The sequence below is a fragment of the Mustela nivalis genome (assembly GCF_964662115.1).
Source record: "Mustela nivalis genome assembly, chromosome: 2".
In the NCBI taxonomy this organism is placed as follows: Eukaryota; Metazoa; Chordata; class Mammalia; order Carnivora; family Mustelidae; genus Mustela; species Mustela nivalis.
The window spans coordinates 75858703-75930791 of record NC_139021.1 but is presented as its reverse complement, the minus strand read 5'-3'; the positions used below and the strand labels follow the sequence as shown (position 1 = coordinate 75930791).

General features: G+C 38.8%; 1 long non-coding RNA gene across 1 annotated transcript; it reads left to right on the top strand.

Annotated features, from left to right (window-relative positions):
• The first annotated feature begins 33767 nt into the window (after positions 1-33767).
• Positions 33768-64043, top strand: LOC309856464. Its single transcript, XR_014307216.1, has 3 exons — positions 33768-33833; positions 63204-63340; positions 63924-64043. It is a non-coding gene; the product is annotated as an uncharacterized lncRNA (long non-coding RNA).
• The last annotated feature ends 8046 nt before the right edge of the window (positions 64044-72089 follow it).

The following is a 72089-nucleotide window of genomic DNA, read 5'->3' as shown; positions in this document are numbered from 1 at the left end:
CATCTTGCCTCACTCTCTGTGCATTCCTCTGGGAAGGAATCCTGGGGAATAGATGGCAGGAAATCACAGGCAAATTCTAGAACTTCTTAGGGGGTGGAAACAGGCCGGGAAAGCACAATATAAACTATAAAATGCAATAGTGGAGTCAGCTTCTCCCTCGGGGATGACTGGAGGAAGCTGGCCTTCCTCCTTGGGGACTGAGGCCTTTGAAATTAATTGTTTCCATTTCATACAAATAGTTCATCTGAAATGAAAGGAATGAAATACTCTAATGCAACCACAGGCCTCCTTATAAATATGAATGTGAGTGTACACACGTCTACGTACATACCAGAGAAATCAAGCAATATTAACTTTGAGTCCAATGATCAGGGGTCTGCATGCCAGGAGTTTTCTAGAAAGTGGCTCTGTCCCGGGGGAGTGAATGGAATGATTTGGTGTCTGCCCCAGCTCCCCAGTCCTGCAGTGTCCCTACCGTATAAGGAATACTGGAGCATTTGGGTGCACCCGGCCTGCAGGTGACCGGCGAGCCTGCAGGCTTAAGTGTCTCTTTTGCTGTTGGTGACTCTTCTCTAAAAGGAAAGAATCTCGGGTGCTTCTTGTTCAGAGTAGATGGACTTCGTTTTAATTTTTTTTAAAGACTTTATTTACTTATTTGAAAGAGAGAATGTGTGTGTGAGAGAGAGAGATCATGAGCTGAGGGAAGAGTCCAGGGGGAAACAGGCTCCCCGCTGAGCAGGGAGCCCAGATGTGGGCTCCTTGCCAGGACCCTGGGATCACGACCTGAGCCGAAGGTAGATGCTTAACCCACTGAGCCACCCAAGAGCCCTGGGACTTCGTTTTTAAAATGCAGACCCGTGTGTATGGGGGTGTGATCCATTCGGCAGCCCCAACTTTGCCCAGAAAACAGTGTACCTGCTTCTTCTCCATTTGTGATCTAACATTTCCTCACCTTAATATGCTTCTTCCTTCTTTCACTCTTTGCAGACGCCCTGGCGCAGGCTCTGTTCTACGCCCTGTTTTACGGCAACAGTCTTCTCTGGCGTGTTTCGATATCACCACTGATCTTTCTCCTCAAGCTGGCATTGTCCCTGATCTCTTTCTCCTTTTGTGAAACCCCTTCATCCTTCAAGCCCCTGCTGAGACACCGCTGCTTCTGGGAAGCCAGAAACACGTTTTCATTCTGATCTGCTCAGATTTAATTATTACTCTCTCTGAGCCTCTAGACTTCATCATAGATACTTTTACTTTTAGCATCTATTCCACATTCTGACTTCTGTCATTTGTGTTTTTGTCCATCTTTCCCATTACGCCTGAGAGTCCCTTGGGCCTTGGAGTTCTGCTGACCTCATTTCTGCAAACTTCACAGAGACTAATATGTTGCCAGTCACACAGTCAGTGTTCGAGAAATATGTGGGCCACTCGAGTGAACCCGAGTCAGTTCCTGGCTGGCCAGGCCAGCCCTCTCCTTTCTTCCAAGCATCTCTGTCTGGAATGGGGTGTCCAAAGAAAGGCAGGGGAGGCTGCCTTGTAGGATACCAGTATACAGGAGGCGCTCAGACTGGGGAAGGAGGTGGGACTCACATGAAGCCCCGGGGTCACGGTCTGCCCGGGCATCGATTTGTCTGTTGTCCAAATGCTGTTCGAAGAAAGAACGATGTAGAAATCAATTCATGGATGACTGGAACACAGCATTTGCCAAAAGCAGAAACTAAGAAGGGATTGCTTCAAGTGTCCTTCCTCCCTCATGTTGTATCAGCTTTTGAATTTACAAATTGATGTCAAGTTGGTTTCCAGTCTCAATTTGGAGGCATTCGTTTTTATCCACTCTATACTATCTGGAGAGCAGGAAGCATTATGTCAAAGTCATGCGCGCGTGTGTTCATTTTTGTCTCCCTCGTAAGGAGAGAAGCACTTACCAATTTGGGGACGAGGGTTAAAAAGAGCAAGATAATAACAACAAGCAACAATCGCATAGCAATTTGCAGCCTGCGAGCCCTTCAATCTGCTATCTCATTTAACCCTCAAGACAATCTTGTGAGCCTGGTATTATTGCCCCCACTTTGCAGAGGAGGAAACTCAGGCTAATGATGTTTAAGTGACTTGTCTAAGGTTATATAAAAGCACCAAGACTGACAGAACGCTATTTATTCAGAGTAACATAGAGTGAATTGAACTCCGGGATGATTATACTGGAATTTTTTTTTTCTCTAATAATATGCAACCCTTACTGACTGCTTACAATGGAGCAGACACTGTTCTAAGTGCTTTACATGTATTAACTCATTTAATCCTCAAACCACGGCATGCGGTAGGACCGATTATTATTACCCTCATTTTACAGATGGGGAAACTGAATTCCAGAGAGGTTAATTATCCTGGTCTTGCTCACATAACTGATAAATGACAGAGCGAAGATTTAAACTGAGGCAATCTGGCTCCCAGGTCCATATTCATAACCACCATAGTTGACTGCCTCTTGGGGAATGTGGTGCCAATATGAGGCAGTGACTCTAATGAATAGTAATGGAATGCTTTCATCCTTAAATAAATGTTTAATGTTTTTAATTTAAGACTTTCAAAATCAACAAAAACGTTTCAGAGACAGAATCCACCGCCTCTCGGATCTCACCCCCTCCTCCCCCTCCTACGCACAGCCGCTGCCCAGAACAGTGCCCAGTACAAATGAAGGTCCAGGAAAATATCTGTCGAATGAATGAAAATAATGCCTCCGGTGTTCGATTACCAGTAGCTGCAGAAAATAACCCTATTGACTGGCTGGAACATCAGACCAAACATTTATTTCCAACTCCTCGTCCGTACTCAAACTGAAACATTCTTCTTTAACTATTCCTATTCACCTGCCTGATACCAGCTTAAATGTCACTTGCTTTGAGAAGTCTCTCCTATTTCCCTGCCCTGCCCCACTACCAACACCAAGACTAGACTAGGACTCCATTGCAGGACTGTGAAGTTTTCACATTTTCCTCTTACCTAGTATTTGTACTACTCCTGTCTGTTTGCTAAGACAGTGGGGCATGCGCATGTGTGCGCTACACACACATACATGCACACACTCTTTAATTTCCATGGAGGCTAAGATGGTGTGTTTCATTCATGTCGTTTCTCTGGGGACTTGAATGGTAAATGTTCAAATGGTAGACATTTGTTGAAGGAATAAATGAGCGAGTGAATCAACGTTAGCAGCAGTCACCCAGACATGCTCATTGATGAATAGGAATGTAGAAACAAAATGCATCGCCTTAGCTAGACAGCCAGTTATTAAAGTCTCCTCAACACAGTTATCCTCCCGCTTGAAGGACTGATAGCAACAGCAGAGTCCCTACACATTTTCTTCTTTCATTTAGAAAGGCTCATAGAGTGGTTACTGTGGTTTCAGATTCCTGCTTGTTAGCTGTTCTTTTGAGGGTTTTTTGCAGGACCTTGACCTGCTCTGACCTGGATCTGGTTTGAGGTTAGATATTTCTGGTGCTGCCATGGATTTTGCTTTTTTTTTTTAGGAGAAGGAAAGTTTAGAAATTAAAAGTGATCACACACATACACACACAAACACACACATTTTTCTCTCACTTTTTTATTTTTTAAGATTTACTTATTTATTTATTTAGTTGACAGAGGGAGGGAGGGAGAGAGAGATAGAGAGAGGCCGCGTGCACACCAGTAGGGGGAGCATCAGGCAGATGGAGAGGAGAAGCACACTCCCCACTGAGCAAGGAGCTTGACAGGATGCTGGGATCATGACCTGAGCTGAAGGCAGATGCTTAACCAAATAAGCCACCCTACATTTTCTCTTATTGATCAAAATTTCCAGATTAACTCCCTCTCTGGGTTGTTTCTATTCATAATTCTAAGAGCATTTGTTTGTCACATTGAGGACTGGGGATATAGAAGGGAGGATGTGGAAGGCCATATTTCACTGGAACATCTACCAGAAATAAATCAAATTAGGGACTACTCAGTGAAAGTTTTATCTTGAAAGATCCTAACTTTACATGCTATTAACATTTCAGCCATACTAACATCTTAATATTTATTTGCTTTGGTTTATGTGTATTTTGAATTTTGACTTCTAAACTCTGAATTAGAGAAGTACCTGGATTGACAAATTAATTTTTGTGAGGCCATCAACACTGTGTTCCTTTTCACTACATCATAAGCCTTGAAGATTTCTGCTCAAGTGATTTACTTTTGAAGAGTCTTTTTTTTTTTTTTTTTTTTCCTTACAAAAGCCAAACTGTAAGGCTGGAAAAATTGCAGTTTTCAGCCACTGTTTAAACACAATGCTGCTGTCTGTTTCAGATCTTAAATTGATCTCCAAACAGATAAAATTCAAATGTACTTATTTTCACAGAAATGTAATTTCTAACATTAAGCAGTAATTCAATAAAGAGTCTGTAGAAATTTCTTGTTCTCAGTTATAGAATTAGTTGTGCTTATGGTTTTTTTCTAATGGTATGTAACTTGTAATTTTCTAGGTGTATAGTTTTTAGAAATCTATCCTACTCACACAGTCCCAGTGGAGTGTTTTTTTAATAAAGAATTCCTTGTTTTTTAAAGTATCACTCATAATAGAATTTTATACATACTGTTTGTTTAGTTAAAGATAATATTATAGTGTAGTGTGATAGCCAAGTGAGCAAGTTGAAATGATTGTACTTAAGATCTTTCTCCATCCTTCTATTTTCTAGTTGGCTCTGGTTTTCTGACTTTGTAATAATACCCTTTAATTTCTTTTTAATTCCAAAGGGTTTTAAGAGAAGAAGGAGATGGAGTCTGCTAATCATCCCTTAATGTTAGTTCCTTTCTTTCTATTTAGCAATGGGATACCCTGAGTTTTTGTTGGCTGTCCTCTGCAAAGAATACACTTCCAAGGAGTCCTTGAATGTGTGTGTTAAAGGATTCCATTTGGTGTGGCCAAATGACTACCTGTTGGCCAGTGAGATATAAGCAGAAGTATCATATGTGGAGTCCATAAAGTATCTTGTTGGTAAGGATCAAACTTTTTTTTTTTTTTAAACTTTCTTGCTTCTCCCAAATTAGAATACAGAAAAAGGGGGTGGATACTCAATAGCCCTTTCAGACAATGAGACGAGGTCATGTGCTGATGAAAAATAGCAGAGGGCAATAAGATTGAAGGGGCATTCTACCAGCTTTGAACCACCCTCCGCTGGACTTTGTTTGCCTCAGATAGTAATGCACTTTTGTCTTGCTTAAGCCCTATGATCCTATATCTTAGGTCATTAGTTAAGCCTCATCTTAAACTCAGTTGTTCTGAGTTGTGCTGTGAAATGCTTTGTCCATGCGGAAGACTTGGGGATGGATTCGTGGGTGGCTGGGACCTGTACCCTGGGACTTGTGTGAGGTCTGTGAATCCTGTTGTGTCATTTCAGAAGTATTTTGGTGTTGTCAGTTGCTCTTCTTGGGTATGTTGTCTACTGGCAAACTGAGCAGGCTACTTCTGATGTCTCCAGCAGGGATAGTGAGGTTGATTCAAGGGAGAAGTTACTCCCAGATTTCTAGCCATCAACATGTGATATTCATGTTTTGAGCTTAAATATGTCTCCAGTTGACCCAAAAGCAAAGATAAATCTTCCCTCAAATCCTAATAATTACCTAAGAACATCCAAGTGTTCTTAAACACTTAAGCGTCTTATTAAAATTCAGTAGAGACTTGAAAATGATTCTGATGGCATGACTTTTAGAAGAGGATTTAAAAATTGTTTAGAAAGAAAGCTTATTAACGTGGTGGAACAACTTTATGACAATTTCTTAAGGGGCTTCGGTTTTCTCTTTGATGGGACTATTTTCAACTACCTCTTTAAATCTAACAGATTATTTCATTTTGTTTTATCTTTCCATATATTTTATCTTAAAGAATATAGTGAGATAAGTAAGCAAATACTTACTTATACTAAAATATAAATAATACTGCTAATACTATAAGACATGTATATATAATATATTATAATACTATATTAATATACTATTAATACTAAAATATTAGTGGGACTGGACCATTGTGTGTCATATCAGACTATAAAATATATAGTGGCATTAAAAAATGATGTTTACATGGCATCTGTATTTTGAAGTGTATAATACTCCTTCTTGAATTTGTGTGTGTTTCTCATATACAGATAAGGTTCTTAAAATTCTACCCTAAATAATCTTGGTTATGGAGAATGTCTCAATTTTTGGTGATACAATTTATCATATGAAAATAGTGTTATTGGTTTCTGGTAGAAATGAATATTTTACACATGTGGATACTTTTGGTGTCTCCCTCAAAGTAAATCTATACTTGCCAGTAACTTGTGTGTTGTGATTGGAAAGAAGAGTTGGGGGTTGAAGGAGTGGTTATCCCTGGCACTCACCTTTGTTAGGTTAAAGATCCCCTCTTTAGACTACTGGGAATAAATCAGTAGACATGACTGTAGAGGGACATAAATAAGTGGCTCCCTTTCAAAACCATGTAGCATCCAGAGACATGTTTTTAAAAAATACTAATCATGATGTAAATATGATAATTATACCTCATAATTAAACATTTTGAAGATATATATCTCCAGTTTTCCTTAATATGTCCAACTCTTTAAGGCTACAGCAAACCACAGCAATGACTGGGAAATTAACTTGTGTTCTGATTGCCCTCTTGGTCAATTTACTTAGTGTAGACAGTTGGGGGTGAGAATGAGCTTATACAAACTAATTTAACTCTGAACAACAAATTTTTTTTTTAATGTTGCATTATTAGTAAAAGAACCACAGGCACAAGCATCATTATTGAATTCCCTATAAATGTTAAAATGAAAGCTCGCAGTCTCCATAAGAGAGCTATTTGGAGAGGCTCAGAGAGTGTCTGGTGCCCCCCACTCCAGATGAGAGTTCTATCCTGAATTATTTGAATACTTGGGTTAATCCAAAGAATTTGTGTGAATTATGTAGGTTCTTTTCCTGTTCTTTATTTAGACCTAGCCAACATCAAATGCAAAGGATTGTTTAAAAAAGCAGTTCTGCTTTCTGTGTTTTAAAAGGTTGGTATCCACATGATCATTTATCTGGCTTTTAAATTAGTTGTGCATGTGTCTCAATGTCTTGTAGGAGAAACAACATTCATGAGAGGTAGGTGTGGATATGGAATCCCATAGCAAGCCCTTTGAAGGAAAAGTTGTGCATGGGATCTCTATAGCTAGCCTCCTATCCCATCACTACAGTTTTAAGTTCTGTTTTCACATCTTGTGCTTTATTTTATCTAAAGTCTGATTAAGAAAGATAAATCATGAGAAAACGAAGACATAAATCATCGAGACAAAAGAGAGTGTATTTTTCTTGGTAAAAAATTCCATGGTCTCCCATTTCAATGTTTAACACCCTTCATGCTTCATAGCAGACTCTCGAATCCAAGTTTTTTTGGGGAAAAAAAAATCTTTCCTTTCATATAAGACCTAGGTTCCTTTTTGGCAATTGCAAACACCACCTCTCCCTTGCCTTTCCTATATTTTGCTACAATGTGGGAGGTGTAACAACGAATGCCATGGAACTCAAGTCACACTTAAGAAATACTCAAGTATTTCTGTCTCTCGGTCTGCCTGTTTGTCCATCTCTCAGTCTCTCCATATGGCTTTTGTGGGTTGTGCTCAAAATCTCAGCCTTTAGGCTTCCCTTTTGGGGGGTGCAGCGGGATATTAACTTTGGGAAATCTGGGATCACGTCTTTACAACCAGAAGACCCAAGGGAAAGAGGTGCTGGAGAGAGTTTATGAGTCTACACTGTGTTGGTATGTGGGAGGAAGTGCTGAGATTTGCAGCCAACCAGAACATGAAGTGGGGGAGGATCAGTTCCCCAATGGAAGGTAATGAGGTGCTATTTCCAGTGGGAGGAAGGCAGTGTTGGAGAGACAGAAGTAACAGATGTCCATCCTGGGCAGAAAACTAGCAATACCTAGTACATTATATGTTCTTGTCCATATCTTTATGTCTGTACCTATATCTGTATCTACTTATCTGTAAGTATGTCTCTATGTCTATATCTACGCCAATATCTGCATCTATGTATTTCTATGAATGTCAGTATTTCTGCCTGTGTCTACAGCTTTAGACTATATCTCTATCTGTATCTTCACTGATGTGTCTATGAGTTTTTTATTCCATAGCCCTTTAAAATATGTTTCTGTTAAGGACAATCCATTATGTGAGGGTAGCCACTGGGGATAAATAGTTTTTGAGCACCAACAGTGTACACAGGTGTAGGAATATATAAAAAAAAAAGTTAAAATGATCTTTGTCCTTTATGTCTTATTCTTCTCTCACCCATTAAAATATATGCTGCTTCAAAGTAGGTGAAATATTTTTACAACATTTTGCAAGTAGTATGCACCTATTATTTGATAACTTTTTCTTTATATGACATTGGCAGGAGGAATACTCCTGCAAGAAGATGCATTACATTTCATATGATTTGAAGTGTCTTTTGTATTGAAGAGATAAAATTTCTTACCTGAAATCTTTTCAATTTTTTGAAAGTTGGCCATTGGTTTTCTTTTCATTTCAAGGAAGATGGTATTCCTCTAGAAAATATTGTTGATTTTACTTGCTAAAATACAGATTATACAATTAATCTATAAAGCCTGGGTCTGGTAAATAAGGTCAAGATTAAAGTAGAAAAATATGACTAGGTAATAAAGATGCTTATGTAATGAGCAGTTGTTTTATCGTATTTAGCAACGTGTTCTGAAATTTTTTTCTTTATTCCAGAGAATACAATATGGTTTAATTTAAAATGTTATATAGAATGGTTTGGATCTCTGGTCTAAAAGATGATTTATAATGATGAGATGAAAAACATATCCATTAGTAACAGCAGTTTGATAGTAGGCCACATATTTACTTTTATTAATTTTCACTGTTTCATCTTAAAATGAATTAACCATCTTGATAGTTTGTTCTAGGGGTTACTGTGTGAAATTATAAGTCAAAGTGATTATGGTGCAAATGGAAAACAGAGTTTATGACCTTTCCAAACACTTAAAATAGTTTCTGAAATAGGACTATATGAATTCTACTTCTGAAATGTTTCTTCTTATCCTGGTACCCCACATATTATAAATTCTGTGCTGCAATTGCATATACAAACATGAGACTCAGGATTTATTCACTTCCAACCACTATTGGTAGCAAGTGAATGAAATATTCTTTAAACTATCCTGAGAATGAAAAAAAAAAAGAAAGAAAGAAAGGATCATTAATTTAAGTATATAACCAACCCATGCTCAAGCTGGAGTGGATCTAGTCTCAGGGCAAATAAACCAGAACCAGAAGGAGCTTCTGACCTCAGCCTGTCTATATATATGCTGGTTCGTTCTGCTTTTCCATCTTTCAGTTTCTTCCTTTGGCTTTTGTGTATGGTGCTCTAAGTATCAAATTTCAGGCTTATCTTTGTGGCAGCTGTGGGCAAGCAGGGGGTGGAGAGAGATATTAACTCTGGAAAATTAAGGATCAAGAGGTGTTTGTTGAGAGCCCCTGAGTCCACCCTGTGTCTAGGTGTGGGAGAAGGAGCAAGATTTGCAGCCAACCAGGACACACGAGGGAAGAAGATCAGTTCTCCAATGGAAAGTACCAGGATGCTATTTCCAGTGGGAGAGAAGGGATGCTGAAGAGACAGAAATTAAAAATGTCTAGTTTCAGAGATATTTTTACCAGTTTAGAGTTTCATGCGAATTACTGAGGGCCCCAGAAATTGGTGCTGAAAGTTACTTGATGGATCTGTAAATACAGAGTAGTGTGATAAGGAACAGAACGTCTCCTGGCATCAGATAAATCTGAATTAGAATCCCAGCCTTACCTCTAATGCTCTGTGGACTTCGCTGTGGGCTGAATTGTGCCACTTCACATTGGTATATTGGAGTCTAGCCTCCAGAACCACATAATATGACCTTATTTGAAGATTGGATCTTTACAGAGGTAATGCAGCTAAAATGAGGCCATTGGGGTGGGCCCTGATCCTGTAGGACTAGTGTCCTTATAAAAGGGAAAATTTGGATATGAAGGTACACAGGGACAGTTGGCCATCTTCAAGTCAAGGAGAGAAGCCAGGAACAGATCCTACCATTTCAGCCCTTAGGAGGAACCAAGTCCGCTGACACGTGGATTTCAGACTCATAGCTTCCAAAACTCCGAGACCGTGCATTTCGGCTGTGGAAGCCTCCCAGTCTGGTACTGCATTATGGCAGCCCTCTGGAACTAATACAGCCTTGAATATCTTACTGAAATCTGTAGAGTCATTCAATAAAGATTAATATCTGTTTTTTCTCCTCTTCCTGTACCTTTTCCACCCATTGTCCTATAATCTGGAAAACTGCTGGCAAATTTTGTGTCCTTTCACCTTTTTGAAAGTGAAATAGGTTTTAGAACTATCGGGCTGCCTCACTACAGATCCAGGTGAGAGTTCAAATAACGTCATAAGAAGGGGGAGGGCTAGAATGGGTTATTAAAGGAAGGAACAATAGCTATTATCATAGATTAATATACTGGGTCTTAACTGAAACTTGATTAAGTAAGGAGACCTAGTATCTTCAGAGTATAATTGCTAAGGAGGTAGATTCCAGAGCAGAATACCAGAATTTTACTTTTTTCAAAGATTTATTTATTTATTGGGGAGAAAGAGAGACAGACAGAGCATGGGGAGGCACAGAGAGAGAATCTTAAGCAGATTCCACACTGAGTGTGGAACCCCGTGCAAGGATCGATCCCACCACTGTGAGATGACGACCTGAGCCAAAACCAAGAGTTGGATGCTGAATCAACTGACCCAGGCGCCCCTACCTGCATTTTAAATCTCAGTGCTACCATTCCCTAGGCAATCCTGAGCCATTCACATAGTTGGGATGCACCTCAGTTTCATCTTCTGTAAAATGGGAAATAAGAGCTGAATGAGATCTCAGTGTGTTAATAAATACAAAGTATTCCAAACAGTGCATGAACCAAGGAAGCTTTGACTCCAGGCTGGCTTTTGTTAATTTGCCTCTCTTACTCTCCAGGCTGTGCAATGGAAGGACTATAGTGAATGTTCCAGTCTGGGAAAGTGTAGATCATCCTACCCCATAACACCCACCAGATAGTTACATTTCTAAGAAGCATCACTGCTGCATTGGCTTGGGAAATTAGCATCTTAAAGGGCTCTCCTATATACAGAAGGAGGCAGAACTTTCATGGGGCTACTCATTGTCTCTCAAGGCATAGAAACACAATGATCTATTTCTCTCTTGGAGAAAACTTCTGTATGAGCATCTCAGGAATTAATGGTAGGATTACCCAAGAAGCACAGTAAAATCATCTTTTCCCTGCCTCATTTATCCACAAACACAGCTCCGACTGTAATTTGGGTCCTTTATCTGTAATGCCTGGGCAGCGCTGGAATGAATGCCCTTTGTACAGGCGACACACCTGGGAAATGCTGCCATACGCTCCCTAATGAAAGAGCGCATAGAACAAAAGGCAGGCTATGGGGTCTTCATAGAAACACCAGAAAACCACCGCCTGTGCTTGTGATGATAATGACGAGAAGGCCGCTTGTACCTGAACATACCTTTTAGCAACCTGGTCTCACACACACACATTTCTCCCTCTAAACCATGGCTTGATCAGTGGGACAATACCTTCCAAGGCAACCTTGGAGGAGGACAGACTAACTCAGTGATATAATTCCCTGTGAAGTAATTTATAGCTTCGGGATGGGTGCAAGTCAAGCTAAAAGTGGTTTATCATCCTTGAAAATTTTTGTCTTAGTGTCCTGGCGTAATGGAGATTTGTGTGGCCTGTTTTCCAAAATATGAAGGTTATTCTTAGGTGTGATCTGCAAATAGGCGACAAACGCAGTATGTTCACTTGCAAGATTTTTAGGACTTATCCCAGTCCTGTATGTAATGAGACATGTTGTGTCAGTGACCACTAATATACCACAAAACTCAATTTATTTAGTGTGGGGCTGCATTTTGAATGTATTTAAATTTTCATTTTTAATTGATTTTCAACCCAGCCTTTCTACTCTGTCCAAAATTAGTCTGTGGGTCAAGCAAATCTGAAACAGTAGCTTAAAGCAATGATCTCCCTTCAGCAAGTATGTACTTTCTCCCCAAAAGTCACTGGTGTAGAAATATATATAATAGCATACACAGTTCTTACATATGCATTCTGATGCCTCATGGGGTCTGCTCTGAAATCTAACTCTGCAGGGAAACCAAATGATCAAGGCCAAGAAATCAGTCACAGGTATACCAGGAAAAGGGAAGAGATTTCTATCATTATGCAATTTATTCATTCAATTCTCTGTAATATTGTATATATTTACATATTATATAAGATTATGAATAGCAAATCACTCTTAAAAATTACTCCTGCTTCATATACGTCTACCTTAAATGTGGCATTTCTTTGGGCTTCTCACTCGTCACTTGTTTTCTTAAAATTTTCATTTTCACTTACACATGTATTTTTCATTTACACGTGAATGTTTTGCAATTTCTATCTTGAGCTTCAGCTCTGCATTTCCAACTGCTTCTTAAACAATCCACGCACAGCACATCCAGCAAAATCAATACCGTTTGAGCTCCTCCTCTGAGCCAAGCACTCTGCTAGGCCCTGCTAGGATACAATGAGGAATTAGGCACGGCTCCTGTCTTCGCGAATCTCTAATAACTACACCGAAATTGCTTCAATAAGGCATATTGGAATAAACAATGAATGAGTTTAACTAAGCATTCTCAGATCTGGGAGAGAGAGAACTTGACATTAACCAGGGGGATTTGGGAAATATTATGGGACGAATAGGATGGAATGGGGTCAGACTTTGACAGCTACAGGAAAGATGGGGAGGAGCTTTAGCAGAGGAATGAGGCTGAGAAACCAGCCCTGTCCGGGGAACAGTGAGAAAGACAAGAGTTGCAGCTGCCACGGGACCTGGGGGTTCTCAGACAGGGCGGGAGGAGCTGGGAGGTGGAGTAGCATGAGAAGAGGTGCAAAAGGCAGGTGGGGCTCCCTCTATCTTGGCGGGGATGGGTCAGGGGGAGCTTTGAGTGCCAGGTGGAAGAGGTTGGGCTTCTTTTGGAATGCAATGGAAAGATACAGAAGGGGTGTTGGGAAGACATGTCTGAGGACAGAAGGAAGTATGGATTAGGCAGAGAGATTGGTCACCAGGTCATGCAAGAGAAGGAGAGAGCTGAGTGTCAAGTGCACCCTAGCACTTCCTCGCTGTGTGAACAGGGGCTGACCCTTAACCTCTCGGAGTGTGTCCTCCTTCAGTGTGTGATGTGGGGCTCAAAGAATGGCTGTGAGTATTCAGTGAGAATGCACAGACAGTAGTCATTATAGTGGGTGGCACATACTTGGTAAGCATTCCAAAATTTTAGCTAAAATTCTTGTTATTATTGGTATACCTACCAGTTTTGATAGGCTCAATTCAGTATTGGAAATACTTATTCATATAGCCATCTATTCAATCAGTAAATTATTCAGCACCTACTTTAGATATAATCATGAACAAAAACTTTCTGACTTCTCAGAGGGTATGTTCCACAGCAGAGAGTCAAACAACAAACAGGTGAATGCATAAATACTACGGACCGTATATTCTGGTTTGCCTGGACAACTCCTGGTTTGTGTGTCACCTGCAGTAGTCGTTAACAGTGCCTCCTTTCAAACAAAACAAAACAAAATGAAACTCATAGACACTGAATACAGATTAGTGGTTGCCAAAAGGATGGGTGAGGGGTATGTGTAAGTGGGTATAAATGATCAAGAGGTACAAACTCCCATTTATAAAATAAATAAGTCATGAGGATGTAAAGTACAACATGGTAACTATAGTCAATAATACGGTATTGCCTACTGGAAAGTTGCTAAGAGAGTAGATCTTGAAAGTTCTCCTCCTAAGAAAAAAAATGTCTTATAACTCTGTAAGTGATGGGTGGTAACTGGATTTACTGTGGTAATCATTTTGCAGTATATAATACACTGAATCCTACACCCTGAATGTTATATGTTAATTATACTTCAATTTTAAAAAGATTTTAAATAGTACCTCCTTTCAGCAGCATAAATATCTCTTTGGCTGGTAAATGATACGGTCATTCCAGACAGAATAAATAACTAAGTAGAGCAAGGGGAAGAGGAAATGCTGGTACAGGTCTGGGGGGTTGGTTACCATTTTTTAATGGTTGGTCAGGGAGGGTCTCACAATTATGGTGTTCTTTGATCAGGGATACAAAGGGAAGAAGTGCCGCATGTGTAAAGGGCTGCATATGAAATTTCCAGGAAGGCACAAAGACTCTGAGATGAAAGCATGCTTGGCAGGATCGAGGACTAGTAAGGAGGCTGACAAGGCTGAAGGTGAGTGAGGTCATTGAGGCCCAACCTACTATGTCCTTTGGAGTCACAGCAAATATAATAAAGACTTTGGCTTTCACCTGAATGAATTGAAAGCCAATGCAAAATTTGACCAGAAGAATGACATGACCTAACATATCATTCAAGGATCACCTGTGCTGCATATGATGGCAAAAGTGGAAGCAGAAACCTGAATTGGGACAATGTGGTGATACCTGAGGGAAGAGATGATGGTTGTTGGAAGCATGATGGTAGCAGTGGAAAGGGTTAAATATGCACATCTTTTGAGAATATACCTGGCAGAATTTGCTGTGGGTTGGTTGTAGGTGGAGAAGGGAGAAGACATAAAAAAGACTCCATTATCTTGGGCCTGAGCATCTGGAAGAATGGGGAGTTGCCATTTAAAGAGATGGAAGAAAGGCAACAAAAATACTGCTTCAAAGGGATACACGCACCCAGATGTTTATAGCAGCATTGTCAACCATAGCCAAACTATGGAGAGAGCCCAAACCTCCATCTGCTGATGAATGGATAAAGAAGATGTGGAATATTACCCAGCCATCAAAAAGAATGAAATCTTGCCATTTGCAACAATCTGGATGGAGCTAGAGTGTAGGACGCTAACAAAATAAGTCAGTCAGGGAAAGACAAATAACACATGATTTCAGTCATATGAATTTAAGGAAAAAAAAAAAAACAGATGAACCTATAGGAAGGAAGAGAAAAAAAAAAAAGGAGAGGGAAGCAAACCATAAGAGACTTTTAACAGTAGAAAACAAACTGAGGGTTGATGGAGGCAGGTGGGTAGAGGGTGCCCTCAATGGGTGATGGAGATTAAAGAGGGCATTTGTTGTGATGAGCACTGGGTATTGTATGTAAGTGATGAATCACTGAATTTTACTCCTGAAACCAATATTGCACTCTATGTTCACAACTAGAATTTAAATAAAAACTTGAAAAAGAAAGAAACAAAGAAACAAAAACAACAACCATAAAGGATGGCCAAGAACCAGGAGGGTAAGATTTAGTGATAGGTATGGAAACTAGGAGCTTGATTTTATTAGATCTCTATTATAGGTCCAAGGGGAAGTAGAGAGTAGAGTAGGCAGTTGGATTATAGGAGTTAGGAGTTCAGGAGAAGTTTAGCTGGAGATATAAATTTGGCAGTCTTCAAAATGGAAGTGGTATTTAAAGACACAGAGGTGGATGAGAGCAGCTATGGGGTGGGTACAGTCAGAGAGGAGAATGTGTCCAAGAACTGAGTCTGTGTCTATCCGCCTAAGAGGCTGGGCTGAAAAGGAGGAACCAGTAGGAAGAAGGACCAAGATGGCGGTATTCTGGGGCCAAGAAAGGGACAGACTTCAAGGAGGGAGTGAAAAGCTGTGTCCAATGCAGCGGATAAGGCAGGCGGGTGACAGAGTGGAGCTCACTCCCAGGATTGGTTTTGCTCTCGTGAAATGAGTACCACATATATGCTAAATGCCACAGGCCTTCCGATATAATTTCTCATAGTATTTAATTTCCACAGCCCATTCTCATCTCCTAACCATTCCTCTAGAATTAGTGATCGGAGGTCACTGGGCAGGTTCTTTCAGGCAGGTGTAATTTTAGACACTGGGAAGATAATGGCTTCTTTTTTTCTGAAGAGCTCCAGGAACCCACTCTCTTCACCCGCTGCCAGCCATTTCTGCATTTGATCAACGTGCAGTTGAACACGTTTTTTCTTTACGTTTAACTGGGCTCTGTCTTTAGGCGTATTTCGCCCTGCCAGGTCCTCTGCCAATATGGAGAGCAATCAATCACTATCGCTTTCATAAGAATGCCCTTTGTGTCCTTGGGATGAGTAATCAGGTCACCTCTTAACCTGCTCTTCTTTAAGATGAACAGAGCTGCTGCCTTTCATCTTTACTTAAAGGCCCTACTTTTACCCTCTTCATGTCTATGAAGATAGCATATGAAGTCACTAGGGGTTTCTCTAGGCCTTCTTGCCTCCTTGTCTATATATATATATATATATATATATATATATATATATATTTGATGTTTATCATCCACGGGCATACGTTGACCTCGAAGAAGCAAAAGAATGAATTTCTCTGGATCTTAGATTCTATCATAGACCTGACCATAGCAGTGTGTACACCCGAGAGAGAGAGAGAGAAAGAGAGAGAGAGTATGTGTGTCTGTGTGTGTATGTGTGTGTGTAGGGGTGTGTGTGCTAGCAGTGAAGAGAGAGGGAGGAAGGGGGCGGAGAAAGAAAAGGAGAGAGAGAGAGAGAGGATGAGAAAGCAAGAGAACACCTGACTCACAGTTCAGCTCAAAGAGAATCACTTCACTTCTGGGGGCTGCTCGCCAGCCAGTGTGGTCGGCTGGTTGCTGTCACTTATTAGCAAGATTTCGTATTTCAGTAGACCTGAATGCCCTTGAGATGTCTGAGGGATTTGTCTTGCTTCTAAAACAGATAACAAACCGGAGCTTTATTGGAGGAGCTGAGCTTCCTGTAACTACTATTCCGTTTGTTCTACTTCCAAAACACCCTGTGTCCATCCTCCCTACCTCTCCCCCCCTCCCCCTGGTCTGAACCTTTGGGCCATCAGAATAGGGACAAGTGGGCAGAAACACAGCCTTAGAAGGAAAGTGCTCCAGATCTTCGGTGTTTCAGAAATCCAGGGGTCCTCAGTGGGGATATTACAACATCACAGTGAAACAGGGGTCGCTAGCTCCTCAAGCTTCTGTTAGTTGCAGAGGGCTGTCCACTCAGTTGAGATTTCACTGATTTTACATCTTTCGACATCTATTATACTCCATTTTGGCCACTCATCTTGGCTAGCCCACCGATAGGTTCATCAACATCTAGGGTTTATAAACTATCTGACTTTAGTTTTTCCATATGTTACATGGAGCATCCTGTAACTGGGAACTGCAAATGCCCTTTGGTGAACGTTAAGAAAAATTAGGTCTGTACGACGAGATGCTTTATTTGTGAAGAGAATCCACACAGGATAGGAAACTAAGGCACCTTACAAAGAAGATTTATAATTGTTTGGCTGCACCCTAATTGTATGCCTTAATTGTATCTGTGTCTGCAATCACCAATGCACTGATCCAACTCGATATTCTGAAGCCTTGATTTTCTCAAAGGTTAAGGCTGAAAATAAAAGCAACACCGCTTTGTAATGTCTATTGATCCCGAGTTTATAATAATGTCTTTGGCATTGTGGGGGAATCGTTGCTTATCCTGACAACCACAGTTTGCTTTCAGTTTTAGCTACTGAGGCTATTAAGTGGGCAGGTGAATGTTCTCTGGAATGTTCTTCTTCCAAGTGATTCACATTTAACTACACAAAATATGTTAAAATGCTAGCGCTCCCTGTCAGAAATTCACCAAAGCAAGAGGGAGAGAAACCAGCTCCTCTGTTCTTATCTCACTCAGGCCGACTGAAGAGGCCTCTGAGCAGTGGGGAGGCAGAAATGAAATTTATCACTAGATAAGCCTTCCGAGATAAGGGTGATGGTATATCTCATAGATGGTATTTTCCAGAGGGCAGGGTGAGGCTCCCAGACCCTAGAATCACCACATTTCTCCCTTGCTGAGCTTGGAGCTGAAAAAATAGCAAAGCATGCAATGGTGCACAAATGTGCATTGAAATTTTTAAAAAATGTGCACTGACCTTTAGGGAGCTTTCATGCTTTTTAAGAATCTACTGACCTACAGGCAATTACTGCACATAAATGCCTAACTTCTGCTGGGAATTCAACTTTGGGCTTCCGCCTGCTGCTGCTTTCCTTTCCTGCTTTCTGCAAGCAACCCTGTTCTGCAGCAAGACCCCAAGGGTTTCAGCCGACAGGGAGAAAGCATGGGACTAGCCTCTCTGCCCAGGCTGGCTCCGTACCGCTGTTTGCTTGCAAACATTCAGTTACCAGCAAATGTGGAGTCAGCTCTACTTCTGTTCCATTTAATTTTCTTCACCCCATGCAGTGGGCTTTTCTCTTCTGCTGCCCCAGCTGTTCCGGCTTTTCCCAGGATGGCAGAGTCCGCCCCAGCTGCAATCTGTGCTTCCTACAATGTTCCTTAGTTGCCTCCTTGACCTCAGCTTCCCTGCTTAGATTTTTCATTTCCTGAGCCTTCCAAACCAGCGCTGCAAACTTAGTGCTGGCAGCCGGAGCAGCAGCAGCAAATGACAACAGCATCAACGGAAACAATGGTGCGGTGTTGACTCAGGAGGCAGACCTGGGTTCAAATGCTACCTCTTACCGTTGCCTGAGGCAGGATGCTTAACCTTTGCACTAGCCTTGGTTTCTTCAAAGTGAAGGTGATACCAGTCTGTCATAAGGATGAATTATGATAACATGTGCAGCTTCTAGTCCATAATAAGCCCCTCCCAGCCTCAGTATTCACCCCTGTTTCCCTTCCTCAAATCATACTCTGCTCAAGGTAAAGTTCTGGGGTCAGTATGCAAATATACAAGAGAAACAGCTGCCCCGTTTCATGGAGCTTCTGAACTATTTGGGTGTGTGAGCCTAAGTGTGAGACAAGTTAAGACCGAATCCAGGGTTTAAGTGAAGTTTGAAATGTAACAATGGGAGAAAAGCCACAAGGTAGAAAGAACTGCTGCGTTGTAAGAATTCACTCTTGAATAATCAAGTCAGATTTTGTGGGAATGATACAGTCTGAACTGGGCCTTCAAGATGAGTTGAGTTTTAATAGGACGGAGGAGGGCATGATGGGCAGAAACAACACTGAACAAACAGCACGGGGAAGTGCAGGTGTGTGGGGAACAGAGCGTTCCTATTTTGACTGGAGCTTAGAGTTGGTTCTGCAACGGTGGGAAAGTCAGCTGACAAGAAGTGTTGGGATCGTGGTCTGTGCCAGATTTAGCAAATACAAATTTAGGATGCCCAGTTAAATGTGAATTTCAGATAGACAACAAATATATATATTTTTTAGTCTATGTCCCAAATACCACACACTTAAAAAAATATTTGTGATTTATCTGAAATTCAAATTTATCTAGGCATCCCACATTTTATCGGGCAATCCAGTGTTAAACGCCAAGCCAAGGATCCTGCCCTTGACCTCACATCACTAAAGGTTTTAAAGAGAGAAGTGAATGGATACATAAAGCATTTTAACAGAGATAAAGCTGATAAAATGCCAGAATGGCTTGGGGAGAGAGGCAGGAAGATTGAACTTTGTGTATTCTTCCCCACCTTAAACCTTGCTTTCTTGTACATACATTTAGTTCTCCTAATAGCTTAACAGTCAAAGGTGTATTTGGTTTTTTTCCTGAAATTTAGAAAATGATGGAATGGGAGGATGCTGGATCAAAGTTTAGTGCTTAACATGGAGATATTTCTAATTAACATCAATCCAGGCTCCAAGGACTATTAAATACAACCCATAGAGAGCTGGCATCAAGAGCCCCTCATATATCATTGGTGAAGGGGATCATCCCCAGCTCTTTCTAGAATTCTCTGTGACTGTTAGTGATGAGAATGTTTCCTGGAACATTACTGCTTTGTTTTGTTTTAGAGTCCATGAAGACAAGGAGGTCGTTTAAATTGTAATGCTCTCTTGGATATTTCTATAGACCAACTTAGAAAATACTAGCACATATTTTTTATTCATTTTTAGAGATTTATCTGGCTGCCATGTAAAATTAGGTTTCCATATTGAATGCCTTTTCACTCAGTAGAAGAAAACAAATTTTTAGGTGTTTTTTGTTTGTTTGTTTTGCTTTATTTTTGTTTTTGGATAAAGAAAATTCTAAAGTTATGATTTTTTTTAAAAGATTTTATTTATTTATTTGACAGAGATCACAAGTAGGCAGAGAGCCATTCAGAGAGAGAGGAAGGGAAGCAGGCTCCCTGCTGAGCAGAGAGCCCGATGTGGGGCTGGGTCCCAGGACCCTGAGACCATGACCTGAGCCGAAGGCAGAGGCTTAACCCACTGAGCCATGCAGGCGCTCCTAAAGTCATGATTTTAAGACAGTTTTCAAAATTGGTTTTTTGCTTTTTATCAAATTTATAAAATTTGATCTAATTTGCTAAAATTTAGCCTGCTGAAAATAATAGTATTATACATCTTGTTGATGGTTTGGTTATTGCTCAAGCAATTTTACTAAATATTTTCACTGAAAGAGAAGGGACTCAGGGAACTCTTCTAATCCTGAAACTGATTTTAGAAGATTCTGAAAATACATATGTGGACGAAAGTCTTTCTTTTTCCATTGATTAAGTAAGAAATTAAAATATGTATTTGCAGAATCCTATTAATTATATAATCATCCAAGTGCTCACCTTTATCCCCTGGTGCAAAGACAGGTAAATATTAACATCAGATGTTCTTACCCTAGGGCCAATGGAGATTTTATTCTCAAAACATTTTAGCAAGGACACTAGGTACGCAGGCTTGGCAATCACTTTTTTTTTTTTAAGAAGTCCTGGTGACTCTTATTTTAGCCATCAATAAGCAGTCTTTGCTCCTCAGTATCAGAAGTTTGGGGTGGCCTTAGGCAAATTGTTTTTAGCATGTGATGCTTCCTCACATAGAAACACTTAATGTGTGTCCCGGAAGAGACGAGACGTTATTCTTTAACTGCTTACTTGATCTTCCAAAGGCAGTGTTGTTTCTTGAAAGGAGGATGTTCAGGTGCAAAGATGCAAGTGACAGAAGTGAGTTTCTATTTGATTCCTAAGCTAAAAGTCAACCAAGGAAACCTAATCAGTCAAAAATGCATGCAGATCTTGTAGAGACTCATCCTACAGGAATAATCTAGGTCCATCAGTTCAGAATATGAGCTCTAGATCACGGTGATAGCCACGTGTGGGAAGATGCTGATGCCGGTCTCATTGCCGAAGGGGCTGGCCTGTGCGGAATGCTGGCCATGGACATGCGCTTCTCATCACCCGGGAGACAGCAGGGGTGAATCTGCTCACCAGGGAAACACACCTTTCCCAGTTGCTGTGCTTGGAGCTCAGGAATTTGAGACCAGGTGGCCAGAAGCATCTGACGGATGTAAACAAATCTTTGAGTTTCATTTTGGTTGAAGATTTTGCTCCTTCATTTGGTTAGAAATTGTGAGTACTGTTCTCTGCCTAGCTCGAATCCTTATCTTGCAGTCACTAAAGACAGTTCTCGAGAACCATGCAAATGAATTCGAGTTTGGAAAACTGGCCTTCCCCTCCAAATCCCATTTCTAATTCTGTAGATTAGTTTTGGAGGTATTTTTGAAATACTGTTCAACACTTTTGACCTTCTTCACCCCAATTTAATTGTCTCAAAACCGTGGATTGGTTTTACCCGTATTTACTGATGTTGAATCCTCTTATTCTCTTTCCCTCTACAGAATGAGATAATGTACGTAAGTGCCTGTAGCAAATGCTCACGAGAGTTACTCCATGTAGATTCCCATGAAAGCTAAAGCAAGAAGGATAAGCAGAATAGTGGTCTTGATTTTTTCCTAGCTCATTCCCGAATTCTTCCCAAATTTCAACTTATGGGCCATTGCTTACTTTCATGACTACCTAGGTTTTGTGCCCCTGGCTTGTGTTTCTTTTTTCACACCCTAAAATATATATATAAAACAGATATGTATTATATAAACTTTTAAGTTAGCTTTATTGCAGACTAGGTATGCTCGGATAAGTATTAGAGAAAAGCTTCCGTTTGGCTTAGGGGTAAGAAGATCAGCATTTCCTTTCATGTAGAGAAGGTTTCTAAAGCCTACTTTCTGGTACCTTCTTAAATAATTTGGGATAATTGAGTCTTTTAAAAAATAGACCTAGTGCCCTTTGCCTGGAGCTAGCAAAAAGCCTTTTTTGGAGATGAAGTAGTTTGCCTTTTTTTTTTTTTTTTTTTTTAATCCATATTATATAAGCTAAGGGTCTTTGGGAGAAGACAAGCTGCTGTGCACATAATTTTTTTTTTCCCCTTAAGATGGATGACTCACCCAAATTTGCCAAAAATATGATTAACATATGCATTTTCATAATATTGAGAATTCTATAAATTGTTGGGTAACCTTTTAGGTTCTTAGGTTCTTCAACTCTGGCCGTCTGCCACATGCATTGAGGGAAATATCACGAAGACAATGCATTAAAAAATTAGTTACTCGATACCAACTGGGATGCTTCTTGACCCAGGCAAGAAGTCAGCCACGTTATCCATGAAAGTCATTCCATTAGCATGTAAAGCAACACTGATTTTTATAAGAGATGAAGTTAAATGTGTCATGCTCCCGACAGAGGAAGCAGGGCTCTGTTGGATTAGCAAGGGTAGTTCTCAGGAGATGAGGATGAAGTTCAGGGTAGCAATCAGAAGGATGGTGGGAAGTGATAAGAGACTGGCCACTATTGAAACCAGACGGGAGTCCGGATAAGTTGAAGAAACCTACAAGAGACCCAGAGGGAGGTTTGCCACACAGAGGAGCCCAGGGCTGTCCAGGACAGGTGGTGCCTGGTATACCAACATCCTTCCTCAATTTGATAATCAAAATGTGCTGAACAAAAAGCTTCCTATTTAAACAAAATAATAATAATCCCTAAAAGTTCAGGAATCTTCTCTCTAGATTGCATCCTTTTTAAATATAGGAAAATATTGTTAAAAATGAATGCATAAATATTTCAATACTTTAAAAGCTCCTAGAACCTATTTAAATGATTACTTGTCAAATGGGTGTATCTTTTGTCTCTAGATCGTTCCTACAGGCTAAACCAAAGGATGCCTGTATTCCTTTTGATGCAAACAGCATCCAAGTGTTTTACTGGGTGATGACTGCAGTGCTGTAGAATCCACTAGTTTAACATCGTTCCCCGAACTAATGCAGCCCAGATTGGAGTTTCCGGAGTAAAGGTATCTTGTGTTTATGTATTTTACTATTTTGGCAGAAAATCGCTTTTGTTGTGATGGGAAACCCCACGTAAACTCGTGTCCTATGTCTCCTAAAATAAAAAATTGTTAGCATAAAATAAAAAAAGGTTAGCATTCGAAACATTTCCTGGGCTCCAAAGCAAAGCAACACCATGCAATCTGAAATCCTTCCAATAGAGGGCTCTATGGGTTTGATTTAGAGCAAAAAAGAAAGTAAGAGAAAACTACTTAGGTTTAGGTTGCTATAGTAAATTCTGTATTATCCTTAAAAATAGAACTGATAAAAATGGAGTCAGTTGAGTTGAACTGGAAGAATCATCCAAAGATTAAATGTAAGGTCTACTCTTACAAGGCAGAATTTCATAATTCTTCGAATCGATGTTCTTTTCAAAAGGCAAAATACGTTTTACCATCTCTAAATAAGAAAGTAGGCAAATTAGAGATATTCCATGCTTGAAATACTATTAATATTACCTCATTCGGTTACATTTTAAAAGAAAAAAGGAGTTATTGCATTCATTCTCTCTTTGGAGACATTTTATCTTTGCTGTTGTCAAATAATTTAGTGTTGGTGTAAGGAGATGTATTATGTACGTAAAATACATTGTAAATATTTAATACACAAAATATGTGTTTGTATGCGCACAAAATGCAAAATGTTACCAAAATGTTTTATAAAAACAAGTGATACTGTTTGGAAAGGTGAAGAACAAAGGCATAAAACAAAGCTCTCGGGAAATATATTTCTTTACTTAGGCATACTATGCAGTCTACTTTTACATGTTAGGCCTAGCTTTTTATTCTATTTCCAGGCTGGAGAAGCTTACAAGATATGCGTTAAAGTAAAGCAAAGAATAAACTAAAACAAATTACTTTTGGACTGCAGATCTTTGTCTTCTGATTTTACAGAATTTTTATTTTTGTCTGATCTCCTTCAGTGTTCTTCAGAACTCATAGGTTTATTATGTTCTATGAGCAGACAGTTTTTAAAAATTTTAACTCATCCTATTACGTGTCTTTGATAATGTTTATTTCATTCGGTGTAGGGGTGCTTTGCTTTGATGGTGAACTAATATTCAATTTAAGTAAATAATTTTGAAGTTTGGATACACTTAAAAAAATATATTTACCTCAAATTCCCAAATTGCTGTTTTAAAATATTCTCTAAATGTCATTTAGAAATACTAGAATCTTAAGAAATGCCTATATTTACTACCAAAATATTTTTTTCTAAGAGTTGAATATACATGCAGATTATAATTTAATATTCTGGGTAAACCATTAGTATATTAACTATGTATAATGAATTATTATATATATATGTTCTTACATAATACTCTATTAATACATTCTTTGTGTATCAGCTACATTTCTTCAAAAGGCATATAGTTATTTTTACTATAATGGCTTTGACCTGCTAAGATTTTGTTATGTATGATACTTTGATCGGATAACATTAATTTTAAAAAAACCTTATTTATTTTGAATAACAGTCTGTTATCAAGCAAATAAAATTTGGTTTGATTGTCTATAAAAACAATTCTTATGTTTTTTATTTATAAAACATTTCATTAAAACAGAATAAATACAATTGCAACCTAATTGTTCATATAGAAGAATTTGGTTAGCAATTATATTTCCATTTTTTTCCCCCTATGAATTGGGGAAGAGAGACTTCTAATAAAATCCAAAGAAGACTCAACCCCAATTACTTATTGTTATTTCAAGCATTTTAAAAGTAATGATTATTTTTTATACAGTTTTCACTATGGATAAATATGTTTTCTAATTTTTGCTTTGTTTTGTTTAAAATGAGACTGTCAGGAGCATAAGTGACGACTTTCAAGAGATTTCCCAATAAAGATTCAGTAGCAGCAAACAAGTTTGGCTTCATAGGGGTGCTATTTTAATATTGTAAGATTTTACCTGTATTTTCAGATTTCTTTCTAACATATAAATTCTTCCAGAATATTTTCCTGTTCACATGTAAGGAGAATTATTTGTTTTGGTTTATTTTTACTTGTCAAGAATCAACTTAACATAGTAGGCACTCTGCCCTGAAAGTGGAGAGGACAGAGTGAGCATGGAGTGAGCACATCTAGAATTTTTGCTAAAATAATTGTCCTTTTTTGTCATGGGGTCTAGGTATTTACATAACTTTTCCAGGTGGTGCATAACTTTCACTACAATTTCAGTCTCTTTATTTAAAAGATGATCATCTCAAAATACTTTTGAAATGCTGAGGAAGGGTAAGGTGGCCACATTTTAAGTTCAGTTTCAACTAAAGGTAACAACCACCTATATTTAAGCATGCTTTATATAATGTCAGTAACATGTACATACAGGTAAAACTAAATAAGGAAGTAGTAAAGCCGTGTACCCTATTGTGTTTACAGCAAGGCATAAATGTGCATTATCTGCATCTGCGAGTATGGCTTTGTATGGTTACATGAAAAAAAAAATAACAAAAAACAATAATATTTTCTAAAACCTGAAGGCACAACTAATAGTTTGCTTTGCGCACCTGCCGGTTTGGGTTGCTATGAAAGCCACCCTGGAAATTCTCGTTTCTTTGTGCAATATTTTATGCTTTTCTTTTCTTCAGGGCAGATTGGTTCTGCCTGCACTTTATTCCTGAACCCACGTTCATTCAGAATGGATTGGCAGACTTAAATGGTCTATCTAGTGCGGCGGCTGCTGACTAATAATCGCCCTCCCCCAACCCGGCTCCCACCCCATCATCCTCGGATGATTCTCTCTCCCTTCCCCTCATTTTCCCTCTCTCCCCCTCTCTCTCCCCCATCCCCCGCTCTCTCTCCCTCTCTCTCTCGCCCCCTCTCTCTTCCTCTTTCTCTTTCTCTCTCTCTCTCTCTCTCACACACACACACACACACACACACACACACTCACACTCACAGGCACCAGTGGCCCTATTGTCAACAAAGAATGCATAATGGTGAAGTACTCAGCGGTAATTTTGGTGATGTTTTGCCTTGCCTGTTTTGAAAGTATTTCTGAAGAGTATAAATAAATGTGCCCCAAACTCTCCCCCTTTCTCATGTCGAGATCTGGAACTAAGCACTCATCCAAAGGGGCAGCCTCAGAACCACATTGGCCCGAATGCTTTCAGGGAACAAATGGGTGGCTCGATGGTTTCCTCCGTTTTCAATGATATTAGCGCCGTATAGATTTAATAACAGGGTGATTGAAAACATTCCGATGATGGGGCAGTTTCTCTGATCTGCAGAGGAGAGCATCTGATTTGTTCGTGTACCAATTAATTATTGAAGCAACAGAAAGTACGGGCTACTATATATGCTTCCTTCTTGCAAAGAGGCAGTAGCGTGTGTGTGTGCGCACACGCAGGCGCACGCGCGCCTTCTTGGGCTCATGTTTATACATATGTATATATTACTTAGAAGAGAAACTTGGCCAGAAATTTCTGCATTTTTGACCTTGAAAATTATTGGGAGATTTTTCTCTCTGTGCGTCTGATAGGGTAGTATTTTGATAAACAGGACACAGTCTTTTTTTTTTTTTCTTTTTTAATTTGTTCTTCCTCCACACCACATAAATGGGCCACAGCTAAACATCACCTTTAATTTTAATTTCTATTTCTAGCTTGTATTTTATTAGCACCTTTTCTGTTTTACAGTCTACTCACTGATATGGCACCAGATCTGTTGTGAGCAAACAATACGGTTTTGTTTCATGTTCCAATAAATATTATTCTACTGTGTAGTGCATTCCTTGTATTTTGTACTTGTTTAGTTTGGGTAGGCCGGGGGCGGGGGTTTGAATATTTCATAATTCTCAGACTTGAGTTCCTTTTTTTTTTTTTCAAAGTCTAGGACTCCCTAAAGTTTTAAGGTAAAAGGAGAACATATTCTTGGGTTATTGTAAAATTTGTTGCTTTGTATTGTGACAATAGTGTTCATATGCCTGACATCCTCATAATAATATTAAGCTCTATTTTTTAGTGTGATGTACTTTATACATTTGTATAAATGTCACAGCCTGTAATCACTTCCTTTGTCATCGACGATTAATCTAAAAAAATCGAATAATTCACTGCCCCTTGCCATTTACATATCGTCTGCTGCCATCTGCTCTTCTCAGCAGCAGTAAATGATGGGTAATTAACTCAGTGCCTTTGTCTTTCCCTTGCTGAATGTCTGACACATATAGATTTTCCTCTGTGTGCGTATGCATGCGCGTGTATGTGCGAGTTAGGGGAAGAGGGAGGGAATGAAAGAAGAAAAAGAAAAAAAAAAAAAGAATGAATGATAGTGCAAATATGGACGTCAGCACAAGATCATTTCAAGAGAAAAAACCAAACAAAGATATTGGGTCAAAGAAGGGGCCGTATCTCATGACCTTAAGCCTTCTCAGGCTGAAAGGAAGAACTGCTGGAACAATGGCTGCCTTGCACAAACAAGAAGCATTTTTCTAAAACCTCAGTGGTCAAGGTCAATATGCAAAATCAAGTAAAGGCTTCATAAGCCATTCCCACCTCACAGAGTGCAAAGAGATCATGTAAATGAGACTAAGTGTAGGGTACCCACAACCCACATAAATGTTCTAATTGACTTCTGAACCAGGAACCAGAATCTGTGTTTTGATAAAAAGTTATAGAAAGAAAATCTGTTCATCTTGACTGACATATATATATACACACACTCACACACACACACACACACACATATATATACACACACACACATATATATGTATATACACACAAACACATATATGTATATATATATACATATATATTTTTTAAAACTGAAAGTAAAACTTACAAGGGCTTATAAGACTAGCTGGGGGGTGGGTATACAGATATGCTTATTTTAAAGGGAAACAATATCGCTATCTTGGATTTACCCAAACTTCCTCTTAAATTATTCAGTTCCTTCTGGTACAGCCCAAGAACACTTTAAAAAGGAAGCCCATGCTACTCTGAAGACTTTATATATAATATTATTCTAATAATTCTTGTTGGGGGGCGCCTGGGTGGCTCAGTGGTTTGGGCTGCTGCCTTTGGCTCAGGTCATGATCTCAGGGTCCTGGGATCGAGCCCCGCATTGGGCTCCCTGCTCCGCAGGAAGCCTGCTTCCCTCTTTCTCTCTCTCTCTCTCTCTCTCTGCCTGCCTCTCTGCCTACTTGTCATCTCTGTCTGTCAAATAAATAAATAAAATCTTAAAAAAAAATGCTTGTTGGGAACATAATATCTTTTTTTTAAAAGATTTTTAAAATTTATTTGACAGAGGGAAAGAGATCACAAGTAGGCAGATAGGCAGGCAGAGAGAGGGGGAAACAGGCTCCCCACTGAGCAGAGAGCCCAATGTGGGGCTCCATCCCAGGACCCTGAGATCATGACCTGCGCTGAAGGCAGAGGCTTAACCCACTGAGCCACCCAGGAGTTCCAGAAACATAATCTCTTATACTATGTGAAAATTATTGGAAAGGGGGCCAATTTTGATAATAAGACAAAATAAATTAAATAAAATAATTACAAGATAAAATTTAAGGAAGGTCAGACTCTTTTTTGCTCAACATAGTTTTCATGTTAAGTAAAGTCAGCCTATTGGCTGAGTACTTGTAAGTTTTCCAGCATCATTTTCACATAGAGTTAGTAAAGCTTGCTCAATTAGAGATGATATATTTTTTGCTATTTGTAACTTAAAGGAAGATAAATACAGTTCTTCTTTTCAAGGAGTTTGTCATTTATATGTTTGTGTGTGTGTGTTTGTGTGTGTATGTGCACACATATATACTTTGATTATTCAAATCAATCAAAAGAATAGGTTGTAAAAGCTAATAAAATCCCAGTAGTATATTCTTCAAGATTTTTGTCACTATGTGTTTCTCAAAGTTTGAGTAATCTTTAACCTTCTCACTGAAAGGGTGTGATCAATACAGAGTCTAAAGAAATTCTTGGGGCCCATTTCAGTCTGTGTGAGACTTTCAGTGTGATATTTCTATCATGCTATCCTAGCTGTGTGTCTCTATTTTTCTGTCTGTACAATGGCTTTGGAAACTTTCTCCTTTTTTCCTGAAATAATAATTTAATGAAAAACAATTCTGTCATACATTTAGGCAAACTGTGTTCTTAATGAGACTGTAATGCATATGGTAGTGTTTATTTCTGATATCGCAATAAGACTATTTTATTTCCATGAGTTGTGAATGTTTAAAAGCATCTATCTTTTGGCCTAATTTTGGTATTTGTGATTAATCTTTGCTTCGGTATCTATTAGCACTGGACTGTTAAAGGTTAAGTGACTTGTTCGTAACCATAAAACAGTTGGACATCACTGGAAGACCATTGAATCATCTAAATACATTTTCTATATTAGTTTCAAATGACTTGCAGAGACAACTTAATATATACATTATGTGATAGAATGGCTAAAAAATACATAATTACTCAGTCACTTAAATGCAAGAAAGGAACATTATAAATATATAAAAATGGACTCCGTATCTCAGAGCTATTGTGTTAACTGTGTGAAGTACATGCACTTTATGAAACTACTTAAATTTCATAAAATTTTTATGACTTACAGGTAAATTTGTCAGCATCTAATTGAGTAAGAGATTCTTGAAAGCTTTCACTGCAATTGTTAATTCAGCATCATTGTTCTCTCAGGCTGTTACGTGACCCAACAGGCTGGGAGAACAATATTGCTGAATATAATTGGCATATGTCAGCAAAATATAATTAGTAACAAGCCTCCTTCTGAAATGCTCTTTTTGTTGGTTTAAAAAAGTCGAATACTTTCACTTGGATTAAATTATAGCTTGGGTTTCTCTCTTATTTGATTTTGGTAGGCCTTTAAAAAGAGGTGAATTAATTTAAATTTTGGTATGAAAAGTATGTATTGATTTCCTGTGCTATGCAAACACTGTTAGACTTATCTTTCCTTCAGTGGGTTTTTAGTTTAATTCTGGGTGAGAGCTTTGAATAGGAAATATGGGACAGTATATTATCAAGGGTTATTGTGAATGCCCTCTCCCCCCATTCTCTATTGACTCCTTTCCCACCCCCTGGAGATGACAGGTTATTTCTCTGGGATTATGGCTGGGTAGTTACTAACACTGAAGGCACAGAACTAAAAAAATTGTGAATTGGTTTTTTTGTGGGTTTTTTTTTTTCGCACTTTTAATTTATTTTGTTTTGTTTTGTTTTGTTTTCTGAATTGTTTATCTCAGCACCTCTTTATTGTTTAACTTTAGGGGTATTACCACTAATATGGGTAATAGAGGAAAATCTGTTATAATAATTGTCATCTACCTCACGGTATGAAAAGAAGATGGGTATTGTTCACCACGGGTGATTTTTGGAAGGAAAAAATAATAATGTCATATAACTTTTTTGATGGGAACAAAAATATTTCCCAAATTGTTCTTTTTGGATCAGGAAAAGAGGCTTGCAAAATATCTTTAGTACCCAGGATGGGAATGAAGCATCATTTTAAAGAGAGGCTGCTTTAGTGTAATATCTAGAAATGTAATCATTTCACCTCAGAATATTGTGACCATAATTGTAGCCAAGTCTGCAGCAATCGTCCTACCTGACTCGGCCCAGAGCTTCTTCAGGATGGCCCAGGAGAAGTAAGGGAGATGAGGACACAAATGCTTAGCCATTCATACTGAGCAAAACCTGCGCAGTTGACCCAGGGAATACTACGACATGGCGGAGATAGCTGGCAATCACATCCTCATTGCCAAGGTCCTTCTCCCCATCATTAGCCTAATCTGGCACCACACTTTGTAGTCTTCCTCTCTGCTCTTGGATTGAAGTTTCCTGGGCACCTTCCCTGCCTCCCAGGCAGTCTGCTCCTAACCTTCTGGCCTTACCCCTGAGTCCTGTGTTTCTGGGAGCTAGTTTTCCATTCTTCAGTCCTCCAAATAAACCATGATTATCTGGCATTTGTGTTCTATATCTTTACAGAGCAAGAATCATCTTAAACATAGAAGAACTCTGCATATGGGACACTTCGGTGGCTCAGCCAGTTAAGCATCTGCCTTCGGCTCAGGTCATAGTCCCAGGGTCTGAGATCAAGTACAACATCCAGCTCCCTGCTTGGTGGGGAAGTCTTCTTCTCCCTCTGTGTGATGCTGTCCTGCTTGTGTGCTCTCTCTCTAACAAATAAATAAAATCTTAGAAAAAAAAAAGAGCTCTGCATATTAAATGGATTTGGGGACAGAAGGAACAAGGGAGGAAATACATCTATCTTTCTACACAAACATAATCCACTCAAGTCTTACCAACAACCATATTTGAGTCAGACTTTTGGTCAAAAGGACATATACAATGGAATACAACCTATCAGGCAGAATTAGTTAATTTTACTTAAGGGTCTGGAAAGCTCTGAGAATAATCATAATTATAGATTTAGCAGGGTGATTATTTTGTAATATATACGAGTATTGTGTCATTATGTTGTACACCTGAAACTAATGTGATGTTATATGTCAGTTCCTCCTCAACAACAACAAAAATATCACAATTATTCAGAGGAGACTTAGAGGTAAAGGCCAATAACAAACAGCTTTTTCAGAGGTACTTATCCATAAGAAATAATATAGATGGAGGCCAAATAAGCTCATTGCAAATAAGCAGGCTTTCACAGAGGGATGTAATATATCAGCAAGCTCTAGGTAGATCAAGTGCTAATGAAATCTAGGACATGGGAAAATTTGATAAGTGCCAACCAAACTTCTCAAACAGATGAATCAAAAGGATGACTGACTATTTGGCATTACTAAAGAATGATGCACTTTATTAAAGAGCTTTCAGCAGTTTCAACAGAAAAATTAGTGCCCCCTGCTTATGAACATATGATATGAGTTCTTCAAAATAACAGTTTATATGTTATCTTTGAAAGAGGCAGATTGATAGAGCGGGAAGAGAGAAGGACTTAGTTTCCTCATCTATAAAATGAGTCAGTGATTTGCAAAAAACATTCTGGCAATGTAGGGTTGTCATAAAGAGACTGAGTGGCATGGCTCCTTGGTATTTACTCCCCTGCTTTAACTGGAATAAATTTGTGTTTTCCGATTTGTGACTTACATGTGACACATTTTTTATTTCATCTTTAAAAAATTTTTTATGTGTTATTTATTCTTTAAAACAAAGGCACAACAGCTGAAACACCAAACAAACAAGCAAAGAACCCCTTGTTCTGATGAACTTCAGAAGTATAGTATGACTGATAAGGAAGATAAGCTTCAGAACAGGTAAACTTGGTTCGAATCCTAACTCTGGCTCTGAGAGAGTAAGGCGAGATAAGAAACGTACATGCAGAGTAATATTTTAGAAAGATGGTCTTTTTGGGTTATGAAGGATGGGTTTAAAGGAATAAAGTCTGGAAGCAAGGAAAATTTAAGGAGACTTTTGAAATGATCTGGATATGAAATAAGGAACCCAATCCAGGCAATGACAGTAGAAATTGAATTGGAAGTATATATTTAAAAAAAAAATTTGCAGAGTCAAAATCTATAGGAAAAGTATTGTTGAGGTTTGTGGTATGAAGAAGTAGTCAAGAATGACTGCCCATTTTCTGACAACATTGACTGAAGAGAAAATCCAGGGAGAGGAGCCCTTCCGGGGAAAGATCTGATGACTTCCCACTGCACATATAGGATCTGAAAGCCAACTGGACATATTTACAGGGGTTCTGCATTATAGAAACAAGATCTGGGTAATATAGGGGAAAAAAAAAACATTTTCTTATGTCTGAAAACATAGAAGTCATTAGAAACCATAGCAAAAAATTAAGACCTTTTTAAGGGGGAAGGGTCTGTGAGGTAATTAAGCCTGAATGCCCTCAAGGCATTCACTGTATGTAATGAATTAATTTTTTTCCTCTGCATCTAGAATGGTAATAGTTATATAAAACCTGTATTAGTCAGGTTCTTCAGAGAAACAGAACCAATAGGATATATCTACAGGAAGATATCTATTATAAGGAATTGGCTTACATCATTATGGAGTCAAAGAAGTCCCTGATCGATCATCTGCCAGCGGACACCCAAGAAAGCCAGTGATGTAACTTAAACTGAGTCCCAGGACCTGAGAACTAGAAGTGTTCTCAGGAGAAGACTGATGTCTCAACGCAAGCAACTAGACAGGAAGGGATGAATTTTCTTTGCCTTGTTGTTCCCTTCCATCCCTCAACGGGTTGGATGACACCCACCCACACTGGGAAGAGAAAACTGCTTCACTGCATCCACCAATTCAAATGCTAATTTCATTCAAAAGCTTCCTCACAGATAACACTCAGAAATGACGTTTAGCCAAATGTCTGAGCACCCCATAATCCAGTCGAGTTGACGTATAAAATTAACCATCACGCCAACTTTCAGTGAACTGAAAAAAGAGTCAACTCATTTTGTGTGTGGGTTTTGTGATTCATATAAAAAACCCTAGTTAAGAAGGGTGTGGAAGGAAAACCAGATTCAGAGCCCCGATGAGCATCAGTGATACTCTTGAAGAGCTCCCAGTGCTGCGTGTGATATGGACCTGCTAACCAATAAGGTTAACAACGCGATAGGTAAGTGTAACAGGGCTGCTGAGCAAGTCGAATCTCAGTCTCTGCTCCCGTGTCACTATTTCTCTCTGTCTCTGTCTCTCATCTTCCCCATGTCTTGGCTTCTTTATCCAGCTGGCACTCTTTATAACATAGTTCTGGGCAGCTCCAGGGTATTCTCATCCTCAATTTAGCAATCGCATTGGAAAATGCACATCCCTCCCACCAGTTCTAATAAAATTTCCCGAAATAATTCACACTGGCCTGGTTTAGATCTTGTGCCCCTTTCTGAAACAGTGTCTGAAGCTATGGGGAGACAACACACCGACCAGCTGGACCAGGGTCACAAACCACTACAGGAACATGAGTTCAGCAGAACCACATGGACTGGGAGCAGGGGGACCAGGGTGTTCACCCAAGATATTGACCTCATAAGAAAGAAGCAGTGATACAAAGATGAGCACTTGAATAGCACAAGGAATCAGTAACCAGTGTTTCCTTAGAAGTCAAAGGAACCTTCATGGTGAGCTGGACAACAGAGGTTGAGCAGGATTTCACTAAGCTCATACAACAGTATTTAGAATTGTGAACACTCTTGGTGAGGGTGGTGCAAGTGAACTATCAACGTATCATCCTGTGCTAAATATGGAAAAGAGAGAAGGCCAAACTTCAAATTGTAGCCATATGTATAAACATAATAATAAAATAATGAACCACATTGATAATTAATCATCATACCTGTAACTACAAAAGTGTGATACCACATGTCCTTTTGAATCCTTCACCTCTGGGTTGTGAAACGTTGACAGTGTGAACTAAAAATGAGATGACTTTATGATTTTGGAAGAGGGTGAGTATGGAGAAATGCACTGATTTTGGAAGAGCAAACCTAGGTACTTTCACGGTTGGGAAACAGAGAAGGCAGTTTCACCATCTAGACAGATTTGTTCTTCTAGACAGATATGTTGTTCTCTGCTCATAAGCTGAGAAGGGTAGAGGGTAGAGGGATTAATAGTTTGCTGTAAATTTATAAGAGACTAAGTTTGTGCACAGGAAAGAAAAATGAGAAGGTGGGCAGAAGGACCTACCAAAACAAAACTTTTTCAAAAGGCAGAGGGCATCCCGATGAACAAAATGGAAATTTTTACCTCAGAAAAAAATGGAATTATTAGGATGTGCTTAAAAGTATATACAAATAGTTGGAAAAGCAAAGTGGACCGTTTACATTTCTATTTTGAGTATGATCTAAAGTTTTGAGGGAAAAAAAAAGTAAGAGAGAATGCTTCTACTTAATTCATTACAAAAAACTTCAACTTGAAAAAAGAAATCAGATTTCATACTTTTTTTTTTTAAAGATTTTACTTATTTATTTGACAGAGAGAGAGAGATCACAAGTTGGCCGAGAGGCAGACAGAGAGAGAGAAAGGGAAGCAGGTTCCCTGCTGAGCAGAGAGCCCAATGTGGGGCTTGATCCCAGGACCCTGTGATCATGACAGAGCCGAAGGCAGAGGCTTCAACCCACTGAGTCACCCAGGCACTCCAGAATTATTTCATACTTAATAGGTCAAAAGGTTAAGAGCAAAGGATACTGAGGAGATATTGCTGGATTTCAAAGTGAATTGTTGAAGTAATAGGATGAGAACTGTGAACATGTTAATTTTGTATAACAATGGTTAATGATTTTATCGGGAACTTTAGAGAGTTGTAAAAACAATAAGCAAAGGTTTGTGCATTTAAGCTGTTTAAAATAAAGGTAATTTCATGGGGAGGAGTTTCTTTGTACCACTGAGTCATGTGCTCACTGAGACAGTGGAGTTAGACAGTTTTTACATATATGAATTGAATCTGAAATCGCAAATTTGAAAATCATTCTTCATACCCTATAAATACCATAAAAAATTTGTGCCACAAAATGTACTCATCCATTTACTTATTAATCATCTGTTCAACAAATATTTCTAGTGAACTCTTTGTGCCCGGCACTTTTCAGAGTGCTAGGGAAAGAACAATCAACAAAATACAGCTCCTGATTTGAGGAACTCAGTCTGTTGAGAGTGGGAACATGTAAATACATAATTAAATCCTTCATTCATGCCCAAGGAGTTCAATTAACTTTGTTTCAAATGACAAACATTAGGATAATTTGGTCCCAACAAAATGTTACGTTTTATTTTAGAGGTCCTAAATTTCCCACCATTTAACTATTTTTGAAACGTTTTGTAATCTTTCTACAGTTAATCCTTTGCTTCTCTCTCTCTCTCTCTCTCTCTTTTCAAGGCTATTCAAGGCTACACTCTTCTGGAAAGGCATGGGCAGGCAATATGAAATTGGGTAGGAAGACAGTGAACCATCCATTTCCAAGTTTTGTTGAAACTCTGGGTACCCTGCTTTTAAGTAGATACTAGGGCTACTTCACACATGGTGAACAAGGTCAAGTTTCTCTGGACAAGTCCTAGAGAAGAGTGCTGAACAAACCTTAGGAATGGATTGCTCCCTCTCCTCCAGCCCAGTATTATGTCAATGCTGCCTTTCCAGAAGAGCATGGCCCTCAGTCTGTCTGACACAAGTAAAACAAGACAGTAGCTGCAGAAAAGGAAAAATAAAGAAAGAGAGAAAAAGGAGACAGGAACAAAAGATTAACTGTAGAAAAATATCCAGAATGTTTCAAAGTAGTTAAAAGGCAGTAGGCTTAGTGTGTGTGCACTATAGACCCAGAGGTAGAAATCACAAGAAGATGAAATTGTTAGGGCAAAAACTGAAGACTAACCACCAAAAAAAAAAGAAGAAGAAGAAGAAAATCGTTTTTCATTTTTTGAGGGCAGAATGAAGACAAAGATTCCAATTGTAGGCAGCATTAATCGAAATACAATATTCAGGTCATGGGAAATAAAGTCATTTTCATTTCTGAACACCATTTTTTAACTGGGACATTGACAAATTCCACCGAATAGAAGGCTAAGAATAAGGAAAACCTAAATTTCCTTCCAATTCTAACTGTTGGAATCTAAGTTAATTTAGGATTTATCATATATGTTAAATATAGTCCCTAAGTAAAGGAGAAGAAAACAAAGACCTCTTCCCCCTACCCCACTATATCTCTTTGTGTGAAGGATGGATTCAATAACACCTTATTAAAAGAACTATCAAGGTCTGTCTATATGAGTTTGTACCTAAATGCTAACCTGTAGGAATCATTTCCATGTGAAGATTAAAGCCAACAGACACTGGAAGCTTGAAGATCTAGAATTGGAATAGAACAGGAAGGAGTTTGGAGGACTGTGAAGACAATCGTCTTTTTTTAAAATGCACATTTCTTCCAGCAAAAGTAAGTATTTTGTCTTAAACAGTGTGCATGATTTTTGGGTAGGCCATTATACTTTTAGAATTGCAATACAAGGAAATCATTAAAGATTTACACAGTTTTCAGCAAGTGCTCATCTCAGTGTTACTGATAACAATGAAAAAAAAATAGAAAACATGCCAAATGTTGGAGAATGGGTTAAACAAATCATTCACACAATGTAATGTGTAATGAACAGTTGAGATGGGAAGCTATTCACACTATGTTGTTAAGTGAAATAAATCAGATTAAAATTTGTGTGCATTTTATTTTTTGCATTATTTCATCCAAAAATATGGAAGGAAAGGATTGAAAGAATAATATGGTAATTGCGGCTCACTCTGGATGTGGAAATTATAGGTCTTTTATTTTAATTTTCTCCTTTTTTGCTTATTTTCTAATTTTTTTCTCCATGAAATTGTGTTGTCTTTGTCATAATAAAAATGTGTTTTAAATTTAAAATTATATATATTTTGGGTGCCTGGGTAGCTCAGTCAGTTAAGCGTCTGCCTTTGGCTCAGGTCATGATTCCATTGTCCTAAGATCAAGTGCCACATGGAGCTACCTGCTCAATGGGGGGTCTGCTTCTCCCTCTACCTCTGCTGCACTCTTTCTCTCTCTCTGTCAAATAAATAAATAGAATATTTATATATATATTATATATATTTATATATATATAACATATATATAGTATTTAAGATAGAAAAGATATATTTCTATTGTGAGGTTTTATATATATAAATTTAAAATTATATGTATTTTGTATTTAAGATGGAAAAGATATATATTTCTATTGGGGGCTTTATAAATATATATAAGGTATATAAATTTAACATATATATAATATTTATATATATATAAGGATATGTGTGTGGGGGGGATAAAAATCATATAAAGATATATACATGCAAAAAAGACAGAGCCTCTATTTCCTTCATACCCCAACATACAATCTAAGACCAGGTGTGGTCAGTCCTACATTCCAATCAAATCCTCTGCCCTGAATGTTTTCCAACGTCTCCATGGCTGGATTCTTCTCATCTTTCAAGACTTGGCTCCAATGTCACATTCATAAAGAGAAACTCTCTAACCACCCTCCTTCAAGTGTCTTTGCCCAGTGCCTCCCTCTCTTGGCTCTGTTTATTTCCTTCAGAGCACTGATCACAGTCCCTTGTTTTCTTGCTTATTCATGTGTGCACATGGTAAATGCCTGACTGCATCCCTAGAATGTAAGCTCCACGAAGGCAGAAAACTTGTCCATGATTGTTGTACCTTTAAAACCTAGCAGAGGGCCTGACCTTTAGTGAATGTAGAGTGAATTACTCATGAACATTTCAGCAAGAATGACAGACATGAAGCCCTCGATCAAAAAAACTGAAGGACCAGTATTCAGTGTTAAGTGAAGAAGACTTAACTTCAAGATCTTACTAATTTAAATGCATTATCTAAACATAAATGTTTATATAACTACATATACATACTTATAAATTTATAAATGTATACACATACATATGCATTTATAATTTATACATATTTATACATATATACATTATACATATTAAATAAAAATTTCAAACCTATTCAAAGTAGAGAGAAGACTGTAATAAATCTCTTCCATGGGTCAATCAACTACCTTTAACAGTTATGAACTCATGATTAATTTTGTTTCATAAACAGAACCTCTCACTTTTCTCTCTGTCTGGATCATTTTAAAGCAAATTCCAGACATTATTTTTTTCAATAATTTCAATGAGTACTCTAAAAAAATTTTAAAAACATAATTCCATTATTGCACTAAAAATTAACAATAATTCCTTTGGGGAGCCTGGGTGGCTCAGTGGGTTAGCTTCCCTCTGCCTTTGGCTCAGGTCATGGCCTCAGGGCCCTAGGATCAAACAGTGCATTGGGCTCTCTGCTCAGCAGGGAGCCTGCTTCCCCCTCTCTCTCTGCCTGCCTCCTTCCTACTCGTGATCTCTCTCTCTCTCTGTATCAAATAAATAAATAAATAAAAATCCTTAAACAATAATAATAATTCTTTCACATTTTAAATATCTGTTTTCAAAAATGTATATAAAAATTTTTTTTCATCGAAAACACTTGTTCTTGAACACTCTCCCACATCCCAGTTTTTTAAAAAATTAACCTTTAATTCTTAAGTTCCATGTAGTCAGAAAGAGAGACTACTTTTTTCCCTCTCTCCTTGGATAATTTTTTAGCTTTCAAAAGTAAACTTTTTTTCAAGTTGCCTCAGAGATAAAATAGCCAGTTTTTTCTTATGCATTATCATTTGGGGGTGGTGGTGGGGGTTTCTCATGAATCTTGTTATCCTTCTCCATCTTCTCATTTTGTTAATCTGCCATCAGATGATAAATTGCCTTCAAAGAGTAAATGATCCTGAAACTCTGTTCTAATGAGTAGTCTGAATTTATAGATAGTCAATAAATATTTGTTGATTTTGTTTTATTCTGATATCTGGCGATTGTGGATAGCATGGTTTCAATAGCCATTTATGAGTTGCTCTCTAAGAGTAATTTTGATTTAGTTGTCGAAGAGTAATCTTGCCTTTCTTTTCCAACAAGCTGCTTGAATGTTATAATTTTTTTTTCTCTTTATAACCTTAGGCTGGTCCAATTTCTTAAAGCAGTTCTAGATAATGTTAAGCAATTGATTGTGCTATAGGGACAAAAAACACTTATTCTTCTCAGGGTTGTGATATCCTGGCGGAAAGGCACAATATGGTGGCAAAAGAGTCAGTTCTAGTGAGTTGCTGTAGATAACGGCCTCTGTGTGCCAGGTTTCCCGTTGTCAGTAAGCTGCTTTGTTGGTCCTCAAGTCAAGACGCTCAGCTGAAACGTCAGTGTGAGAGTTCCCATCTGTGGTTCACTCATTCGGTGAGTAAGAGCGTGATAACAATCCCTTCTCAGCTGCAGTCAAAAATATATGCTCAATATCAGCCAGTGGATCACCAAGCCTGGTCTCCCCGCCCCCCACTTCAAATATTGCATTCCATCCATCTAAACATGGTCACGTATTCATCAGCTAGCCTCAGACTAGAGGATAAAGGAGTGATGGAAACATCCCTGGAGACTTGGAGATTTGCCTCTGGTTTTGATGGGATATTATTCTGAGGATTCACACATTTGTTGACCTCAATGCTGGTGAGGTCAACAGGACAATGCAGTGTGTATTGATTTGTTTCAATTCAGAAATTGCTCATTTATCGTTTATATTTATGTAAATAAAGCACTCTCTTTCATCTTCCAATTATAACATGTTACTGAATTAATGTGATTAAAGATGAAGCTGGACTAATGTTAACAGGGTCTTTCTTTCTGTCATAAAGTGCAAAGGAACAATCATGTAAAATTAATATATTTCTAAGGAGGTGACTAGGAATCCCAGTGTCAGTGATTATAAACTCCCTCCTCTTGTTCCCCCCTCCTGTTCAAGCCAATTTCATGCTAAAATACCTTGACATAGTTTCTTTTTATTCCAGGCTTTTCTTCCTGTTCTATGCCTGTATCTCCAAATTATATTATGTGGTAGATTTTTCTATAAATGGGAATATGATATCTTTGAGATGAACAAGGTTGGCAGGAATTTAGCATCCAAGGAGTTTTGAATAGGCATGTCTGTTATTTTTATTGAAATATTTTCAGCTATCTATTTTTCTTAACACAATAGTAAAAAAGACAGTGTCTGGAGTAGGAATTATCAGTTCATACATTTTGGCAACTGAGCTGCTTTTTCCCAGGTCACTGCTTTGTTGTCTAAGCTTGAAATCACATTTTAGAACCAATAATATGGGATACTCATAGCTATAACCCAAAAGATAAATCTTTCTCTTCTTTCTTTCTTTCTTTCTTTCTTTCTTTCTTTCTTTCTTTCTTTCTTTCTTTCTTTCTTTCTTCCTTCCTTCCTTCCTTCCTTCCTTCCTTCCTTCCTTCCTTCCTTCCTTCCTTCCTTTCTTTCTTTTGTTCCTTTTTACTGGGGGAAAGGAAAATTCAGTTTAGGAATGAGAGGGATCGTATAGTTCTTGCTCTAATCTATGTAACAGAGCGGCTCTGGCCACTGAAGCATAAACAAATATATACGCTATATTTATAATTGGTTTGATATCTTGAGTTTTAATATTGTTTGAGACCGAAATCATTTTCCTGAAACATTGCAGTAACAAAGGCCTTCCATATCTGTTTCACCTCATCCCTTATCCATTCAGTATAGAAATAAATTGAGAAGTGTATTCTGTAGGACAGAATTTATGGAAAATACAATATGGTTGATATTGTGGTCTATTTCTTAAACTTATCAAACTAGTCCCCTACCGAAAGCCATTTACGGTGGGGACAAGAGATTCATTCCTAAGCATTCCCTTTGGCTGCCAGGTAAGGGTTATCCAAGAACTGACAGCAGCATAGCATTTAAGGGCATCAGTCTGGTACAAAAAATGAATATAGAAGAGATGGAATCACTGGGTATTGAGCAGCGGGGAAGGAAATGATTTGTGCTTCCTGCTGATGTATAAAGGTATATTATGCACAATAAGAACAGCTTAGCTCCCTCGGCTCTGTGGCTTACCACACTCTAGAACTGAAGGTACATAACGTGCAGGATAAGTTTATCTTCAACATGGCCTGGGCAATTATTTGGTATTGATTTTCTGAAAGTTTGGTCTTATATGTCAGCATTTTGTTGGCAAACTTTGCAACATAATCCAATCAAGTGAGTGCGGAGATGAATGCGGGCAGAGATAAACCCCCACGAGTGAGTCCTCTGCATGGTCGGGAGGTAGCCTCCTTACATTAAGGATTCTCTTGCAACTGTGCTCTCTCATCAGGGGAATTGTAATCTTGGGGAATCCCGGTGCCTGATTGCGACTCTCCTTCCAATTGTGCACTTTTGACCTCTATATTGATTCTGTCCTCTCATCAAAAGCGCTGATGTAATTCCATGTGCTAGGATCACGCAGTGATTTGCATCTAGGGGCTGCGGCTGTGAGCTGACCCCAGACCATTTCATCAGAGTGAAAGTAGCCCAAATGGCAGATGCGTTTCCCCCTAATATTAAAGTCTATTGTGCCATTTGGTAGGTTTTTTTTTTTTTTTAATCATATACCGAAAAGGGGCATACATCACCTAATCCAGATTTTGATTTAATTCCAAAATAGAGAAATTCTTTAAATCATAACAGGAATCAAAGGGATTTTATTGATTTCTACATTCAGATCAATAAATAACATTCCTGTTTGTTAAGGTTTAACACAAAAATGCTGAAAGTATCTGAATATTATTTCAGCAATTCCAGCGCTTTAAAAAATTATTGTTTTTTCCCCAGGGTTTTATTACTAACATACACCCAGAATGAAGCCTATTCATTGACTATCTACTTGAATATATGATATAGAAATGTCATTTAATAATATTCTGAGGAAAATCATAGATATTTTATTAAAAAATCCAATGCAGAAAAAAAAAACCAATGCAATTTAAATATTGACCATTACATTATTTTATTTCTCCTCCCCTTTCCCCCTCCCCTTTCTCCTCCTTTTTGTCTTCCTCCTTCAAGTAGGGTGGCAAATGGGGAGGAAATTACTTCTGAAGCATAGACACCTAAAGAAAACTTCATTAGAAATTGATGTAAATCTATAATTACTTGCAGTGTGTTCTGCTTTCCTATCTCTCCTTTAGTTCCTATTTATTCTTCTGTATTGATTTTGATCAACAAATATTTACTGAAAGCTTACATATAGGTGCTAGAAATTCAGTGATGAGAAAAACAGATAAGGTGCCTCACGGAGCTGACAGTTCGAATGGAGACAGTCAACAAATAATACAAATAATGCTGAATATAAAAAGAAGGGAACAGTTTATGTTAATAGCCGACATTAGAAATTATTCAATAATGGGATCCAATTATTTGGAAAAATACTGAAAGGAGCTTGGCAGGGAGGAGTGAGGATACTGAAGGCGCTAGGCATGGATGGAACATTCCCTGGACACCAAAGGAGGGACTGACCAGTTGTCCTATACAGGAGGAGGAAGAAGACAGTGGGGGTAGAACCAGAAAAGGGAAGGAAAGCTGTGAGGTGTTCTGAGATCCTTTAAACTCGAAAAAAACTTGATAAAGTGGGTTATCTGTGCGAAAAAGATAAAAGAGCTTCCCTTTGTGCCCAGATCAGTGAGAGATTAAATCAAAGTGGCCCAGGAGGAAAGAAAGGCTGGGGCTTATTAAATGTTCTGGGATTTGCAGCAAGTATGGGGACATTCTGCATTCCCACATGCTAGGAATGTGGAGGTTCAAGCCAATAGTCAATAATTTTCTTTCTTTTTAAAAAACATCCTCAGTAAGTGCTGTGAAGATAAATTTCGGACAGTATGAATGAGTACAACGGGGGTTTTAGTTTAGATGGGAGCAGAGAGGGATGACCAAATAAGACCTCTTGGTTTTTTCAGATCTTGGGGACACTTGATTTCATTTCGAAAGAGTTGGATTGGGGCACCTGGGTGGCTCAGTGGGTTAAGCCTCTGCCTTTGGCTCAGGTCATGATTTCAAGGTCTTGGAATCGAGCCCTGCATTGGGCTCTCTGCTCAACGGGGAGCCTGCTTCCTCCTCTCTCTCTGCCTGCCTCTCTGCCTACTTGTGATCTCTGTCTGTCGAATAAATAAATAAAATCTTAAAAAAAAAAAAGAGTTGGATCTCTGTGTGAGAAAATAATTGCCAAAATATCTGAATTTACAGAAATATTAAATTAGGAAATATTGATAATTTAGATTGCATAGCAAATTCATAGTTTAAAGTGTTTCAATAAACCTATAAAGCAATCCTGTGGAAAAGGAGGGATGAGACCACTGACATTCAGACAGTGACTCACTAAGTAAGTATAGTAAGTAGCAAAAGTAGTAAGTGGCAAAGGCGGAACTCGAATCCACATCTCTGTAAACTCTGAGCTCTTTCCATTAATTTTGTAATATAGTCTTTGAAGTTGTAAAAGCATTCAACAGAGGTTTTTCTTTAAATTGTCATTGATCCCAATATGTACAAAAGTGTTCAATTTTTAAAAATTGAAATCAACCCTTTAAAAAAAAATTTTCTAAGAATGTATATATTGCATACGTCACAATTTAATTCTAGAGACTGTCCCTGTGGCTGCTAGAGAATGGGAACCAGTTTCAGATGGGCTGTCCCATATGCCTCTTATAGGCTAGGAAGCAGCAAGTGATGGGATGGGTCTTTATTGGCACGGGAATCTCTAAATTTTCACCTCTAGAAGCCAGGCTAAAAATAGTAGCAGCATTATGGAGGAAAGTGACAACAGTCTGCCCCAGAGATAAGCTGCTACAGAGAAATACTATGGTGTCATTAAATAATCATGTTGTTGACTCTTGTCTTGGGGGAGGGTGGTTTAGAAAGCCCAAGACTAATCCTCTGTCTCTTCTGTCATATTTCTGTGATTAATATTTTATGACAGGGGCTCAATTCTATGAATCACAATCAATATGATTATACTTATTAATCATTATTTAAATCAATTATTAGATAACAAATAACCCAGTGCAGGACTGCCATTTATATAAGTAGAGGATGCTGGTTATCCAAGTTTATGACATGTGCATTGCTCATTTATTGTCATTGGTTATTTGTAGTTTAGTTAGGGCACAGGTCACTGAACTTGGACTCTAAGCTCAAAGTTAAAAACGCAGCTTCACCACTTTATCAGGGGCCTAACACCACATAAGTTTCTTAAACTTTCTAGGCTTCAGGTTCATCATCAATAAAATGGGGTTAGTGATGTAATAAAATACTTTTCAGGATGATATTAGGTTGCAAATATGAAATAAAGTAATGCAGATTTTTTTTTCTTTGTTTTATTTATAGGGGAGATGATCAGAGGTGATATCAGTGACCAAGGAAAAATATGGATGAGGGTAGACCAAGGAAGAATGCTATCAGTTCCTTCAGTCATCTTCTAGATATTTGGACTCAGATCCCAGGATAACAGTCACATGCACACGAATGTCCTGGTCTCCTCATCTGTGACCTTCCACACTGCCACTTGATTACATTCTCTTTAGCAGGAGTTAAAAGTTTTGATCAGAAATGAAAGGTTGAACCTATGATTTTAGGCCTGAGGCCTTCTTAATTTATCTTACTGCCATGTGTCCCTAACCTTCTTGTCCGTTAAATTCACCCAGAGTGTTCTTCAGAAAATCAGAGTCCATGAATGCAGCTTTGCATGTAAGCACAATGTAACTGCTTCATCGTGGTAAGAGATACTTGCAAGAAAAAGTGGAGGTTTTTATTAAATAGCACAGATTTGGGGCGCCTGGGTGGCTCAGTGGGTTAAGCCTCTGCCTTCGGCTTGGGTCATGATCTCAGGGTCCTGGAATCGAGCCCGTCATCAGGCTCTCTGCTCAGCGGGGAGCCTGCTTCCTCCTCTCTCTCTGCCTGCCTCTCCGCCTACTTGTGATCTCTCTCTGTTAAATAAATAAATAAAATCTTAAAAAAAAAGCACAGATTTCCCCTCCTCTCCCTGGAAGGATGACTTGAAGCTACAGATAGACTTACTCATTTTCAACGATGATAACTTTGGGGAAAGTTCACTTCATCTTATCTTAGATATTAACTGCAGCAGACAGCCATGGTGATGAGTTATAAGAAGTTTGGGGATTGAAATAAAGGACATGTGGACTTTGTGAGTGTGCGTGAGCACACTTTGCTGTTTTCTTATATCAGCTAATTTGTTTTATTTTCAGTTTAGAGGTCTCTTACGTGTTGATTGTCATCTGTCTTTTTTTGATTCCTTTACCAAAAAGAGAAAATGTTTGTAAAATTATTTTATACATCGGAAAACATTACCTTTGACAGCCAGGTGTCTTAGGAGTGCATTTTGATTTGCTGCTAAGAAGTGGGAGCTGTGGCTTTGAAATTAGTTCATTCTGAGGCTGGATATATGTCAGCATTTCATGCATAGATTCCTACTAGGATGAAATACAAAAGATTAGGAGATGTACTAAAGACTGCAGCTTTTCTTCAAGATTAAAATCTTTCTGATAATTTTTTAATGAGAAAAAACATTAAGAGGCAAGTCTAGCATTTAAAATAGCATGCGATTATTGCAACATGTGACCCGTACTTGTTTATGGTGTCAAAACCTTTGCCAGGGTTGCTGTTGTGTACCATGACCTTGTATATATGTAAAGGGGCTATATGCTGTGATTAGCTTTGGAGACCAAAAATGTAAGTATAGTGTAAGACAGGAATATATTTCCTGAACTTCAGTAATGATGCGCTTTGCTTTTCATAACTTAAATTGTGACCATTTAGTATTTACAAAGCAGATTTGTTAAAAATTCCACAGGGCTATCTGAAGCATCTCTTTGGTTAGAGTCATCAGAAGGAAAGCAGGTGAGACGTCACAGGGCTCTTCCCATGTCACAGGTGTGGGAGATGATGTCCACAGATGATGAGAGAGCAGATAGATATGCCCTGGGGGCCAAAAGTGTGACCAGCAAGGGCACTGGCCAATGGGAATCTTAAAAGATTGTGGAGGAAGCCACACCTCCGGAGTGTGAAAATCTGTCTGCCCATTCCCCATCGTGCTCAGAGCTTTTTTAAAGGTTTCAGCTTAGCCTCTGGAACCGTGAACATCTGGCTCTTTTTTCCCACCCTCCTGAAACACTCCAGTCCATGTTCACCTGAGAGGAGGTTAGCGTCACTAATCTAGCTGCATTCCTCCTTTCCATTTCTCAAGCGAATCGATAGAAAGAATATATAAAATAAAAACACTCTGACCACTCGTGAATGGTTACTAATGAGTATTTTCTCTCCGGGCTGTCTAATCAAGTTCGCTGAGTCTTTAAGCCTGTCCTAGGTTGCATTTTGGGTACATTCACAAATGGTGGGGTTTTTTTTTTTTTTCCCTTAGGGGCTGGTTTCTGCTACCTCAGTGTGCAAAGAAACTGAACACCTCAGCCCTTCCACAGTGACAGGTGACGTGCACGATTGTTTGCTGACGGTGATTTGGAATATTGATGCTTTAGAGAAAGAACTACATCGAACAGGCAATCTGCACGGCTCACAAGCTACACAAAGAGCACTGGAGATAAATAAAGTGTCAACCCGGCACTGCAGCTTTGTGGAGAATCATTTTCAAATTTTCCTTTTTGAATTATTAAATAGACCATGTCAGAACAACTCTGATTATTATCCAATCCATAGGCTTCAACACCAAGCTTTTATGTAATATCAAGTGACTGCAGTGATCAATTCGACCAATCATAAATGTGCCCTCGTTCTGGAAAGGATTCAACTCTCCGCTGCACCGCAGCGTTTTATGCAGATAGGGAAACACCTGCTGCATTGCTTAGAGAGGGGGCCACGGCAGGGTCTGCCTTGAGGAATGTGCGGAGGCTGTGAAAATATATTTAGTTTCTTATCGAGAACTTTAAGCCTAAGTCCATCTTTTTGCCATTTGAGGACTGTTTATGTAGGTTAGCCGGAGCCCGATTATCTGGCTATGCATCTCTGTGGCAGAATTATCTACCTAACCTATATTGTAAATAAAACGTCTAAAAACTGTAGCAGAAAAAAAAAAAATCAAGCATTGTTTGTGGTTTCTTGAGGAAATACAGTACCTGCTGGAAGCAGAGACTGAGCTATGCAGGCATGTAGCCACGTGTCATTTATAAAATGTGATAAAATGATAATCTCTCACCTACACTAATACGCAGTTTATCTAGATAAATAACTCTTCGAATGAATACTGTGGATGCCTTTAGGGTCTTAGGCATTTAATTAAAATGGAACAAAAATATTAGCTGTCAGCTTTGGGATTTTCGGCATCTTCTCTTGAAAAGGATATTCTTTAGTCTGAGAACAGATTTGTGACATTCACTGGGAATAGACGTGAGGTGGTATTTTTCTAATCCTCGGGAAGAAAGAGGCTCAAAATGCACGGTATAGAAATCTGAAGATGAAACGGTTTCCTGAGGATGCCTCTGTTTCCCACCGCAGCTCCCTCCCAGGGCCTGGGACAGAGGGAGGAATTCAGGGAGCCTCCGATAATTGCCAATGATTGGAGGCAGCCCTGTGGCTCGGGCACTTTCTGGCCATCGTGCTGGTGCGTTGCCAGCACTCACGATGACTGCAGAAGCAGAGGGCTTTCTTCCTATTGCATGTGTGTGATTTTGACGTTGGACACAGGGAGGCAGGGCGAAGCAGTGGCAGAGAACAAGCGTAGGGAAGAGCCCAGTGGAGGCCCTGAAGCAAACTGCCTTCCAGAATGCAGAGATTAGAGGAGGCTCCCCTGCTACCCACTTAACCCTAAAAATACATCTTAAGCTGCAATGCAAGAGACTCGTCCAGAAATGACTCCTTTTAATTGTTCTATTGTCTACTGAACATTGATTTGGGTTTTCTTTGAGTCAAGTTTTCTGGGAAAACACTGGCTACCTTTATGTGATGAAAACTCTGTCTCTTGAAATAGATTGCACACTGTGTATATATATATATCGTGTATTTCTTTTGTCAATTTTTGCCCTATCTTGTAGGGTTTGGAATACGTTGAAAGAAAAGAAAAAACTTCTATTGTAATGCAGTGGGGCCCTATTGTTGAACAAATTAATCTGGATATTTGTCCACAACTTTGATAATAGATGACATGCTGACAAAGCATGAAATTATTACTATAAATGAATGTGTTGTGAGATTTCTATTTTTTTTTTTTTTTCACAGAGTAGATTCAGTGTTTAGGTAACATGGTTTAGTAGATTTTCAGCCCCCTTGAGAGAGATAAGAAATGGTCTAAACACTTGAGAAAAATGTAATTTGAGATAGGAGTTAGATTTTTTTAAACCTCTTTTAGTTCTTGCTTGGAATATTCATTTTTCGTTGTGGTTTAAAATTTGGATCTGGAAAGTGGACTGTATCCTAATAAAATAATGACTTACAGGACTTACTATGAAATTATTTCATGGATCTGGAACAGAAATGCTGTTCAAATGGGCAAACATGTGATATGCTGATAATAGGTAACAGACTAAAGGTAGTAGGTCAGAGGGTGTGTGTGTGTGTGTGTGTACTCCCTGTCTCATCATACCTGGAAACTCATACAAGAGTTATAATCAAAATAAAAATAGAACCTTTATAATTCGAGCAGAAGAGAAATTTAGGCAGTCAGCTGTTAATAATACAAATCAATAAGCATATTTTTTTTTTTTTTTTTTTTTTTTTGTCTCCAGGTATGTTCTAGCCATCAGTATTGAAAACACTAGCCCAAAAAGGTATATTTCAACATTTAAAAATCATTTTGGGGGGGAAATGGTAGAAAGGATTCTACTCTATATATTTTCCTCATGGGCAGTGGAAATAAGCTTTTACGATTCCATACTCTTTTAGCGTTCCTCCCCTCCCCCCTTCATTTGATCGCATTATTCACACAAAGAACCAATGAGCCGTATGCCATTACCTTAAAATCCTATATTAATGAGACAGCTACAGTTTTTAATCATTTGAGTTAAGCCTTGAATATTCTGTTTGTTAATATAGTGCATCCATTTAAAATGAGGACAGGCATTTTATTGTAATATTTTATTTGCAAATAATGAATAAAATACTGGTTTTCTCTTTGAAAAGTTGTCAAACATTCTGACGAAAGCATTTTATTTTTGAGGAGTTAATTTTATCTCTAAAAGCATGGGTAAAAAAAAAAAAGATGTTTCTTACAGAGTCAGTTAAAGAGATAAGGGCCCTGGTACCTCGTTTTTCTGGCAAAATTTTGGGGTGGAAATGAATACATATACACAAACTGTATAGTAAGCCAACCTTGATTACTTAACAAAAATCAAGAACATTCGAGATAACACTTAAATGAAACCTAAACAACTTATCCTTAGTATCTTCTGGAGATATAATTGTGTGAACAAAAGGAGGAATTTTTTTTTTGTCTTTTGCTTAATCTTATTTTACTTTGCTTTTGTTTATGAAAATGGCTCAGAAAAGCCCTTGAGATAAAGTTCCTATAGCACCATATATTTTTTCTTCTTTTTAGGTAATAATTGCTCTCTGACTTAAAATATGACATCCAGGCCACCTTGATTTCACGAATGTCAACATCATATGAATTAGACAATGGTCTCACCTTTTACAATTCCTGTATAAAAAGACAGCAGCATATTTAACCTCTTGAAAGTTGCCAACCCACTTATCTGTGGGCTATTTATTATTTTTTTCTTTTATAATGTTTTTCTTATTTGATGAAAAATCGAATATATGTTGGAATGCTAGTCAAAAAAGAGGCTAAGCTATTGAATTTTGAATGTTTCTTACTTAACAAGTACAGTGAGTTATAAAATACTATTTTTAAATAGGAGAAAAGTGCTTTAAAAATGCAATTTGGTACTGTTTCCTTAATACAGATGATATTCACAAATCAAAATCACGAGCAAAATTCAGGAAAAATTAAAAAGAATTTTCCTAAGTAGAGTTTTCAGTGCTAATTAAAAATACCAGAGAATTTCATGAAGGTATTGCATCCATATCAGTGAACTTATACTTTAAAAACAAACATAAGACACAGAAGGACTTTTCCTTGGCTTCTGTTTCTCGCATCTCAGCAGCTACTCCGTCTAGGATTTTTTTCAGTGTTCACATAGGAGCCACTGCCCTGGCATTTTTAAGAAGTTTTGGGTCTGTGTAAAGCTAAGTCACAGTATCTGGGTGGATGGCATTGTTACTTCATTTTGCATGGAAAGAAAGTCATTTTTAATCCCCCTGAGATTATAGATGACATCGAACTGAGAAGCTGTTTGGGAACACTAGGCTCCCACTGTAGCTCTTCACTTGAAAAATTCAGCTGACCTCCCCAGTTTATTTTAACCCGAATATACACAGTTACCCCCACTCCCCCACTCTTGTCTTGACCTCCCCTCTTAGCCACATACAGATGCCCCTCTTACTTGGAAACTTTGAGTTGACTTCTTTTTTCTTATCATAATGATGATTTCTGCATAAATAATCAATCAGTCAACCAAGCATTTGATCCTATTAACTGGCCAGGGTTGCCCAAACCACGCAATTTTTGCTAAGCTCTATCTGATGCACTCTTCTGTAGGAGCAAATACATTTTTCCTCAAGTATTTTATTAGATACTTTATTTTAGATTCTGCCTTTTTTTTTTTTTTTTTTTTTAGCAACAGAATCTAAGCAGCCTGATTGGAATTTCAAATGATCGTCACACTGAATTTGAAAGTCTGTCTTACTCAGAATGTAACATTTTTCTTATATTTTAACCAAATAGAGGCAAGAAAGTCCTTTTTATCTTTTTCTAGCTAAACGTATGTTCAATATTATTAATTCAAGTAGTGAAAAGATCATTCCACATCTCTATTTAATAAGATTTTTCAGTCTTTAGCTAGGTTATCAATTGCTTCCTCTCTTGTGTTCAGTACACCAATTTTCCTCACTCCCTGATTTGGTTTGTTCTTAAGGGATACAAAATCCATGTTGTCACTTGCTGGAGTATGCAAAAGCCAGTTTGTTAGAAAACAAGGTGTTGCACTGTTTGTTTGTTTGTTTCTTTGTTTGTGTGCCAGAAAATGAGTCTGAGTTACACTGCGTGGTTCCTGTGCCTATTTGCTTACACTTAGTTTTCCTCTCTTTACACACGAAGAAGCAAACACCGTCCCTGTCAAAGGATAAATGAGGCAGAATTGGTGACGTGTGTGTTTGTCAACATAAGCAAGATCAAATGATTGCTCAGCAGGAAGAAGCCACGGGAAAGCCAATGATTTTTGACTAATTAGCAAAATAATAATAATGTCTCCCTAATGATTACCTTGTACTGGCTTGTGGCCTTTATCAGACAGAGCTATTCCATCAGTGCAAACTGGGTGTTTTGAAGACAAATTAGCAATTTTATTTGAAATCATGGATGTGCAGCATTTCAGAGAAATCTTTGGAAACATCCTGTCCTTCTATATTATTGAGCAACAGAGACTGAGAACTGAGCCCCAGTTTTTTTGTTTCCCATTGTCCTATCACCAACGAGCACTTCAGCTAATACTTTACAAGAAGCAGCAAGGTGTGTTTTTCAGGATCATTTAAAATACACGTTCATTCTATCCTTCCAGGGAATTTTGCCAGAGGTGTCCATGAGGAGTAACTTGGTTGAAAATAACAATGTTGACAAGAATTTTTTTTTTTTCCTGTTGCCACACGCTAGCCAAAGTTAGAGGGTCCATTACCAGGCGCAATCTTATTTTAAGTAATCTTTGATGAAACTTCAAGAAGAAATTAAGGTAGACCTAAATTGTCAGTCCCGTAAAATGTTACTGAAGCTGCCATTTTCTGTGAAGTTCGGTAGGCAACCACTATTTATAGGAAATGGCGAAGACAGGAGCATGTCTCAGGTCGCAGGGCGTGTGCTAAGCTCTGTGGATTATCTTGCCTGAGACATATTCACAGGATTCCTGGCTCAGGACAAAGCTACATATTTCTCACTTTCCTGGGTGCCAGATTTACACCTTAAAAATAGAGATCAAGGATGAGTGAGCTTGGAATCAAGGGAATATTGTCTAGGAGAACTTAGTTTGTCATATGGTGTCTAGGTTGGGAAATGCTATGTGGACCTTGCTGATTTGGGCATTAAAATTGCCTGAATTGTATTAGATTTTCCCAAGAGAGCTGATTAAACTTTCAAATGATCATGAACAAAAATACCTCAACAAAATAAAAACCAGACACGATGATAAACTTATGGGTTTTTTTTAGACTAGCAAGCTACTTGTTTGTTTGCTTTTTAAATTTTTTACCCTTTAAAATAATATAAATTGTTATCTTTCAGTTTTTTCCTACTGTGATCATTTAACTGACATATAGATTTAAATAAAAAAGCCACCCTCCCACCCCATTTTCTTTCTATCCCAATCATCAAGTAAGAAGGTTTACTGTGGGGTAAGCATTGTTTGTTTTTACAGCAGCTAATACAGGGCCCATGGTTACCTTTCCTTTATTTTTATTTTTCGGCACCTTAACCCCGCTTAGGACATTCTTCTAGCAATCCTCTCTCCACCAAGATCTCTCCCAGCCCCTTCCCCAGGAGCAGTGATTTCTATGATAACAACCTGAAAAAAGCAAGAGTAGTATTTCTCCTTTGTCTAACCCCGGACAGAAGACTAATATGGAGAGACAGGGAAAGAGGAGGTGACAGCGGTGATGGGGGACATGGTAATGAGGGGGAGGGCAGGGGAGTGGGCTAGCAAAAGACAAGAGCAGTGTTGATAATATGCTGAGGCGGGGTTGGGGGTCAGAGGAGAGACCATTTTAATGAATCGCATGGCTACACCACCAAGCAGATGCTCAGAAATTCTCTTAAGTCTCCATCAACCTCGATGAATTCTTCTATGACTTTCCAGGGCTGCACTGTCCAATAGAGTAGCCACTAACCACGTGCGGCTGGGGAGCACCTGAAATGCACCCAGTCAAAATCTCATGCCTCAAGTATAGCTGACATGTGGATTTCAAGATTTAATATGAAAAATATAAAATATTAACAAATTGTGTATCAGTTCCATGTTGAAACGATAGTATTTAAGATACTTTCAAGATATGTTTTTGGCTTTTTTTTTTTTTTTCCTCTTTAAAAACAGGTAGTTCATGGGGTGCCTGGGTGGCTCAGTGGGTTAAAGCCTCTGCCTTCGGCTCAGGTCATGATCCCAGGGTCCTGGGATGGAGCCCTGCATCGGGCTCTCTGCTCAGCAGGGAGCCTGCTTCCCCTTCCCTGCCTCTCTGCCTACTTGTGATCTCTGTCTGTCAAATAAATAAATAAAATATTTAAAACAAATAAAATTAAAATAGGTGGCTCAGTTAGGTAAGCATCTGCCTTTGGCTCAGGTCATGATCTCAGGGTACTGGGGTCAAGTCCCACATCAGGCTCCCTGCTCCTCCCTCTGCCTGCTGCTCACCCTGCTTGTGCTCTCTCCATCTCTGAGAAATAAATAAATAAAATCTTTAAAAAAAATGGCTACTAGGAAATTTAAAATTACATCAATGGCTCTTTTTAATAATCACATTTTCTAGTTTCTGTATTTGATACTTGGTATCTATCTGTGTCTTGCTGACTCTAAGGAGACCGCCTCTTCTAGGAATAGGCAATTTCTAGAGATAGCAAAGGACTTGCATATGAAAGCACCTTCTACCAGTAAAACAACCAATTCAGAGTCCATACGCCCAGCCACCTTTTTTATCAGGCTTGCATTCTCCAAACCACTATTCAGCTGCCCGATTCACCCCAGGGCCAGGTACCAGACAACTAGGGAGACACCCTATGTCCCAAAGCCCATGGAAATGGTTCAAATTAGCCAAGTTTAAGATTGCCTACCCTGCTACCTGCCTACCCTGCTACTCTGCCTACCCTAATCACCATAAAGGCTCTTGCCCATGTTCTGCCCCCTTCTCTGGACCTCCTGACTACCCTTGGTCTTTCCCTATATGGCCCCTGCCCATGGAATGGCATGCCCTATCTTCTTGGGATCTGTGACTATAACAAACTACCTTTTCAGTGGCGGTAATTGTCAGATTTGTTGGCCTTACCATACTTGAATAATAAAACCTACATGTAAAAACACTTGCATACTATTTCTATGGGATAGTGCTGCCAGAGCTCTGTTTTCTCCAAGTGTGATCCACTGATCACTTAATAATGTGGAGAGTCACTTACAAAATTAAACTCCCAGATTCCTGGGACCCCTTCGAACTAGCTCAGCTTCTGAAGCATAGTATTAGTTCAGTAAATCTCAGCTATTATTACTTTAACCCCATAATAACAATAACACTAATAATGATGATAATAAAATGGTTTATTTCTGGTTTGAGATGATTATTTCTTCCCACTTTATGGTTAGTTTTGTTACTATTGTGCAATATAATAAAATATATATCTCTATATGCAATGCAAGCTAGCATTTATTATTTATTATTGGCCAAGCTCATGTTAAGTGTTTTATACATTATTTCATTGAATCCTTATGACAACCAATTGAATGACAAAGTAATATGCCCAGAGTCACACAGCTTGCTAGTGTCGGAGCATATATTTATTTTTCAATGATACATAATTTGTGTATTTACTTAACACTATCCTGTCCGATACTCATTCAGAAGGGTAATAGAATACATATGCACAATTTAAGAATTATCATGAAACAGGTCACCTGGGTGGCTCAGAGGGTTAAGCCTCTGCCTTCAGCTCAGGTCATGATCTCAGGGTTCTGGGATCGAGCCCCGCATTGGGCTCTCTGCTCAGCAGGAAGCCGGCTTCCTCCTCTCTCTCTGCCTGCCTTTCTGCCTACTTGTGATCTCTGTCTGTCAAATAAATAAATAAAATCTTAAAAAAAAAAAAAGAATTATCATGAAACAAACATACGTGTGTACACAATCAGGCAGAGGACAAGGCCCCTCTCTGATCGTGTTTCCCCTTTCTTCTTCAGAGGCAGCATGCCCTGACTTTTTTGGTCATTGTCTAGTGGCCATTAAGACAAAGTCACTGGGAATACTCTATTTTTTTTTCTTGTCCCCAAACATCTTCAGTGATGTGTATTCTTTCTTAAAAACAAAACAAAACAAAAAACCCAACATACACTAGTATTAGCTAGCTAATGTTAACTAATATTTAAGTAACATTTTTAATAAATGTTAGGCTTAAAGGGGAGTTGCAAAAATCCTAGAGTTCTCACAGACCTCACATCTTGCCTCTCCTGGCATTAGCATCTTACTTTCCCATACAACAACTATCAACCAGGAAATTAACAGGGGTAAGTTATTATTAACTAATCTGTGGACCTTTTTGACTTTCATCTGTTTCTTCACTGATGTCCATTTTCTTTTTCTGTTCCAGGATTTTATCCAGGATCCCACAATGCACTTAGTTTCTATGTGGGGGGATGTATTTTGAACCCATTTCTGTCTCAATACAGAATTCACAAGAGCAGTGTTTCAGGGAGATTAATCTTAAGGCAGCATGTGAAATAGATTTTAGGGCAGAGAGCTAAAAGGAGGAATGTCAGGGGATTCTTGCTATATTATGATTGCTTAAGGCAGAGAAGGGCTATGGCTGTGAAGGGCCATCTCTGTGTCTATTCCTTTATATTGCGCACACTGCTTTGGAATAATGCATTCATCTCCCTCCCCTAGAAGCCCACAAGTTCCTTGAGGGCAGGGAGCACTACAGCTAATTCATCTCAGCATCTCCTTCAGGTACTAAGGAGAGTGCCTGGTAATAGAAGCGATCTGGTGAAGGTTTGTCAAATAAATTAGTATGAATGAGAAACACGAGCTGAGGGGGAAGCTAGGACCCACAAGAGGGATAAGGAAAGGGGAAGGGAGAAGAGGGAGAGCAAAAAATAGAAGAGAGGGACCTGATCGGCCAGGGGCTTGGGGGAGACACACAGAAGGTAAGGCATTGAAAGCGGAAGACAAAGAAAGGGAGAAACCAAAGGAGAGGAAGCCAGGAGGTTTGAGGGAGAAGCAGCTAAGGCAGCAGGACTGTCTTCCCATCGTGTTGCTCACTTAGATTCTGTACATTATCATCCATCACTTAACGTCAAAACCTCGCCTCTTTTATTTATTGCTGTTCACAGCTCTCAGATCTTTATCGTTTTCTCCCTCATCGCCCTCCTCGTTCACAAGATGCTGCTGAGAAGAGTCTCCAGCCGCAGCCAGGGAATGTCATGTGACGCCTATGCTTCATTGTCACCGGGCCACTTCTGGGCTCAGCCCTCCACACCCACTTTCTGCCTCAAGGCCTTTGCACTCGCTGAGCCCCTCTTCCTAAGAGTCTCAGCTCCCAGGTTCTCATGAGGTTGGCTTCTCCTTGAAGTTTTAACCCCACTTGCTTACCCTCTATCTTATTATGCTGTTTTATTGTCTTCAAAGTGCTTAAGGCTCCAGGAGTTCTCTTGTTTATTTGCGCACTTTGTTTTGTCTTCACCCACTAGAATACTAGCTCCAGAAGAGAAGGGGGCTTGCCAGTATCATTTACCAGGAAACTTCCAGCGTGGGGAAGAGGGTGAGAAGACTGAAGAGACAGACACATTGTTTTGCAATTGAACTCAATTTAGTCACTGGGTGGGGGTATGGGGGTAGGGAGTGGGGGTGGGGAAGCTGGTGGGGTCCACACCCCTTAAAATGTCATCACTCCAAGCTACTCAAAAACTCTGAACACGTGTTGCTTTGTTTTTCAACGGGGCATGTATTCTAGGATGAAGGAGAGTAATTGTTATGGTCCCCAGGTAAAATTAATTTAAAAATAATTAACTGAATGGGGACCCAGGTGAGGGAAGAGCAGCTTCCGAACTAAGATAAAATTTCAAGTAAATTCGATATCTCTCACACAATTCAATGCTTCAATTTAACACTTTTTGAATGCCTGTTAAGTACCAGGTAGTGTAACAGAAATGACAAATACTGTAAACAACAAATTTCTGTCCTCTAGGACAGAATGGAACTGCTTCTCAAATGGAACTGTTTGATAAGCTAATAACTGGTTACAAAGTGATTTTGATTTCAAAGAGCTATAGAGAGGACTATGGAGGAGCAGAGGACAGACCTTAAAGGCAACTTAATATTCACTTTACATATGCAAATTAACATTCTCAGATAAGGCTTTGAATGATGATAACAGGTGTTACTGGGGGGCTCAAGTGAATGTGGCAAAACTGGGTTAACGTTAACCAGTCGTCTCTAATGTAGGACTTAACAGTCTTTAACTTACTAATATGTACTGCGAATTTATGTGGGGGTGGGGACCTTGGTAAGCTTCATTGCCTAATCTTGACCACAGTGCCGTTTTCAAAGAGGATTTTGTAAAACTAGTTTCCACTGAACAAAATTGGAAATTTCTTCACAATATATTTAGCTTAAGAGTTCTAAAAAGTAATTTCTTGATGTTCAGGGTTGAGGATTTCCCACTTGAAAATTTTAGGAACAGAACTGAGAAAGCTCTTCATTCCTTTCTTTTCTCCATTATCATCCTGGACTCCTTCAAGACCTGATGAAAATCCCACATGCATGAGAAAGAGTTCATAGTCATAGTGGAAGATGCCAAAGAGTTAAAAAAAATATTTTTAGAAATTCTACCTGAAGGAATGATTAAAGATTAAACAAAAAAGTCTATCATACTACCGTCCTGTGTCTTGCTAAAAATTGGATCATGCAAGAGTCATTGATCCAGAGGGAAATTTTGATGAAGCAAGATATTTGTATGGTATTAAGTGTCTGCACGATTGCTTGTAGTTGTAAGGGGAAAAACAGTACCAACATAATACTAACTATATTATAGCTATATACTTAGTATTATTTATATATGTATATTTATCACAATTTAATTTCTATATAAGTAACTGCATAATAGTAATATATAATGATGTAATCAGACAAACCTTGACTGGGTGATCCAAATTAACATCAGGGACAGGCAGATGGACATGATGTGCCTCCAGATATGATAACTTGAGGAGGACCCAATATTACTTATGTATTATTCCAGCCTGGAATGCATTCGCTGAATTTAATCATAAGTAAACATCACATAAACTCCAAATGAAGAATATCTCAATGTAAAAAAAAAAAAAAAAAAAAAAAAAAAGTACAGTTTCCTTCAAACCTGTTAATGTCATAAAAGACAAAGAAAGGTTGTAGAAATGTTTTAGATTAAAGTAGGCTAAAGAGACATAATAATAAAATGCATTACTTGACTCTAGAGTGAATCTGGCACTGGAGGGAGAAAATGCTATGAAGGACATTATTGGGTCACTTGACAAAATTGGAGTGCAGACAGCAGATTAGAAAATAGTATCCTATCAATGTTAATTTTACTGAGGTTCATAACTGTCCTGTAGGTTATGTGAGAAAATATCCTCTTCTTAAGAATTAGACACTGAAGTATACGGGGATAACGGCCCCTAATGTATGCTACTTATCCTCTAGAGTCAGGAAAAAGAAAATGATACATATCTGTATCTATAAATTTATATCCATCCATCCACCTGCCCATCTATCCATCTATCTACTTACCCTTCTTTCTACCTATTGTATCTATCTTGGTCACTCTATGGATCAATGGATCTACTGATCTATCGATATGTCATCTACTGATCTATCATCTTTCTTTCTTTCTTTCTTTCTTTCTTTCTTTCTTTCTTTCTTTCTTTTTTCTTCCTTTCTCTATCTGTTGGGCGAATGACAAAAAATATTGAGTAAAATTTTAATACATGAAGCATATATATGGTATAATGGTGTTCTTTGTACTATTCATATTCTTTCGAGTTTTCTGCAAGCTTAACGTTATGCCAAAATATTGAATTTTTACAAATTAACCTAGCACCAGGTACAGTTTCTTTATGGCTTGGGATTAGCCTCATGTGTTCTGGAGGCTTAGAAGCACACCTGGTTCTAAGCTTGGCCTGACTACTTATGACTTCTGTGTTCTTGGATAGTCCCTTAACCTACTTTATGCTACAGTCTTTTTATTGGTGAAATGGCAATAATAAAAGCACCCTTCCTAAGGGTTATTAGACTTAATGAGATAATCCAAATGAAGTTTAGCACTGTACATGACCTGTAACATTGTTCGGTAAGTGGTTACTGTTATACGATGAGTATTCAGTCGACTCTAGTTGATCGAAAGGATTCATGGTTGAACCAGCTCAAATACATTTAAAGAAAAGACACAGGGTTGGATTAAACATGTTTCTGAAATCTCTTCAATTATTATAATCCCTGATTTCTTTAGATAACTCCTTGTATCTGATTTAGAAACAAAGTTTGAATTTTTAATGATCTTTACTCTAAAGCAGTCTGTATTTATTAAAAAAAAAAAAAAAAAAAAGTAATCTGACCCTATGGTCTAACTGAAGAGTAGAATTGATTTTCAGAAGAGCCTTCAAATGAAATAAAACTGAATATATCATGTGCTCCTTCCCACCAAACCAGACGTGATTTATTTCTGTACAAATTCAGCCAATAGTTCCTATAAAAGAGTGAAACTAAGGGTGCGGGGGTGGCTCAGTGGGTTTAGCCTCTGCCTTCGGCTCCAGTCATGATCTCAAGGTCCTGGGATCAAGCCCGCATCGGGCTCTCTGCTCAGTGGGGAGCCTGCTTCCTCCTCTCTCTCTGCCTGCCTCTATGCCTGCTTGTGATCTCTCTCTCTCAGTCAAATAAATTAATCAAAATATATGTATATATATATTAAAAAGAGTGAAACCATTCTGCTACTCTAACAGTGATACTTTCTAAGTTCATACGTGTCATTACATTGGCAAAAAACTGAGTTGTGTAGCATCTGCTTTACTATTTTACTTGGTTTTCTCATTTGAGGAATGGAGTCTTAGGTCAATCGAATGAAGATGGTCAATGTCACCCACTTAGAAGTGATGGAATTCAGACTCTCTCCTGGGTCGAGTAAGTTGCCTTCATGTCAGTGCTTCCTTTCTCCTTGGCTCCTGAGCACCTTCAGCAAACTGCCAAAATCAATTTCAGTTTTTTCCTACCAAGATCTTCCCAATTCTGCAACTCTTTTTGGCTCCAGCCTTCTGTTTTGGCAACTTTGAAAATATTCTTCAGGATATGGAATGGAGAGAGATCATTTCGGAGTTTGGGAGTCAGGCAGAGTTGGATACAAAATCTGAGCTGTACCACATTCTTACTGCATGCCCTCAGCAGGCAAGGCAGAATAATATTCACATTGAAAGTGTTTCTCTGGGGTCTGGGTGGGGGGTGGCTCCTGGGTGGCAGAGTCGGTTAAGCAGCAGACTCTTGGTTTTGGTTCAGGTCATAATCTCAGTGTCATGAGATGGAGCCCCATGTGGGGCTCAGCACTCAGCAAGGAGTCTGCTTAAGATTCTCTCTTCCCTCTGTCTCTGCCCCTCCCATTGCTCATACTCTGTTTCTCCCTCTCTGAAATAAATAAATAAATCTTCAAAAAGCAAAAGTATATCTCTGGGGTCAGTCTTCTAGGGTTAGAATCCAGCTTAGTGGGACTCCCTTTATTGGTCAAGTTATTTTACTTCTCTCTGTATCAGTTTTCTTATCTTTAAATGGGGATAATAGAGCTCATCCCATAGGATTGCAACAAAGTTTAAACAATATAATTGTGTGAAATGCTTATAACAGTACACATAGCACATAACAAATACCTTTCTGAGTTTCAGTTTTCTTATCAAAAATTGAGGGTAAGCTCCTTTCATGTTTTTTTTTTTTAAAGATTTTATTTATTTATTTGTCAGAGAGAGAGCGAGAGAGCAAGAGCGAGCACAGGCAGAGTGGCAGGCAGAGTCAGAGGGAGAAGCAGGCTCCCTGCGGAGCAAGGAGCCCGATGTGGGACTCGATCCCAGGACGCTGGGATCATGACCTGAGCCGAAGGCAGCTGCTTAACCAAGTGAGCCACCCAGGTGTCCCACATATGTTTAACATAAAGATTAAATGAACTATTGCAAGTAAGAAAAAAAAAAAAAGAACTCAAGTCTGTACCTAGTTCATTAGTGACCATTCATTCATTCATTGAATATGTGTTAAAGGCTGGACATTTAGAAAAGACTCAGATATACGAGACTGTGGTCTCCTGATCTGTGGGGGTTGGGGGGAGGCAGGAAAAGTGAGTTGTTGTTGTTATAAAAGATAAGGATTGAGTATAGGCCTGATCTCTAAATCTTAGTAAAAGCATGTTTTGTTTTTTCTTATCTTCCATCCCCACTTTTAAGGCTATCTAATTTCCCTTTGATTTAGAGTTTAGAATCTCATTTTCTTTTCCACAAACAGTATTTAAATGTATCTAAGTTGGCATTTAGCTAATAAGGAAAATGAACATTTTGGGGGCATTTTGAAGTTTGCAAAGGGCTTTCATGTACGGCTCCTCCTTTGGTCCTCCTCCGACGCTGTGAGGGACAGATGCAGGCCCATTATCTTCATGAAAGCTCCCACGGAAACATGTCTGCCACACATTCTTAGTGATTAGCAAAATAAAAGATTTTAAAGTAAAAATATTCCTGTCGCTTTTCTTCAAAAAGCAAACAGATTCTAGAGGAGGCAAGGACAAGAGCTGGAGGAGGAAAATTGGCAATTTTTTCTGTGCATAATTTTTCTGACAAAACAAAAAGATTTCTACATCATTTTTGATGACAAACTGTACCCATATCTTTGGAATTTTTGCAAATTTAGCATCAATCATGTACATTTTCCAGTCATTTTCATTGAAATTTCATTCTATTTATCTTGTTGGCAAAGTGAAAGGCAATTTTTGTTTGCTAACGTTGCCTTTTCCCTTGCTACATAAAAAAAATGGCACTGCTGACGAGAGGGAGGCTTTTCTTTTCTCCCGCAGGGAAGCCCCCAGTGTGCTCATTTGTATGTACAGTCTATCATTACTATTTTAGCATATTTTCCTTTTATTTATAGGTTTGAATCATTTATTATTCACTTGCAAACAGTTTGCCAAGGACTCTTAATTGGTACGTATGGCAATTAAAACTTTATTACTTAAATAGTTTTGGGACCAGGAAAGGATAGGTACCAAAATCAGCATAATCAATTTAGCTATAAAACACTACGTCTGACTTTTTATTTTATTGATGACAAGGATTTGGTTCTAATGCTTTGTAAGTAGCATGGCTGCTCTCTCTAGTTCTACATAAATGAGATTCATGCCTAATGTGCCTCCAATTTTCACAAACAATCCCTCAAATACAGTTTTAACTTCCATTAAGGCTGTGTCTACCCATCATAAAATGAATCTTGGGGAAGGAATTACTGGTGCATGCAGGGTGTTAGTTTTTTAATAGGAGAGTCGGTTTGGGCCCTGTTAGCCTCATCATCAAAACTTTCCTTTAGAAAAGTAGTAACTTTTGCCATTTTTAAGGAGTATTTTCAGACAAAAGTCACCATCAAGTCCATTCACCATTGATGGAACGTAAGCACACTTTGCTGTAGACAAAATTTTACAGATAGATGAGAAAGGATTTTTCATATATATGTAATGGTTTGAAAATGTTTATTCCATATAGGCAGAGCATCTGTTAGTACCTTCTATCCCTCGGGAAGATTTCTGAAAGACTACAATGAATAAAGTGGAGAAAGTTGGAAATTTATGGAAACCCCAAAAGAATTCCAAGAATGATGAAAATTACTTTGTAAAGCTCTGGTGAGTAAGTAGTTAGAAAGTACACACACACACACAAACATACACACACAGACACACATGCAAACATACACACAATGACTATGTCTGTAGGACTGAAAATGAGTCAGGCATTGTACTAGGCCCTTTCACCTACAGTATCTTATTTAATCACTGCATAATTTCATTGAAAAAGGTATTACTATTATCCTATTTTTATAGTTGAGAGGGAAGATAACGTACATGAAATAATTATAAAACTGATGAGTTAGATTGAATATGAAATAAGCTAAGAGAAAGAAAGGAGTTCGACAGGGGAAGAACAACTTCTTTAATGAGGGTTGAAGATGTTGAGAAAGAGATTGCAAGCAAGCCTTGACAGACAGCTGTTGCTCTAGAACCTACTCTCTGTCCTAGAGCAGCTCAGTTCTCTCTCATTCCTGGAAACCTAGATATCTGTCTTTATCAGCCTCCACACTCCAGCCCCTATAATTGTAGTCTGTTTTCTATTACCCAGGACTGACTGAAAGATTTTCTGTGTGCACTTAAGAACAAGATTGAAAACCCATACTGAACCTTAAGTTGTTTTTTTTCCCTTCTTCCTTAGTACTGGATTGGATCTCATAATAGACTTCATTTTAAGGGAGAGAGAGAGAAAGAAGAACATCAAGATGTGTCCTCTACGTTTGTCTACATAACCCATCCCATCCTTGTGGCTGCTGATGACCCAGGAATGGGTACGTTCATGCATGGGTGAGGAAAATGAGGTCCAAAGAAAATAGATAACTTACTTAAGCTCAGGAGGTAAGTAAGAGAAAAACTTGCATGCAGACTCAGGTTTGTCTTATGCCAATGTCTGTGAGCTTTTCATTAAGCTATGTAAAAAACCATTGATGAGGGTCTGGGAACCATACGATGAACCAAACCGCTTGCTCCTTACTGCCTGAGAGAGCAAATGTGGAGAAAATGGATGTGAAAGCATAGATGGGCCCATGAAAGCCCCTTTCCCAATGATGGTAGAGAAATAAAAGGTTTTATTTGTACTTCAATTAAGTTCTACTGTCATAGAGCATCAGTTCTAATGATAGAGGTTAAGGACCCTGTGGAAATCAGTAGGAAGTATGCTTCTTTCCACAAGATGATGGGATTGACTGCTGCAATATGTCAAGGACTTGGAGTTTGAAGACTGAAGCTCACATAGCAGGTGGCATATTTTGGCAATAAGCAAGAGAACGATGGATATGTCTTTGTGGATATGGAAAGGGCAATGTTATCACCTGGTTAACATCTATTTTCCTTTCTTCCTTTCCTCAGCATTTGTTCAGAATGGTGATGTATTTTGCCTCACTGGATCTGATGTAGACTGAAACTTGTCAGAGCCAATCACAACCATCATCTTCCTTGCTTTCCCAGTGTCCACGGCATAAGGGGCAGCCAATGTCAGTTGGATCCATGAGTCAGTTCTGCCAATGGAATCTAAGAAGTCTGTTCAGATTGTTCCTGGGAAGGTTTTCCTTTTCCTACAAAAAAGAACAGACAGAGTTGGCACCACTTTTCACCTCTATTCCTGTTTAGAATGCAGATGTGCCACCATCTTAACTGCAAAAGGACAGAAATGTCCGGCCTGCCATCATGGAACTGTTGGACACACATTGAAACAGCTTGCCTTTTGGATTTTTGTTGTTGTTGTTATTTTGTTTTGTTTGTGAGAAAAACTCAACACTATTTTGTTAAGATACCACATTTCAATTCTTTGTTACTTGCAGCTAAGTATATTCCTAACTGGTAAAAGAGAGATTATACCTATAATATCAACTACAGCCATTTAAATGAAAAAGTGATTAAAAGTATTCCATTAGGGAAATAATATTTGTGCTTAATCAAAATGATCAGCTCATCCATCCCCAAACCTAAATTCGTTTAATACGGGCCACATAGTAATAAAAATACGATAACTAAATAGAAGTCAGTAGATGCCACATAGGTGAGAGAAAGCTACTTACAATTCTTGGGGAATTTATTTTAAATTTATTTTTTTCTAGTTTTGAAATAAAACATGCTCTAGTTGACACTATTCCTTCTCTCTTCTTTTATCATGGCATTTCATATATATGAAAAATTTTTCACGCTAATTATCTGCAAACAAGAAAGGCACATCATCACAGTGAAATCAACCCTTTCTTGATCCTGCTTAAATTTAAATGTAGCCCAAATGACACCTGACGGAAACATGCAGAGGTCATGCAGTTCTTGCTTATGAGAGACATTAATCAAACAAATGGCATTTGTCTAATTCAGCAATTTTATATCAGAAAGTTTATCTTTTAAACCTTATGAAAAAGGAAGATTAAGTGAAAATAGATATAATGCATTCAGCGTTAAAAAAGCAAAACTCTAGAGATCAGGGTTACTAAGTTATTATTTCAAAAAATCTTGCTCTAAGATTGACAGGTCATTTTGAGTTTCCTGCTTTTCTTACACTTATATCTTCAGAAAAAGTCTCTCCTTAGTTGTTTCTACTTCACTTTTTAAGATATCATTTCTAATAGGTTAGTAGTTATGGTTTTTCCTACCAAGTATGGTTTGATACTTCTGAGAACATGAAATCACTTTGATAATTCTAAGAAGACAAATCATTTTGCAGCTTTCAGGGGAAAATGTCTCAAATTTGTTTTTGTTTTTCACTCAGAAAATGAAAAGTTAGTGATCGTGAAAGGCTGCTTTCCCCAACCACCACTGTTGAGGGAATGATTTGTTAGGTTCCCTCTTCAGTAATTTTTATTTTTATCTGTTTCTTTTTCCCTTTTAAATATCTAAATGAAAAAAATAAATGATTTTTATGAGTAAGAAAAAAAGTTATTTTTGTGGAATCCAAAAGGCAGCCCACGTGGCTAGACAAGGAGCCCAAATGTTTTCATTCAATTTGAGTTCAGGGCATCAGTGAAGCCCACTTCTCCAAAGAAAAGCTTTCACCTGGGTTGAAATTTTTTATTCAGGCTGTGGATAACGTGTTAAAAAGCCACATATTTATTTTGTGAGTCCCCTCTTCATGCAAAGTCTTTCGTTGGTCACTATTTAAAAAGGAGAGATAAGCGGATATCATCTAAAATTTTTCCCTTAGAATATTTATTTTTTCAGGAATCATATTGGAGTTCAACAAATTAATAGGCAGAAAAAATTTCCCTAGTTATCCATTCGTACACAGCAGCAGGTGGGTGGGTTCAAGTGCACATCAAACTTGCAGAGAAATCAAGTCAGAAAAGCTCCCTTATTTGGTTAAGTGAATTATCCCTAGGTTCATACATTAAAACGATACAGAGAAGCACTCCTATCTTTGCTAGCCTCAAAAGAGTAAAAAATAGTTTTCCTTATAAAACACGTTTGACACTTCCCACAAAGTCTTCGAGTCCCCACAGTGAGGTACTCACAGGGGGTTCACGGAGAATGAGATAACATAATTAAGTCTTAGGGAAGTTGGGTCATTTAAAACTCATATAGGATGAACAAATAGAGGTTGGGGTTCGAACCAGAGGAAAACTTTGATTCTTTTCATTTAACTCCTTATTAAACCACAAAGGACTTTAATTCTCACTTTTGTGTATCCTGTGGCCTAAACAAAGAGATGGTAGCAGTTCTCAGAAAGATAAAAGTATGTGTGTGTGTGTGTGTGTGTGTGTTCATATGTGTGTGCACATCCAGATATATGCACGTGTGTCTGTGTGTGGTGGTGAGGGCTGCTATCATTGTCCACTCACTCCAGACTAAGACCTTTTTCTCTATTTAAATGTGCTGGAGGTTAAATGCATGGTTTAATAATATCGAAGCCATTTCTATACTATATATCTCCCTGGATTGGTTCTGACAGTCAAATATGAAAATTATTAAATAGGCAAATAGACTACAGACCTTTTTTTAAAAAAAAAAATATATATATCTATTTAATACATAATATGTATTAAATTTTATTTTTATATATTTATATATAATAAATAAAATTAAGAATGTCCTGATTACCCAAAGAACCAATTGGGGGGTTTAAAAAAAAAAAAAAGGAGTCTTAAATATGGTTCTGAACTGAAGTGTTTGACAACTCATTTTAACTATCTTTCAGATAAAGAATAAATTCAAAGATTCAGTCACTTGTGCTTACGGAAGAACATATGGCATGTTCAGTTGGAGGACAGAGTAACCCTCAACATCCCAGCCAAATTTTAGTTAGAGTTATTATAGCCTCTTTATCTTACGGCTCCCTGTAGTCTTCACTTCCCAAGAGACAGGGCTGGATGAAGAGATGATTGTGCGTGAAGTGGTTTGTGATCTTCCTAAGGGAAAGACTTGATAAAACGTGGGCTCTTCTTAGGATCCAGCAGATGTGCAGACTCCAGCGAAGGCCCTGCTCTCTCGAAGCAGACAGCCATGAATCATGCACTGTCATTGCAGCGCGCCGGCTGGCCAGCAGGGTGGGCTCTCAGGAAGAAGGCAGTAGCTGGAGAGGCTCACCATCCTTCCAGTCTCTCCAGGCCTTTTTTTTTTTTTTCCCCCCTCCTTTTTTTCCCCCCTTAAGTCAGGCATGGAGGTTAGTTCTACAATGAGCTTGGCGTTGGGGCTGGAGCTGAGGGGGGAATTGTCCTAATCCAGGTGTCTCTACTTCTTCTTACTCACCTCAAATGCAAATACTAGGGTTGAGAGAAAAAAGCACAACCCTGATTTTGACTTGGGAAGCAGCATCTCCCTCACCGATTGGCTGAGACGCAGGGAAGTGACTCAGACCAGAACTGAGAGTCATCCTTAGGAGCAAAGGAATTCTAGCCCGGAAACAAAGACCAGCAACAGGGCAGCCTCTCACTGAGGGCTGGGCTGAGAAACCACTTCATAGAAAAGGGGAAGGAAGAGGCATGCCATCTGCCTCAGGGGCACACTGGGCTTTTCTTCCCTTCCAGGTAGAAGGGAGTCAGCTGTCCTCCATGATATGGTTTCCTTTAGGAATGAGAGCTACCTGCCAGATTCAGGAAGTGACTCCGTTTTTAGAAGGCTCCTTCGAGGTTATTCTCTATGTGTATGTCCACACCCAGCATGGAAATGTCAAGCCCCTGCCTGCGCTGGGCCAGACTCTGTGATGGAGGTGAGAGCCCACACTGAGCTCCCCTCACGGAGCTTCCAACCCTGGCTGAGTAAGCAGAGGCACAGGGAGGGCACGACCAGTGGAAGCCCCACTGGGGTGCTATACTTGAAGCTATACTTGAAGGGTCCTCCAAGGAGGGTGTCTCACAGACCCTCACAGCACTGTGTAAACATCATTTTGGTCTCTTGCAGAGTCCCAGGCTTGCTGTCTGCGTTTCTGAGAGCTGGCTGGAGCTTGGCTACAACGGGCACATCTGCCGCATTGCAGGAAGAGCTTGAGATTTTTTTAAAGCTGTTTCTTTAGGAAGATCACAGTCCTTGACTTCTGATTTCCACATAGGCTTGCAGTGCTGGCAGCAAAATCCTCCCAATGCGTCAGCAAGCAGCCAGGAAATGAGATGCCCCACTCCTCCCCGGCATAGGAGCAATAATGCATTGCGAGTTTTGGTTATAAAAAATAAAAGGAAGAAATCAAGATGATGCCGTAGATAATGCGATGTTCTACCATTTGAATGAGATTTGAAATATTCCTCGGGCCTAACTACAGAGTAGTGTGACTCCCTAAAAGCTCAGATTCACACAACCCACGATGGGAACACAGTCGTGAAATTCCAGTGTGTGGTTTTTTATTTGTTTTTTGTTTTTTTTTTAAATGTAATGAAATTTTATTAACATTTGTCAGAGTCTTTAGTTTTATTGATGTTTGGGATTGAATTCTGGAGAAAGTTCTCATATTGGAGGTTGCCGTTACGGCTTTATCAGCTAATACTGCATGTGTATGTGTGCGCGCGCATGTTTTAATATATGTGATAGCAGTAATGAAAAAGAGGAATGGAATGTTAATACACACCAGCTCCCAAGAGAGCAAGGAAGCACGGCAAATATACACAGTGGCATCAAAGCAACATTTCTTTTGAACTAAATAATGCAAATTAGGTTTACCTCTATCCATCTCCCTTTTCATTGGAATATATTTTCAAAGAAATGAAATACGGTTGTCCTTGTTTTCTTAGTAAAAACTAGGCCTCACTAAACAAAACCAAGTTTTTGAGGCTGTCAACACTTCTTACAAATGATGACATTTTTTGTAAGCATGTTAAATTAGAATGGAGAAGATCCTGGCTAATTTGGATAGCTCGAGCTTCTGAGGGCTCGCATTGCGTCCTTTCTTCTTTGCTGTGGAAGCAAATTCATATTGACTGTCTTCCCCCCTTTTTCATTTAGTTTTCATCATCACATCAGCTGTGGGCCCCCCGCACTCACCCTCACTTTCGCTTTGTTGTGTTGTTTCCTGCAGGTTTGGCTTATTTTCCCTCCCCTTCTCTTGTCTTCCTGTACGTATGCTCCGTGAGTTTATTTTCCATTTGGAATCTATTTTATCCCTGCTACGGGAGTATCGATCCTCTGTCATATAGACCACCTGCCTCCCGGTGTCCCCTCTTGACTGCCACACGGGTTATTATTGCATGTAGGTCACTTTTGATTATTCCAATGTTGGCTGTGGTTTTCCCAGCTGATGCCATATAGCCTTCCCATATATCATCAAGAGCATCCAGAAGGCCCCCTGGCCTTTTGCTTTGGCCAGATAATTCACTCAGAGATGGGGAAGGAAAAACAAAAAGCAGCCACATTTTCTTATTCATGGAAAAATCACTTTTTGGTTGAGGATGAGGAATAGAAAAGAGCATAACAAGTAAACAGAGCTCTTGAACATTACCAAAGAGAGAGCAAAAGCCTATATATTTCAGGCTTTGACATCCACACAGCCATTTGTGTGGACATGCCCATAGCGAGGGATTTGATGGATAGCACTCCACTCCCCCACTCCCTTGCACGCTGTTGAAGAACTGGGCTGCGATCGTTCTTCTCTCAGGTCGAGAGGCCAGGCAACCACAAGCATCATTAAAAATGTAGGGTTATTTCAGGAAGGTGTAAAGTATGCTAAATCCGATGAAATATATTTTTAGACAGATCTAATCTGGAGAATGATGCCTTTGATTAAGGAAACTTGGTAAAAATCATCTTGCTACTCAGAAAAATCATTTTAGGTAAAATAAATCAAGAGCACAGATATTTAATGGGTTTAATTAGTCACTTTGAAGTCGTGGGAGCAGCTATACCAGTGTACCTTCCCGAGTATAGAGGGCGCGAGACATTCTGTCCTTCTTCGTGTCCACTTTCTTTTCAAGGAAGCTAGTATCTATGCTTGTGTGCCAGGCAGCTCCTGACATAGTAAGGGAGGATGAGCGAGAGATGTATACTTGTCCATTCCTCGTTGGGCTCCTTGGACCAAGTTTCCTCTTCTCCTAAAGGCAAAGTGAATGTATCTTTGTATCACAAAACATCCCTCCCACTCCTGCCCAAGAGCTCATCATATATTACAGAGAGCGGCAACCTTATCTCTGCAGAGATACCTGTGTCTCCTTCCACGCTATAGCCTTGAGAGACAAGGATTCGGGCAGAGTGTGTTTTATGCTTTCCTATTATCTGCCTCTTGTTCTCTCACATATGATCAAATGGTGTTGAGCTGCCAACCCACAAAACTTTGGCCATTCCCTGGCCAGGGAAGTGTGTAATATGAAAGATGAAAGCTGATAAGAAGAAGGGTAGGGAAACAAGGAACATCTTTCCTTCAGCTATCCTGGGCAGATCATCACATGCTGATCTGAAGTTCAGCACGCCTATTTCTTGTTTGTTTGTTTGTTTGTTTGTTTAGAGGGGCAGAGGGAGAGAGAATCTCAAGTAGACTCTGTGCTCAGTGTGGAGCTCTCTATGAGGCTCGATCCCACAAGCGGGAGATCATGATCCCAACCGAAATCAAGTCAAACATTTAACCAACTGAGCCACCCAGGTTTCCCTCAAGATGCCTATTTCTTGCTTTATGGCTGCCTGTTCAGGGCGGACCATGACATTGGCTTCTTCATTTCAGGCTTTCTGGAAGGTGAGAATTATATACTTTAATGTGTATGTGTTTTTTTGGTTAGGAGGTTTGGGGACAATGCAAGTAGAATAAAACTTTCTTGAAAAAATTAATGATAACAACAAAAGTTTCGAGTAGGAATAGATCAGATACTGTGCCTTTAAGAGTCTCACAAATGTTTGCATTGAAAATAAAAGCCTTTGAAACCACAGGTTTTATTCGAGTTTATGGAAAGTGTTGATCCAAACTGGTATCTTCTTGATAATTCTCAGACATGAAAAATCGTTTTAAAGCTCAAGTTAAATGGTTTGTATATAATACACTGTCCCTTGAATAACTCTGCTTGAATTAATTTCAACCAAGAACATTGCCTGTTATAAACAGAACTGATGTTTTCAATACGAAAATTCTCTCAGAAATATAGGTCTTTTGATAAAGCAAGAAATGACATGTCATTTCCTCTTTTAAAGGCTTACATAAATCCCACTTTGTTATTCTGTGGATTTTCTCTTTGTCTAACACACTTGTAGAAGCTTAGGCAATACCTACAGCCATGGAGCATAATGATTGCAGTCAAGTGTCTAATAGATGTTTTCCTTTGTTCTGGTTTCAAACTAAGTCTCTGCCTGGTCCATGTCTTGTATTTAAATCACTGACTTAGTAGCCGCCATTGGGGAGAAGCAAAAGACAAAGCACTGTGAAACTTGAAGCTGAAGAGATAAAGTCTTAGTG